Raw genomic sequence first — 70,681 nt, forward strand, 5'->3', positions numbered from 1 at the left:
CTTTGCCGACAGCCAGTAGCTGGACTACTTCGACATTCACCGCCTTCTGGCTATCGACAGGCGGCAAGCTCTTTGCCGGTTGCCGATAGGCTGATTTTGAAAATTTCTGCCTTTTTCTATCCTTTGCCGACTTTAGGCTGTTGTTGGCGGTAAGACTTTGCCGACTGTAAGCAGCCGGATTTGCAGAGTTTTGTGCTTATGGTTTTTTTAATCTTTGTTTCCGCTTCCTTCCCTGAGACCCAAGACGCGGCCTTGGAGGCGGCGGGCGGGCAAGGGGCGCGCGCTGGGCAACCGGCGAGGAGGGTTCTCCCTACTTCAGTATGGAGGATCACCTGGCTTCGATGCAAGCCTGCATCACACACATCACCATATTGGTGAGTTGCAACTTGCCGCTGAAGAGTGATATGTTGCAAACGTATCTATAATTTTTGATGCTCCATGCTTGTTTTACACCAATTGCTATATGTTTTGTTTACACTTTGTGGCACTTTTATGCATTTTCTGGCACTAACTATTAACAAGATGCCACAGTGCCAGTTCCCTATTTTCTGTTGTTTTGTATTTCAGAAAAGTTGTACAGGAAATATTCTCGGAATTGGACGAAACAAAAGCCAAAGTTAATATTTTTCCGTAACGAAGATAGAGTCCAGAGGGGGGGACCATTACTTGGCGCGGCCTGGTATGGGCCCGCGCCAAGGGGTGGTGTGGGCCACACTGGCCTCCACCGACCTCACCCTTCCACCTATTTATTCACGATCTCGGGAAAAACCTAAACACCCGTGCCTCCGCCCATGAAAAGTTCCGTAGCTCCGCCGCCACCGCAGACAAGATCCGGGGAACAGAAGTCTCTGTTTTGGCACACTGTCGGGACGAGGAATTTCCCCCAGAGCCATCTCCATCGACTCCACCGCCATGTTCATCGTCATTGCTGACTCCCATGATGAGGAGTGAGTAGTTCTCCCCCGAGGCTGAGGGCTTTACCGGTAGCTATGTGGTCCATCTATCTCTCCATGTATGATCTTTATGTGGTCATCAGCATTGTAATCTAGTTGAATAATTAGATGTTATTCTTGAACTATTGTGCTACTCAAGTGGTTTTATTATGTGATCTCCGGGGACACCTTGTCCAACAGTGTGAAGGTGATAGTGTGCACACCGTGTTTGTTTGTTAAGCTTAATTTACAGAAATACTTATGAATTGTGGTGTCTACTTAGTACCATCTTTGTATGCTCAAAGTGACTGCATGGGGTGTCCATAGATTGCGAATACGAACTTTAAGGAATGCTTATGCAGCCCTATGCAATGAATTTGTGTTTATTATCAAACCGGAGAGTGGTTCAGAGTAGCGTAGTGAAGTGATAGTATCTATGTATTCAATTATGGTATCATTGTTGAGAGTGTCCACTAGTGAAAGTATGATTCCTAGGCCTTATTTCCAAGTATCAAAACACCGTTTCCAACCAGTTATGCTACATGTTTGCTTGCTTCCATTTTTACTTCAGATTGCAATTGTTACTCATAATCATCCATATTACTTGTATTTCACTATCTATTCGCCGAACTAGTGCACATATACACCTGAAAAATGTATTGGATGTGTTGGGGAGACAATAGACTTCTTGTATCGTAATTGAAGGGTTGCTTGAGAGGGATATCTTTGACCTCTACCTCCCTGAGTTCGATAAACTTTGGGTGATCCACTTAAGGAAACTTGATGTTGTTCTACAAACCTCTGCACTTAGAGGACCAACATTGTGTACAAGAATAGAAGCGTGCGTAGACATCAAGCTCTTTTCTGGTGTTGTTGCCGGGGAGGTAAGTTAAAAGATACTCACATCCTCTAACTACTAAGTTTTCTAGTTACTGGTGAGTGCTCGAAGTTATTTTCTTTAGATTCTGCAATTATAACTTTTTTTTTCTTGTTTTTATTTTCACTATTTAGGCTTAATGGAAAAAAATAGAGAGCTTTATAGTATTTATCTTGAGTTAGGACATGAGGTGTTTGAAGAGAAAATTGAAAAACGTATGGAACTTTACATGCATGCCGGTAGCAATGTTATTAGTATGAATTCTTTGAACACCATTATTGTTAATTGTATGGAAAAGTCTAAGCTTGGGGAAGCTAGTTTTTATGAAAATGATCTTTTTAGTTCTCCAGCTTTAGAGGAGGAAATTTGCTATGATGATACTATGCCTCCAATACATGATGATTACAATAATGATTATGTTATTTTCTGTCCACCTACTATTGAGGATAAAATTAATTATGATTACAGTATGTCTCCTATATTTGATGATTATGGTGATGAGAATAACAATAATATCTATTTTGTTGAATTTTCTCCCACTACAATTAATAAGAATGACTATGCTTATGTGGAGAGTAATAATTATTTTATGCATGTGGCTCATGATAAGAATGTTTTATGTGATAGTTATATTGTTGATTGTATTCATGATGCTACTAAAAGTTATTATGAGAGAGAAAAATATGGCTGTAGAAGTTTTCATGGTACTAAAACACCTCTCTCTATGTTGAAAGTTTTGAAGTTACTCTTGTTTTATCTTCCTATGCTTGTCACTTTCTTCTTTGTGGGTTTATTTGTGTACAATATTACTATGCATAGGAAGTGGGTTATACTTAAATGTGTTTCATATTTGCTCCTTGATGCTCTCTTTTGCTTCAATTCATATTTCTTATGTGAGCATCTTCTCAAATTACTGAGCCTAGCTGAAAGGCGTTAAAGAAAAGCACTCTTGGGAGATAACGCACGTTTATCTGTAATTTTTCTTTTGTTGAGTCTTGGAAGTTATTACCTATGTATTAACCTCTCCTTATCATTTTTATTTCGGTTTTGTGCCAAGAATATCCTCTAATAGGAAGAAAGTAAGATTTGGGAAAGTTGTTGTCCTGAAACAGATTCTGTGCTGTCACAATAAAAATTCGTATTCTCAGACAGAACGTAATTTTGAGATGCCAATTTTTTAGCATATGCCCCAGGTTATTATATAACTTTATTTATTTTAACACTTTTCGATCTGAGCAACAGAAGATTTTCCAAAAAATCAATCTTTATCTGCTGTTCTGTTTTGATAGATTTCTGCCACTATTTGCATTTGCCTCTTAATCTCTTTCTTTTTTAGTTCTTTTGAGAGAAAGAGCTTTTTGAAGAAGTTTCTAAAGTATCTAATATTTTAATGAATTAATGACATATGTTAGAACTGTACCAAGTGGATTTGTTATTTTGATTGCACTAATACTGCAAATGAGAATTGTGTGAAGTTTTGTATGAAGAACTTTTCAAGTGTAGGGAGAGAAGAATGATGTAATGAGATGAAGTATGGAAAAAATCTCAAGCTTGGGGATGCCCATATCACCCCAAGAAATATCCAAGAGGTACAAGCGTCAAAGCTTGGGGATGCCCAAGGCATCCCCTCTTCATCAACAAAGCATCAGATCATCTTTCCATACGCTATATTTTTATTGCTTCATATGCTATGTGTTGTTCTTGGAGCGTCTTTATTTTTGTTTTTACTTTTCTTTTCTTTTGCTTTGTTTGTTGTAGCAGATGGTTGGATACTAGCATTCTTGTGTGGGAGAGAGACACGCTCCATTTTCATTGCATAGAACACTCTATTTTTCGCTCTTATTGTTCTACGAGTGTTCCCTTTTGCTAGTACTATGTTTAGCTCTTGGTTTTCTATTCTTATTTTGTTCAGAGCTTGTTAGTTTTATTTATTAACGTATGATTAGCTCTCTGGTATTTATTAATTATTATCTATGAGAGTTGTTTCAAATAAGTTGATTGGTGTTGGAGACGAGTAAAATGTTTCATGCTTATAGTGATGCAAAAGGAAGCTTGTCAAGATTATGGCATAGACTTTAGCATATCATGTTGGATGTTATTCTTATCATATGCTTAGTAGTTATTGTTGTAGCATGACTTGTTGATACGTTGCAAACGTATCTATAATTTTTGATGCTTCATGCTTGTTTTACACCAATTGATGTATATATGTTTTTTTACACTTTGTTGCACTTTTACATAATTTCCGGCACTAACCTATTAACAAGATGCCACAGTGCCAGTTCCCTGTTTTCTGCTGTTTTTGTATTTTAGAAAAGCTGTACAGGAAATATTCTCAGAATTAGACGAAACAAAAGCCGAGGTCAATATTTTACCAAAACAAGGACGAAGTCCGAAGGGGGGTCGAAGAGGCGCATCAGGGCGCCCAAACCACCCCTAGGCGCGGCCTAGACCTGGCCCACGCCTAGGGTAGGTGTGGGTCCACCAGGCACCCCACCGACCTAAATCCTCCGCCTATTTATACATCTTCTCGGGAAACCCTAGATATACAAGCCTCCGCCCACGAAAAGTTCCATAGCTCCGCCGCCGTCGCAGACAAGATCCGGGGGACATAAGTCTCTGTTCCGGCACCCTGCCGGGACGGGGAATTGCCCCCGGAGCCATCTCCATTGACTCCATCGCCATCTCCATCACCGTTGCTGAGTCCCACGATGAGGAGTGTGTAGTTCTCCCCCGGGGCTGAGGGCTCTACCGGTAGCTATGTGGTTTATCTCTCTCTCCCATGGTGTGATCTTTATGTGACCATGAGCTTTGTAATCTAGATGTCGTTATGCTATTCAAGTGGATTTTACTTATGTGATCTCCGGAGACTCCTTGTCCCACGTGTGTAAATGTGACGGTGTGTGCACCGTGTGGGTCTCTTAGGTTATATTTCACATAATACTTGTTCACCGAATTATGATTCGAGTTGGCTGTCTCTATGAAATTATGGTGTGTTAGTACCTCCTATGAATGCTCAAAGTGACGGAGTGGGGTGTTCATTAGTACTTGGGAATACATCTTTAAGGTTTGCTTTTGCAGCCCTATGCGGTGAATTAGTGTTCGCTATCCAACCGGAGAGTAGTTCAGAGTAGCATAGTGAAGTGCTTATATTTATATTCCTTTATGATATCATTGTTGCGAGTGACCACTAGTGAAATTATGATCCCTAGGCGTTTCCAAACATCGAATCACCATTTATTTACTGTTTTACTGCATGTTTACTTGCTGCCATATTTATTTCAGATTGTTATTACAACTCATATTCATCCATATCACTTGTATTTCACTATCTCTTCGCCGAACTAGTGCACCTATACATCTGACAAGTGTATTGGGTGTGTTGGGACACAAGAGACTTCTTGTATCGTAATTGCAGGATTGCTTGAGAGGGATATTTTTGACCTATACCTCCGTGAGTTCGATAAACCTTGGGTGATCCACTTAAGGGAAACATGCTGTTGTTCTACAAACCTCTGCACTTGGAGTCCCAACACTATCTACAAGAATAGAAGAGTGTGTAGACATCAAAGAGATCTACCAGCTGATGTGGCCGACTGAATCTCTGCCGGCTGAGCTCGGCCGAACGTTGGAGTGGCTCAACATCGCTCTGGACCGGATCCAGGACTAGAATGAGTCCTCAGCTCATGCAGGCGCTGACATGGCTCTCTCCTTCGTGCTTACGTGGTATGAGGAGGTATCTGGACCAGCTGGAGTTTCTCCGGGCCGATGTGGAAGACAAGCTGAGCACGGAGCCTGGAGTTTCGCCTTGCTCTTTCTCTTGGTTGTTTTTCGCGTGCCGGCTCCTTAGGCTTTTGCTCCTGCGAGCTGGACAGCCAGGTTGCGTTTTGTAGCTGGGCGAGGAGTGGGCTTCCGGGTGCAGGGTCACGGTACTAAGCCGGCCGCGTGAGAGTGGTCAGGCCAGTCGTCGAAAAGCGTTAAAGTACCTGTAAAAGCGTTGGTACGGAGCACACTCGAGTGCAAGTTTTTCATTACAGCTGAAGGTACAAAAGGGCTACAGAGGTACATACATTTCTCTTCTCAAGTATAGAATTAGCGGAGTAGGTTAATATTCCAGGGACATTTAGTCTCCTCGTCAGCCATGTCCGGATTGTTTTTTTCTAGCCTCTTGGGCATCTACAAGATAGTAGGAATCATTGCCCAGGGCTTTGCTCACGATGAAGGGACCTTCCCATGGGGAGGATAGCTTGTGTTGTCTGGATGTCCGTTGGATCAGTCGGAGCACTAGGTCACCTTCATGGAATGCCAGGGGCTGAACCTTCCGGGTGTGATAGCGACGGAGGCTTTGCTAGTATATAGCGGATCTGGACATGGCTAGCAGACGGGCCTCTTCGACCAAGTCGACACTGTCTTCGCGGGCTTCCTTGGCCTCCGCCTCAGTATACAGGAGGATCCTGGGCGCGGCGTGCTCGAAATCAGTCGGCATGACAGCTTCGGCCCCATATACGAGGAAGAAAGGTGTGAAGCCGATGGAGCAATTTTGCGTGGTGCGGAGGCTCCAGAGCACAACCGGCAGCTCCTCTATCCAGCAGCCGGCGACGCGCTCCGCCTGCTCGACCAGCCGGGGCCAGATGCCGGCCAGGATCATGTCGTTGGCTTTCCCCACTTGCCCATTGGATTATTGGTGGGCCACGAATGATAGTTCCAGCTGGATCCCCTTTTCCCCGCAGAAGCGAGAGAAGGCTCCCTGGGCAAAGTTGGTGTCGTTGTCGGTGATGATGCTATGGGGATAGCCATATCGCAGGATGATGTCCTCAAGAAAGTTGACGGCTATGGAGCCATCCAGCTTCTTGATGGGCTTGGCCTCGATCCACTTAGTGAAGTTGTCCACCATCACCAGGAGATGGGTTATGCCGCTGCGGGCTGTTTTGAATGGGTCGACCATGTCGAGGCCCCATACAGAAAATGGCTAGGTGATGGGGATAGTCTTCAAGGTGGAAACCGGCGCGTGCTGTTGCTTGTTGAAGCGCTGGCAACCGTTGCATGCACGAACCATCTCCTCAGCATCTTTCAATGTCGTTGGCCAGTAGAAGCCATGGCGGAAGGTTTTGGCCACTATGGCCCTAGAGGATGCGTGATGGCCACACTCTCCTTGGTGGATCTCTCTGAGGAGCTCGATCCCTTCAGCCGGCTCGACGCAGCACTAGAACACGCCACTTACGTTGCGTATGTATAGCTGGTGGTTGATGATGGTGTAGGCCTTGGCCCTTCTCTCGATCTACCTAGCCCGGACTTGGTCCTCGGTCAGAGATCATGTGGTAGCTTTAATCTTGGTGATACATCCTTCTTCCTTGGAAAGTGCTCCATACACTTATTATTTGGGAATTGGAATTTAACATTCCCCTCTTTTGAATCAATAATAGCCCATGTAGTTCTCAAAAAGGGTCTCCCAAGAATTATAGGACTAGAGGTATTGCTACCCATGTCATAACAATAAAATCAACAGGTACATATGTCATATGTAATTCAACCATAACATTATTAACTCTTCCTAATGCCTTTTTATTTGAATCATCAGCAAGTAAAAGATCTATAGAGCATTTTTCCATATTTTTAAGATTAAGCAAATCATATAGCTCTTTAGATATAACTGAGACACTAGATCCTAAATCTAGAATAGCATGGTGTGTCTCTTTGTCTATAGCAACTAATATCTTGGGGATCCAAGCATCCCCAAGTTTAGTTGGTATCATAGCTTCATTGTTATACCTTTCTATCTTTTCTTGTATAACATAATTAGCAATGTAAGAGCTAAAGCCAGTTTGATGAACATTGATAGTAGGATCTTTAGAGATTTTTTCAAGAATAACAAGTAATTCATGCAAGCTACACTTATCAAGGTCTAACAATGGCTATCTTACTTCACTAACAAAATTACTTCATCTATTTGTTTATCATTTGCAAGTGTATTCTCTTCATCTAGAAGTATAGTAGTATTTTCTTTCTCTTCAATAGGTATGATAATGATCTCTCCTTCTTCTCCTTCTTCTCTTTTAGTATAAAAATCAATGATTCTAGCATTCTTTAAACTCTTATAAATATAATCTTCTACTAACATACCATCTATTATTGTAAATGCATCATAAGGCTTGTTTGTTATGAAAGGAATGTCGGGTTCTTTGTCTAAGAGACTCTTAGTGTGTTTGTTTAAGACAAAACAAAAATTATTTAATAGCATCCAATCTCTTAGCCCATGTTTTAAGTTACATGTAACTTTTTAAATCTCTTACAGGCTTGAATAATGGTTTCTCCTTCTAGTTGTGTAAAATCAAGTATGAATTTCTTATGATCGAGAGTGCACTCCCCAAATTTTTCCAAAAATGATGACCTCAAATTAAACCACAACTTCAAATATTTTGTATGTGCACTTTCATACCATACTCTAGCTAATCCAATCAAGGAGTGTGGAAATAATTTAACTCTTAATATCCCAAGATCAATATTAGGAGTTGATATTTTATCACATATTTTTATCAAAGTTTATATATAATATGCCACTCGGCCGCTAGCTGCTGCATTTCCATCGGAAAATCTTATGCTATAAATTGTGGTCATTATTTTGGGATTAATGTGGATTCCAATCCCGTTTGTGTGGTCCACATTGATGAAGTGTTAACTTCGTCAATGCCCATGATGATGAACTTGGATTTCAGAAAGGAGGACACTAAAGAATCAACAAACCGGTCAGCCAAACTAGGCAGCCGACGAGAATTATTATCAAGGGTGAATCGCCGGTATTACAAGATGTGGAATTAGGGTTACGAGGTGTTTCCTCTGATTGAATCCTTGACCTCTCGGTGGCTCCTCCCAGCCCTTAGATAATGGGTTGGGTCTTAGAGTCCACCTCGAGGTCGGGTTACAATATAAGTCGGTTCACCCGATATGGGCTTTATTTTCCTAATCGTGATATCTTCGGATCCTTCTGGATTTCTTCGTGGGCTTTCCTCTATTCCCGTCTAGGCTTTGTACCAGTGATAGCAACACTTAGGACCCGATATGGCATACCCATGTCAGTAGCCCCCGAGACTCCACTCGAGTCGTAGACTCGGGTCAAGTCTCAAAACCTTCGACTGCTTCTTTCTTTGACTTCTTCTTTCCCTTATTTATTTGATTTTTTCTTTGATCACAAAAAATTATTTCATTATTCCCTCTATGAATAATTATTATAATCGTAGGGATATTGGTAAACTAGCCCGATGCATCTGAACAGATCGAGAACCAGTTAATTTCCTGAGCAAATGCCTGGAACCTACTTCAAACTCGCGTCCCCGTGAATTAGGAAACCCGGTGTAACTTAGCTCGGGCCGCGGAGGACTTATCGAGTTCTAAGTTCCAGCATAAGGGTTTTACCTGACGTATCCGTCAGGATTTTTCATCACATTGCTGACAATGCGGATATTTCTAGCAGAGGGTGCTAGGCCTTACATGACATGATCCTGATGATCTTACCTTCATGCTCTAGCATGGCATCCGGAGGCTCACGACGGCGCGAACCAGGTTTTTACATTTATTTATTTATCGGATGCCAAGTTTGGCTATTGAATTACCCAAAATTATCGGGTTGAACTTCCTCTAGATGCATGCACTTCCAATGGAAGTAAATGACGAAGGAATGTTCGTGAAGTGTTTACCACTTGAACATGTATTAGCTTTACCCTTGACTACTGCTTTATGTTGATGTTCGTCTTAACCGTTTACCACCCTTTCCGAGGTAGTAGATGTTGGGTTGACTGACTATATCTTTTATTGTTTCTTTTTTATTTTCTGTTTCTTTTGCGCTTTCGGAAAATTAAACCAAGTAGATATTTATATATATATGAACATTTTCAATCTCAACATTTTGAAAATTGACATTTTTCATAATCTGATAATTTTTTCAAATCTGAACATTTTTTTAAAAAAATCTAAATCTATTTTTAACAATTTTAGAATCTGAACATTTTTAAGTTTGAACAAATTTTGAATTTGAATTTTTTTGAATTTCCACAATTTTTGAATCTAAACATGTTCAAAATTTTAATAATTTTTAATTTCAGCAAAAGAATTGAATCTAGACACTTTTCGAGATGGGAATTTTTTTTAAGAAAAATTGAAACCTGAAAACCTGGTAGAAACCTAACAACCGGAAGAACAAACAAAAAAAAAGCATGATAGAAACCAGAAAACATGGTGAAAAGATGGATCCACGATCTATGGGCCAGGCCTAGCCCATGCACCACACGTGTGCGGTGCATGGTAGCCACCGACCTATGCCTCATATAAGATTTGCGACGAGGAGGTACCAGCTCAGCAAGCAAATGGCTTTCCCTAGTAGGCCAAATGCAGCTAGGTAAACATATCGCTATCAATAAATTGTTTTGTTGGGCTAAGCCGAAGTGGTTAAATTCTTTTGTGAAAGCCTTTAGCTTTTCTCAATTATGTATGTATTGATATGGGCCCAGTTCATAGGGTGGGGCATCCCATGGGCTTTAGTAGCCTATCCTATTTTTAGCATTCTTCATAGTGGAGATGGCTTCGTCTATAATATGTGATCTTTGGTTCTTCATTTGACGACGAGATCTCCTTTCCGATATTAATAGTGGTGTAAAAATATTACAATTTTCGAGATTAGGTCTTCCTACTTTGCTTCGTCGGATAGATTTTGGAGCATTTTTCATGGTTGTCGTGAGAAGGGTTGTCCACTTGTCCTCGCAATATTTTTCCCGGCTGGTATATCCTCTGCAATGGTGATTCGTATTCTCGGCTCTCCAACAATGTTGGCCAGGTTATTTTGTTGCTTTTTCCTACCATGGTAGAGGTGATGCTCTTGCCGATATTAATTGACATATGAGTATAAAAAAAACTCACATAGAAAACAGGTTTGCTTGCGCGACAAGTTCAAGAAACAACGGCCTGTTACTTGGGCGCGCAAGGCACGCGGTGCCAGCCACGCTAGCGGAGCCCATTCCGTTTCCGAGAGCCGGAGTGAGCGAGTCCACGTAATATTGTAAGGAAGGCGAAAGCATCAAGGCCCAAAGTCTCGCCTCCTGGACCTCGTCGTGTCCCCCCGTCTTCTTCTTCATAACGCGCCTCGCCACCCCTGCTCCAGTCGGCGCCGCTGCAACTCTCGTCTTCCCTCCGTCTCCATGTCGTCGATCCAGGGCATGGTCCTCGACCTCAGTGGTGCGCTTCTTGTCTCTCCTCCGAATGCCCCAATTCCCGCCGTACGTGGAGCTTTACTGAAACTACTTGCTCGTGTTTGGCTTGCACAGTGACCGGGTGCAAGAAGCTGCGGGACACGGAGTTCTTCTCACGCCAGGACCCCTACGTGATCGTCGAGTATGCCAGCACGAAGCTCCGCACAAGCACCTGCACAGGTTAGTCCCGTCTTCTCCTCCCCCTCCACCATTTTTGTGCTTCATGACTGAATGTCCATGTCTGTTACTGTTATGCATAAGTACATATACGTACCTCTTCACTCACGTCAATGCACCAACCGCATGTCAAACTGTGTGTCAACAGACTGCTAAATTTCTCGCTCGATCCATGTCCAATGTGACGCCAACCTAGCTAGTCTGTTCAGTGAGCATGTAACTAGGCCATACTCAGCTCAGTTTGTTTCAGAGTAATCGCGCCAACCAATCGCCGTTGTTTACACACACAGTGGGTATGTTAACGATGCATGTTCGTTGTTCTCAAGGAGGGAGCGATGGAGGGAGGAACTAGCTTAATTAGCAGGGAGGGAGTGCTGGTTATGATATTTAGGCACATTTTCGGAACTAGGGCCTCGGGGGACTGTTCGATCGCTAAATGAGCCCTGGATGGTTGATCATTGAGAGTGCACTCCCTATGGATAAATTTGTGCTAGTGCATTTCATAACAGATAATTTGATGCAGAGGGTGGGGCTAAGCTCTCAATTTCTTTGGAAAAAATAGTGTATTTCATAAAAAACAAATAGATTTATGAGATAGTCACCTGGTCGCTTTTTCTAAGTGGAGTTCAAGGAAATTTTCAACATCGACGAAAAAGATTCATATTGCTTATCTTTTACCTCCATAAACTAACCATCCATTTTTATTTAATACAACCAGATGGGGGAAGGAACCCGTCCTTCGACGAGAAGTTCCATATACCACTCATTGATGGGCTCCGCGAACTGAATGTCCTCGTTTGGAACAGCAACACTATAAACAAGGATGTCTTCATTGGCAGCTGCAAGTTTGTGCATCCTAATGCTGCTAATCTATTTATTTTTATTTTTCTTGTTACATAAAGGTGACTGATAGCTGGCCATTCATGTAGGGTGCCGCTGAACAAGGTGCTCGCATGCGGCTATGATGACGCCTCATGGCCCCTCCAGACACGCCGTATGAAGTAAGTATAGTCATGTTTCCTGTATACCATTATACCTTACACTCCGTTGTTACTTGCAAATTTCCTGGTCTTAAAGTCGATCTGCAGGTCTGCCGGGGAAGTGAAACTCATTATGCAATTTGATGTCGCAGCAATGGTGAGACAGAAAGAGACTGATCACTAGTCTTTCTTTCATCGTTTGTGTTGATGTGTCATTGCCTCATCAGTTTTCTTATGTCTACCAGCAGAACAAGATGGGGGCCCATTATGCTCCTTCAGTGCCACCACCGTCGCCATACGCTGCCTCTTCGGCTTATTCACACCCATCACCTTCAGCATATCCGGCAACACCCCCACACACAGCTTATATGACCCCTGGCCATGCGCCATATCCAGCTCCTTATGCATACTCAGCTCCGCCTCCCCAGCAACAGTACCCGCACCATGGATATCCTCCTACCAGTCACCCTCCACAGCCGTACGTGCAACCATGCCCGCCACAACCATATGGGCAACCTAACCTACCCCATCCATATGGGCAACCCTACCCGCCACAGCTATACGGGCAACAATACCCGCCGCCGTCACCAACACAATCACTGTATCCACCTTGTAAGGTCTTGATGTTTTTGAGATATATCCATATGTTCTCATAAATCTTGGCAGATAAACTAATTTGATGATCTCTCTTTACAAACACCATGTAGCGCCTTACCACGGAGCTTATCCACCACCGCCGTATTGATATACCAGCTTCAGTGACCTGACGTGGAGGGCTGGAGGAACCCTAAATTATCTCGTCTAGTGCTATATGATGTGTGGAAAAATCCTACCAACCGGCACGTGAAGTCTACTGAAGGTCTGTTAAGTCCAACGGCTACAAAATAAATAAATAATATCTCCATGAGTGAATTGTGCGAGGATCCTAGCAATCATCAGAAATTTACTCTCCTAGTATGCACTATATACTAATGTCTAGTCAATGTCTTTCTTTGGTTAGGTGCAAGTGCTCTCCTTGTTGCAAGAGTTTTTTTGAGGTGGCGAGGACTGTCTTGGTTGTGTATGTAGTGTTTTCGATGGCCCTTGGCCTTGGGACACTTATATCTGGATCAGACGATGTCCCCTAAACTCTAGTTGAGTGTGGGTGTGGGTGTGGTTTTTCCCGGTTTTTCTAAATTAATCGTGTGTTGTATGGTTTTCAGGTCCGGTTTTCCTTATTAACTGGACCATTTTCCCTCTTCCTATAATGCATTGCGGGAGCTCCCCGCCCTCTTGATGAGGTTCCGTCAAAAAAATGCACTATATAAATATTTCGCCGAGCTTTGTGACAAAGTCAGTTCTATAATGTGGAATTGCCAAAATAGCCGTCCACATTGCTACCATTTTGATGTCATGGTTGATTGTTTTACCTGTAAAGCTATAAATATATGGTGCTACTTGCATGAATGTGAGCATTCAAAATCATATTCAACCAGTTGGAGATGGTGCTTGTGACGTCCCAAAACCGGTACCACAAGGATTTCAGCAATCTCGCAGAGATCCGCATGGTAACAACTTGGAAACGCCCACCGGCACCTCATGCACATCAAAACATACACGCTATGCCAGTGGGATCGGTCAGCAGTAGTTACATTACAATATGTTTACAATAGAGCCCACAAAAAACCTATATTACAACAACGACTCCAACGGGTCAAGAATACCAATTTACAATACAAAGATCTAAATTGTACGGGAAGACAAACACGCCTGAGTACGGACAAGCGTACAAAATGGACTAAGAGTTTTAAAGATAATCAAGGGCGTCAATAATCCCACCAAGCCAAACCGGAAGGGTAACCTTATTAATGTCATCGATCTCATACCTGTCCAAAAGAATTGGGCCAACGGTTGCTGACAAAGGTGGGGAGATGATAAAAGAGGGAGAAAGCAGAGCGTGAGTACCAAGGAACAAACTCCGGCACATACTCAGCGAGATTAGAATTAGGTTGTGCTCGTCGGGATATATGGTGGGCTTAGCGGCAACAAAGCTTGCACCTAAAAACATATAGAGACACGCTACAACTTCCGTTTACTCAAAGAAGGTAAGAGAGCGTATAAAGGAACCAACTAGATACTGCACAAGCATAAAACCTAACCAAATACACATATCCCTTTCACTCATAGCGAAAAAAAATGTATAGGCACTCACATGGTTGACAAGTTATACCATACAATGCATCAGAGATGAAAAAGGAGCCAATACATGGGAATGCCACTAGGCGTTGGGTGGGGGGGGGAGGGGGTGAACCAGGTCCTCTAATGTTGGCAATGCGGGAACTACTGTAAAAATGAAAAAGCAAAGTTAGGATACTGTACAAACATCATATGTCTTGTATTGAAGCAAATTATTATCTTTTTACTATGTACTACAACAAATTATTGTAGATAGTTAATGTTCATATATTTTTCGAGAATACACCATGGGAGGTGTATTGATCACATAGAAGAAAAGGGCCAGAAGGCCCACACCACTTAGTACATGTTGTCAACAAGGGTGATAGCTCCGAGAGCGAAGCCTAATCTCCATCCCTCCACGAAAAAGGAAAAGGATAAGGAAAACCGAAAGTTCGAAAAACGCCTAGCTAGACGCCAACTAAGGAACTCGTCCTTGATCCTACCCCTAATAGCTTGAGCCTCCGGTGCAGCGTCATTGAACACCACATCATTCTGATCCCTCCAGATACACCAGAAGATAAGGATGACTGCCGTCCAAAGGTCGCCCCGGAGGGCAGGTCAAGGAGGACCACCACTGTAAGAGCTCGGTGTCGACAACGGTAGCCACTCCATCTTACCCCACCGCGCTAAGGCCCAAACACAAACCTCACGGGCGACCACGTAGCCTAGCAGGAGATGTTGGATGGACTCAGGCTCATGGTCACACAAGGGGCAGGCCACGGGGTGGGGCAGACCGCAGCGCTGGAGCCTATCCGCCGTCCAGCACCTGTTACAAGAGGCAAGCCAAGCAAAGAACTTGCAGTTATAGGGTGCTCGCGACCGCCATATCTAGGAAGCTACTGGCGCCACGGTGGTTCCGGCGAAGAAGGCTCTGTTGGCTGACTTGGCAGAGTAAATGCCATCAGTCGTCCACCGCCAACGAAAAGAGTCCTCCCGTTCCGGCGAGAGTAGGACATCGGAGATGACGGCCCAAAGAAGAAAGAACTCCGGGACTGCGGCAGCTCCCAGGTTAGGGCCGCAGCCTCGCAACCACTCCCCATCGAGTCCTTCCTTTACGGAGCGAGAATTGGCGTGTCGCTTACTAACCAAGGCCACCAAGTTAGGCGTGAGGTCCATCACCCGAGCACCGTCAAGCCAACGATCCTTCCAAAACAGGTCTCTCTCCCCGTTTCCCAAAGTGACCGCCGTGGCGGAATCAAACAGGGACCGGGCAAGAGGGGGAACCTTCAGATCGAACTCAGCCCACGCCTTTGTCGGGTCCGTCCTTTGGAGCCAAGCCCACCGACACCGCAGAGCCACATTGAGAAGGCGTAGGTTAGGGATGCCCTAAGCCACCACACCTCTTCGGAGGCGTGCTCAGCTCGTGATGTTATTAAAATTCGGTTGGAACCTTGCAACTTATGAATTACAGTAATCCAGCATTTGAAACCAGTTGCAACTCATAACTACCATGACTCACGAGGCCATCTAAAAAAAAAATCTCAATTGTAACTCAATCCAAGCGCAGTAGTTATCGGTGATTCTCGGTGGAGTGAGGAGCATCAAAACCGTAAGAAGAAACCTCAGCTTGGGCCGACAACTTCTCTAAATACATGTGGACGATCTTCTCCTCGGAGAAATCGGTGAAGTAGCCCTCCCCAGCGTCCAAGCCTTGCTCCCTCGCGAGACGCTCGACCATGTCCTGCACCTGCCCGGCGCCGACACTCTGCGGGTCGAGCAGGTTGCACGCGACCTCCGCGCCGCCGTCGCCGTGCGCGAGCCCCATCGCCTGCACGGACCGTAGCCCGCCGCCGCGCTCGCTGACCCGGCGCGCGATCCGCCGGACGGCGTCCACGTCCGCGGTGCGCACTGGGACGTTGTAGTTGTCCACCCACGCCGTCGCGCCGAGGACTAGCACGCCCTTGGACGCCGACGGCGTGTCCGGCCCGGCGTCTGGCGCGACGGGGAGCGGCGTCGTGTCCGTGCCGCCGGCCAGGAGCGGGCCGCGCCACTGTGCGTCGCGCGGGGAGGTGAAGTAGCCCAGCTGCCGCCTGATGGCCGCCAGCGTCCGGCCCTCCCGGTGCGCCGCGCCGTACAGGAACGTCGGCACTGCCACGGACGCCATTGTTGCAAGAATCTGAGTACCGTACGGAATGGCCAGAAAGAAACTGACGGGATCGGCCGGTTACCTTGGAGCTTGTCGCCGATGTCGGCGCCCACGTCCGCGGCGAGCGCGGCGACGTCGCGGAGGGAGGCGCCGGCGAGGGGGTGGAAGCAGACGTGGTCGACGGCGCCGAGCCGCGGGTGCGCCCCAGCGTGGGCGCCGAGGTCGATGGCCTCGAGCGCGGCCCCGACCACGCCGAACACAGCGCGGCGCAGCGGCGACGCCGGCGTCGGCGAGGCGGCGTCCAGGGTGAGGCGGGAGACGAGGGTGTAGCCGACCCGATTGTACGCGTCGTCGACAAAGGTGTTGACGAGGACGACGGCCGGGTGGTGCCGCCGCGCCGCCTGCTCGACGGCGCGCAGGGCCGCCGCGCTCCGGCCCTCCGAGACGTACAGCTTGCAGCACGCCAGCATCGGCCTCAGCATCCTCCTCCGATTCTTCGTCGTGCTTCCCCTGCAACAAGAATCCAGATGCGACCAACAACCGAAAAGAAAACAAAAATTCTAGTACAAGGAACGTAAGATGAGCTTGTGGACAGAATTGGGTAGCGTCGATCATGCGACGAGAGGAGAACAAGCGTCTACTCTCTCAGCCACACGATGGTTTAGCCTTCAGAAAGACGATGAAGCATCATTGGCCCAGCTCAAAATTGCTCAGTTGTTCAAATATGACTTTTTGTGCAAAACGAAAAGCTCGTTTACTGCCATAATTTTGTTGCAAATACCAAAACTTTATGTCACATGAATCTGCATGAGACTGAAGTCGTAGCAAAAACTTTGAGGAAACCAAACAAGTTTACAAGAGGGAATCGAGGATGATCAGACTCACCAGTATCTCTGAGTAACAGCATGTATGCAATTGGATGATCCAGTAGTTATCTAATTTTTGCATACGTGAAGATCCAGCAAAATAAACGTCAAGTAACCAGTCAGAACATATAGTGAACAAATCTATGCAATGCCAAATCTTTCCAATGCGACATGAATTGACAGTTGCAACGTGTGTTCAGTATGTCTGTAACACATAAAGATTATACAATACAAGATGCCCCTGGCAATCTTGCAATAGATTGCCTTCAGGAGAATACACGCCAGGTGGCAGGGTGTAGTAGCATTATTACAGCTACAAAAACTCAGAAACCAAGATCTATGTGTTGTCATGCAAAATCCATGCAACCTAACTATATAACTTTGCACCTGCAAATTCCAGGCTGCATCCTACTCTATCCTGCATCGGTATGTGGTAAATTCAACCGCCCATGAAATGTGGGTGGGTTGGCTCCTCAAACCGGCTACCCCGATGCGCCAGCTGCCTTCTTCGCGTCCTTCTCATCCTCGCCTTGCTCTTCCTTCGCGAATTCCTCTAGAAGTGTTCGCTGTCTCTGTGTCAGATTCCTGCAGGAAATGATGTGTGAGAGAACTGTAACAGCACAGGGCATCGTAGGAAAATGTTTGGAGGGAACTTACGCAGGGATCTTGACACTGAAATGGACGTATTGATCTCCATACGAATATGAGTTTCTTGTCTTGATTCCTGCAGGACATGACAATGTTCAGGATTATTATATGCAAAAGAGAGTGTGTCCAGATTAAGAATCTTAATTTGGAATGGAGGTAGTATGTATGAAATCCCCTTTGCAGATGGTGATCATATAACTGAAGAACTGAGGCAGTATGTATGAAATCCATATCTAGACAAAGCAGCGACTCTTAATTTGGAACATAGGGAATACATCGTTTCTGAGGCTGAAACTCCCGGAAATGCCAGTTACAGAGAAATAGTGCCCTTCTCTTGCACATCTTATTTTTACTAAATGAACTAAAAGAGGAAGGCACGTAGAGAATGTTTTTGCTGGTGCAACCACTTTGTTACTTTGTTCTTTTTCATATTCAGTTGTTTCACTTGAAGACTTAAAGTTACGTATTTCATTTTGCTGATGCCTACTGCAATCCGACTGTGCCAGAACGAAACAGTTGATCTTAGACACTACTAGATACCGAGCAAGTATGACCAAGATGTACTACATACAACATGATACACCAATTATTAAGTATGTCACTCTGTATATGAAGATAAACATGAACCATGAAAAAAAGATACAGTCCGGTGTGCAGTTTACCTTTTCCTCTGAGAACAACCTTTTGACCAGGTTGAGTTCCAGGCTTAACCTACAATAAGAATAATGTGAATGAGACAAATAGAGAATTTGTATCTTAACAAACACAGGTAGAATCTTGCAAAACTATCAAAGGACTTTATTTGGGCATACCTTTAAAACAACATCCCCAGCGAGTGTTGGCACTTGAACAGTACCTCCCAAAATTGCCTATAAAAAGACAGGAAATTAATGCGGATCCAGACAATGCAAACGATTGCGCAGTAGATGCCTACTCAACAACTCATATTTTATGAATCATTGCAGTGTGATTAGAGATATGGCATCGTGAGCTAACTTATCAGTGTGAGAATTGCTATTTGTCAGACTCAATGGTCATACAGTTAGATGGTTAGTGTACCAATATCGAATTCAACCAAATATGATCACGGTTTGTACTCAACTTATCAGAGGCTCGGAACAGAGCTCTCATGTTCGACTTGAGATAGACTTTCAACATGCACAAGGAATGGGGCTCTTGTACTCCTTCCATTTCACGTTGTCAATACACATAAAATGGCGTAGGTCACAGAAAAACGAGATGCTTCAAATTACCTGAGTCACATTCAATACAGCATCGACATGGATATCACCTTTGTCTCTTCGGAATACAGGATCGCCACGTACCTGGAAAGAGTATAACATTATGAAGGACAACAGGGCATCTTCATCCATCAGTGGAACTACTAAATGAGAAGAAGGCTGACCTTAACGGTTACATAAAGGTCACCAGCACGAAGACCATCTGGATCTGCTTGACCAGATCTAAGCACTTTGAAAGTCTCCTCATCATCTGTACCTGCATGGACACAATATGGATATTCAGCGACGCAGAACAGCATGTGGGTACAAGCAATATCAACAACTTAAAACCTACCAGGCACTATATCGAGAGTGACTGTTTTTCTTCCTGGCACAACTTTCTTTCCATTGCACGACTTGCAGAAATCCTAATAATATAAAACATTGTGATCTCAAGTAATCAGAAATAGACACTACATAGGGGGAAAATGTAACCACGAATCTCAACTGTGTGCCCCATGTCCCATAGAAGAGCTCAAAAATTGTATCCTTGGCAGTTTCAGCTATCATTAGACAACTGGCCTTAGGTCCAATCAGTTAATACCCATATCCCAAGTCATAGGACCATTTATGAGTAACAGAAACACAAATAGCATGATTCAGAAGAGTTCGTAAACGTCAACATCCATGTTAAATAGTAATATATGTGATAGGAAATTTCGATGTATGCAGTCCTACACTAATGTGTAGTTACTCACTTACTCTGGTAAACTGGATTGAAGTAATGCAAATATTTGTTCAAAATAATAAGATACTTGTTAAGCTTTGAGTATAGTTTTCTTAAGGCAGGAAATCTTAAATGGTCAACATTCCTCCAGATGATTCTTTGAAATGTTGGTACACTAAATGTGCTACATCAAACAGCTAATTTTAGTTTATTAATTCCAACTGATAGTAGCTATTCTAAAGCGCTAGCCCACCTTTATAGTCTTCCCAGATCCACCACACTGTGTGCATGTTGACTGCATCCGGAACAGACCAGTTTGCATGATAATCTGCCAAGATTAAATGGAAACAGAAAGCAAATAAGAGCAGTAATAATATTTGAACGAAGACATTAAAAATAGGCACAGTGGAGGAAGAACTAACACATCCAGAACCCCTGCAAGCTAGACAAGTTTCTGGTTTGGTTCCAGAAGGTACACCAGCTCCATCTAACAAAAAACATCATCTTATTAGAAGGAAGGAAGTATGACAAGTACGTCATTAGTTACAAACAACTGCAGTTGGTAAATACAAGAGCATATACGTACTGCAGGTTTCACACGTTACGGAAGTGTTAAAGGTGATTGTTTTGGTGCATCCTTCAACTGCTTCCATAAATGATATCTCAAGCTTAACCTGCAAATGGATTGCGGTCAATTTTAATTCAAATAGTAGAACTGTAACTGTCAAAGAATATGAGTGTAGAAACAACCTTAACATCCTGTGCACCAGATTCTCTATCTCTGAATATATTCCTAAAGAACTTCATATCAAACAGAGAAAGAAGAAGTCAGATTATATATGACAATATGTTTGGATTCACAAGGAGATTCGAATATACAAACCAGCAGAACGTTCATCTATTTATGGCCAAAGAAAGCAGAAATTTATAAATAGAAGAACCAAGAAATACTATCTGCTTACCAAGCTAACTTGATGAGAGAAAGAGAGATCATTTCTGAAATAAGAGGGTGTGTGTGGTGCTCTAGAAGAGCATGTAAATAGTGTATGTACTGACTAATCAAAACAAATTGCCAAGAAACTTGCCTAATTGTAATTGATCATCATAAAAGAACCGAGCATTTAAAATAAGGGAACTAAGATTGGGTATCATGCGCCTGATGAATAACACAAACGTTTCTGCTCAGCCAAGAAAACTCCATAAAGTGAAATTTGAAAAGATGAAATGATTTTGCAGGCCATAAAGCTTATTCTATGTAGTCAGCAAATGTAATCTGAGAATGAAGCAAAACCACCAAACTGAGACTTCATAAAAATTGTACGAGACTAATGACTCAAAACAGACGTACATCATTCACTCCGCCGCCACCACCGTTGAAAATATCCTCGAATGGATTTCTAATACTGCCATCATCGAATCCGCCAGGTCCACCTCCTCCAGCAGCAGCTTTCTCATACTGATCAGGGCCAACCTGTCAAAATCAGGCCAACAAGTTATGAGTGCAAATTTCCATCAGCTAAACTACTTCTGATTGACTATCTGAAGTTAACCAATGAACATAAACAACATCAATATCCATTTGACAGTAAAAGCAAGGTAGACACATGGATAATCAGGGAGACTCAATTGCTACCTGATCATAGAGCGTTCTTTTTTGTTCATCCTTCAAAGTCTACAGAAGAGAAGGGAAAAAGTATGTATTAGTACTATCAGAATCTGTATACCCTTAAAGTAAGCACTGCACGCTGAGAGAAAATCAAGCACCTCATAAGCTCGCTGAACCTCTTGAAACTTCTTTTCTGCGTCAGCATCGCCTTTATTTGTATCTGGGTGGAGCTTCTTTGCGAGCTTTTAGGCGAAAGCAAGTGTAGAAATATAAGAGGGTAAGCAACTTGCATGCCAAAATATAAGATGGTAAGTAACTCGCATGCCATTAAGAAATGAACCGTCCTACAGTTCAGTGTATACAGAAAAGGCACTACCTCTGTGCATAAAAGGATATCGCAGGTTTGTGTAAATTTGAACGTATCTAGACACTCTTTGGCGTATGGATACGTCCGAATTTAGACAAATCTCCGACATCCTTTTATGGATGGAGGGGGTACTATTTCTAGGATAAGTTTGCAGTTAAACAAAAGATCTATGAGACTTAGTATATCAAACATCCAAAGGACCTAAACCCTTTACTAACACTAACCTATACATGCCTTTTATAGTCCATACAACAGTTATTTTCAGGGTTTCTTTTTTGGAATCAGTCAGATAGAGGCTTGGACAAATATTGGAATCTCAAAAAACTGTCTGGATTTTCACTAATAAAAGGTGAATGGTGATCTGATTTTTGAGCATAGATACAGGATGAACTTTTTATAATGGGTCAATGGTGATCTGATCTGTGAGTACAGAACTCATGATGCTTATGCCAGACACTTAACACGCAATTCTTGTGTAGCCGGAGCTTGGAACACCAACCAACTAAAACTACTAACCAAAAGCATGCTTCATGTTCAATCCTAAGATGTAGTACAAGATACAGTGTTACATATTACTACAATTTAGATGTATAGCTTTGGCCCGCTGAATTCAGTTTCAGCAAAGACAACAGAAAATTCCCTGAAAAAAAAAGGGGTGAGGCTTAATTGTGCCGGCTACCGAGACATACCCCGTAATAGGCCTTCTTGATCTCGCCCTGGCCGGCGTCCTTGCTCACGCCAAGCACGTCGTAGTAGTCCCTCACGGTCACGGGCTTGGTCCCTGCACAGCCACATACCTCAGGGCAAGCTCGCCAAACCGGAAAGAAACTTAAGCCTCATTCCCCCATATCCTCACCGTGGAAGAACCTGGCGTGGGTGCTACTAGTCGCGGAGAACGGCGGTCTCCAGGAGGGCGTCGCGGTCCATCTCGCTGCACGCAGAAGATCCACCCACAGATCAATCAGTCAGTCAGGGGAAGGCCGAAGCGGGCGGGTAGAGTTCAGGGAATCGGGAGACAAGACTCACCTCTGTGCGCGCGCGAAGCGTAGAGAGAGGGGCGGGCGGAGGAGGAGGATGAGGCGGCGGAGGAGAGGGAGCGGCGGGCGAGGAGGAGCGCGAGGCGTGCGCCGCCGGGGAGCCGCATGGTCGCGGGAGGAGAGGGAGGGGAGGTCGGTCGATGGCCGCCGGCGTCGCCGCCACGGGCTTATGGTGGAGAGAGGAGAGAGGAGAGCAAGGGAACGTTCTGGAATGCGCTGCCTCGCGGGCCCCCATTTTTTTACCCCTCTTCGGCCCAATTTGGCTGTCGTGTTCTGGACGTGCGTGGGCTGGCCCATACGAATGGGCTCGAGCCCAAAATGGTGGGCTCTTCTTCTTGGTGCTTTGCTGCAATCAATATGATGCTCAAAAATCATGGTGAGTGGTTTTTTGCATCTTTTTATGTAAGATTGCATTTCCTTTAGTTTTGTTTCGTTTTGCCAGCTTAGTTTCTTGTTTACAGTGGTGTCTGCTTCTTTAGTATTCACGTCATCTTGACGTCTTCTTCAAATACAAAATGACACACCCTTCGGTTTGTGTCGAGAAATAAAATACTCCTATTGTGACAATGTACCTGTTAAAAAAACATCTCTTGATTTGTACCTACATATATTTCAGTTCTACTTGTACACGCAAAATCTTGATTGAAACAAAATGTAGAAATTATGCAATGAACCAAATTTGAACTGATAACCAATAACAAAATTGCAATAAAAAATATGCAAGAGGAATTTGCAAGGATCGTGTTGGTGCTTTAGGTTAGACACGGCTGGACAATTCTTCATCATCTTAGGATGATAGATCTTTAGCTTCAGTTCATGCAATAATCCAGTATAAAGTAGGGTTTCTTTGTTGAACTGGATCGATTTGCACCTCTCTTCATTAGCTCGAGCTTAAAAAAGCTTGAAAGACGTACTAGCTTCGCTTTGAAATATTTTTTTTGAAAGTTAGAGGTAATAGTACATTACAAGTAAGCATGGCTGAAAAAGTTTGTGGGATTGGTGTGGTTCTCGAATCTCGAGGACCTCTTCAAGCTAGGAAGGTCTTCGGATTGTCACGGATTTTCATCCGCAATTATTCTTTCTTCTTGTCTCTAGGATGGGTGCAATCTTCTTAACCTGTTCGACAACTTTTCTTCGGCATCCAACAACATCAGGCTAGCTTAGGGAGGAGTGGCAGTGGCGACGCGTCGTTAACATGCATGGTCTGGAGGTTGAAGACGAAGGGCATTTCAACGATTTTGTTTTAATTTTTCTTTTTGTTGAGATGGTTTGTATTGTTCGATGTTTCTTTTAATGCAAGAGTTTGTCGCAAAAAAAACACGGCCAAAGACTTTTTTTTTGAACAATAATATATTTCTATAACTGAGTCAGCAGGCCGCCTCGTTAAAAACCTTACAGTCCCCGTAGATACCCTAGAAGGAAAAGAGTGCGTCTGGTACCTGCTGTTCCACAAAAGTGTTTACATCAGAGAATGGTTACATCGTCCACCAGTTGCAGCCTGATGCTATACTCCACGCCGGCGCGGCGGCTCGGGTTGGCGGCGTCGAGGGTGAAGTTGAGGACCAGCGCCGCGCCCTGGACCTTGCTGTTGGAGGTGGCGGTGACGGAGAAGTCGATGCGCGCGGGGCTGAGGACGACGGAGGTCACGATGGCCACGATGCTCACGGTGAGGGTTACGGCGACAGCCGCCAGGATGTACTGCTTCGTGCCCCACACCGGGCATGCATTGGTGGACTGCCCGCCACTGCAGGTCACCATGCTTGAAGCAGTTGTGTCTTTGTGCTGCGTATGTATGTGTGTGACTTTAGCATGGTGCCCAGCACCGCAGAACCACCCCTTTATCCACAACCATACACAGGCAAACTTGGCCAACGGACCGTGCTTCTGGCGTGGCGGCACGAAGCACGCGAGCCCGGCCCATGTTAGGCTCAGCATGACACGTGGCTTAACGGACCGTACCTGGGCTGCTGCCTGGAGCACGAGTGCCAGCCCGGCACATCACATGAAGCCTATCCTGGCATGCGTCGTCGACGAAGGTGAGGAAGAGAACTTATGGTTTAGGGTGGGGTGGGTGCAGGTTCGGGAAGCTTGCCGGCAGCGGAATCTTAGGGTTTCGGGTGGGGGTGCGGGTGCCGGCAGCGAAATCTTAGGGTTTTGGGTGGGGGTGTGGGGTGCCGGCCGGAGATGGGGGGGGGGGGGAGAGGGAGGCCGGGCGGTGGCAAACCGGCGGTGGGCTGTGGTGGAAGAGGGCGGGGCGGGGAGGCTCCACGTGAGCGATGCCGGCCGCGGGTGGCGGCAGCTGGCAGTGTGGCCGGTGGTGGCGGCGGGGAAGTGTGTCTGGTCGAGGAAGATGGTGACCGTGGTGGGCTGCGGCCCACGACGCGTCTCCTGTGTCCATCGACTGGCTCGCGGGCGTAACAAGCGCTGAATAGGAGGACCCATGAAATGTAAGCATGGAGTATACTGTATTTGGTGACCTAATTAATAGTTTGCGAGATAGGTGTTCAATGGACGAGAACTGAAGTTAGACTTGCGCTATCATTGGTGTAGATAGTAAATCAGGAAGTAAGGATAGGCAGTGCTTCTTAGCCGAGCAGAAGACATTCAGACAACACCAACTCTAGGAAAGAACAGCAGACTTGACAACGTAGGTGTGTATGAGTATCCTGTTCATTCAATGCACAAGAACAAAGTTCACAGCGGACGGGTTCATACACAACCACAGCCCAGAATGATTTGCCAATTAAAAGTTCAAACAAAGATATAACACCAATCATTTATACAGCGGCTCATTCTTTCCTCTCCACTCTCTCTCCTGTGAACAGTTCCTGAGCCTCTCCCTTCAGTCTCTCCGCCCGGTGCCCCTCCCCTTCTCCGCCGGCGGCGCTGGCGTGGGGATGGGAGAGGAGGCTTGGGCTGTAGGGTAGATAGTTCTTCTCCTTCCTCTTTCCTCTGTAGGTGTAGGTCTAGATCTAGGCTTTGGGCTTATCCCAGTCTTACCTTTATGGAGTTTGGCTTGATGCCATGGAGGCTCGTCGCTCCGGTGTCCTGGCGCGGCACCGAGTGGTCTCCGGTTATGCTCCCTGTCGAATCTTCAAGGTGGAGGTGCGGCGGTGGTGGCAGATCCGGCGAGGCCTTCTTCAATAAGCGCTGCCTTGGATCTTGCTGCTTGGATCTTGAAGAGCTTCTCTGTTCCTCTTGCTGTCAAGGTGGCAGCAGAGGCAGAGGATCTCCTCTCGGTCGGTGGCGGTGTGATCCTCGCCGCTTCGGAGCTCTTCTTCGCGCGCAACACACGGGGACTGTGCTCGTCTCCATGATCCATGGCCAAGATGGTGGCCCTTCTTCTACCTCCATGACTGCTACTGGAGCTCGACGCTGCTAGATGGTCAAGTGGTTCGTCCCCGACCTTCCAGTGGTAGCCAGGGGCTTGATCTGGTCGCCGGACAAGAGCGTTCGAGCTTTCTGCGCTCGGAGCTCGGCGGTTTCGCCTGGAGTTCGCCGGCGTTGGGTGGCAGAGACAGCTCTAGACTTGATTGCTTTTTCTATTTCTTAGTCAGGGTGTTTTTAGTAAAGTGAAGGACCCCTTCTTCAAATATTAGGTTTCTTAGGGCAAGAGATGTTAAGGGGTCTTTCTGTAATTTGTACCTGCCACATGTTTCTCTATAAAGCTCCACCGGGGTCTTTTGACCCCACTTGTGTTCAAAAAAAAAAAATTATACAGCATTGCAGAACGAAATGAGTTCTCCACAAGCATCAGCGTCAGACATTATTTGCAGAGGCAGTTTGGTCACAGGAAATGGAAAACAAGAAGGCATTACAAGGATCGCTTTGGTCGGAGATAATTTGTTCTAGTGTTGGGAGACAAGTTTTCCATGTCTAATTCACATGTTTGCACGTCGATTCCTGCGAAATTGTGTTTGTGCTTTGCACTAGTTCTTGCCCATCATGGCTCTGTCCTGCTGCCTCAGCCTCTCACCTTCACGGGAAAGATAGCCCTGGAACTTTTCCTGCCAATATGCAAACAAAGATTGTTATGCTGCACCGCAGGTCAACAAAAGGAGTGCAACAACTCACAAGTTCTGGATAACAGTTTGAATGTAAGCTAAACAAATAAAGAGTTGAAAGGAGTCATGTGCAGAGAATAATCAAGCAATAGGAATATAGATAAATTGTGCAAATTGTCTGTAAGATGCTCTTAACACAATAATTACAACAATATATACCAGAAAGAGATTCACTTGAGGCAGTGTCTAACAAAAAGTTTCTTAAGAAGTACCATGCATATCTAAGACTTCACTAGGCTCAGTTCAGTTCTACAAGACATCTGAAAGAAAGGTGACCGCATATGAGCAATTAATTGGTTCCAGGGGAAAATGACTAAGAAACTAACCTTTCAAGGCTTAAGGGGAAATACAATAAGAGGGAGAATGTCATATAGGGCTAGGCCGGAGCTGAGGTGGGTGAGGTGGAGGCGCGCGTCCAGCAGCATCCCGACAGGGGCTTCACGAGCATGGACTAGGTGGGTCTGTGCTCGGCCGGGCCAGGAGGGCCTAGTATGCCCCTTGCCGGCATGTCCGGACAGGTACCGCCATTGGCGGTGGAGGCGGTTCCCTCCCGCGTGGCCACTATTTCATTGCTCCTCGGCTTCGAGATCCTCCTTTGGTTTGCTGGCCTCGATTCGTTGGCCGCGGTAAAGCAGCGATGGTGGTTCTACAGTCGTGGTGGCGCATGTTGGTGGGCGGTGAGTTTGGTGGAGCGCATTGGAGCGTCCGGGGCGAGGGTGCGAGGGTCGGGAGAAATCTCTGTCGGGTTGGCCGACACCGACGCGGTGACGCTCGCGGGTGCCACCTTTCCTTCCTGAAGGGCATTGGGTGAAGCCCTCCTTCCTTGCCCTTGTGCGTACCGGGGGAAACCCTAGGACCAGTCCGGGTAGCAGCGTCGTCGTCGTCGCATGCCTTCTTGAAGGTGCTACTTGGTACGAGGCGTTTCAGAGTGCTAGGATCGTGGTGGGAATTCTCCAGTGGGCGCAACGGCTACGGAACACCTTCGTTTTCGTCGATCCGACCTTTTCAGCTTTCTTTCTTTCATGTTTTCTCTTGGGTGTGATTGTGCTGATGCCCCAGCAGTTGTACCATGTGGTCGCTATATTAATATAGTGGGGCGAAAGCCTATTTCGAGGAGGAGAATGTCATATAGAGCATCAAGGAACAAGCAGATTTAATTTCTGCCTTATGATAAAAAAATGATGATATACCAAATCAATATATCTGCCACCGCATCTTGTCTTGTTGAAAACAGAACTTCAAAACTCACATAGATAACACAAGTTTGTGCCCAGCTACTAACTAGGTCCTTCAAACTACTGAACTAAAAATCCCAAAAACTCTAAGAGCTGGATAATAATATAATCTTCAAAGGTTATAATCATATCATAAGTATGACCTAAAAGCATACTACACAATTAGAAATATCCGAGATATAATGTGCCATCTTAAAAGACAATGTGGAGTAATAAAGTGCCTAGCAACACATGAACAAGCAAGTCCTCAATACTTCAACCAAAGTAGGCCAACACTGAACTTAAAAACATATACTCCCTCCGTTTTCTTTTAGTCTACATTTATACTACAATTTTGTTCCATATTAGTTTAGATTTTAGCTTTGTAATCAACAACACAACAGTCATACTCTATTTATGGGATGCCATTAATTTTAATGTAGCTTGGATTGGTTGTTTACATATCAAAGTAATAGTATTAAATGACTTGCTAATTGGTCTTAAAATTTATAGAATGTAGAATAATAGAGAACAGAGGGAGTATTTGTCGAAGACAGGAACGCTACGATTGAGTAAAACTGAGCCAAAATAGAAACTCAAAACAGTCTAAAAACAGCAGCATAAAGGGAATCTAGTGTGCCAAAAATCCCAAAGCAACCTTTTCATCATAAGGCATGTTTAGACACTTGGTCACTCAATCACTATTCAAACATATAGTCTAGTAGTTTAGTACCTCAACACAACCTGCACATTCCGTGCTAATAGACCTGGCAGCATATCACAACTTGCACATACATGGGGTGCAACTATTGCTTATGTCAGCAAAGAAAGCAACAAGCAGATATGGCTTCCCCACTTTGCTAATCCAGAAATGAAGATTATGTAAGCTAGGATGCATATCATGCTCAACCATTTCAATCCCCCATGTTCTGAGTCTACTAAATTATGTTTGTGGACAACACCAAGAATCAAGGATAAAGACGCCGTGCTTAATGCACAATTTAATGATTATTATTACACCGATGCAAAGAGTTGACAACTCAAACTCAAAAACATTTTCGCAAACTTTGGAGTTACTACAGATAGGCAAACCAAGCCTTTTCATCTGAGAAGACAGACAAAATTAAAACCAAATCTAAATGCTAATAGAGGACCATCTAATCTGACAAACTAATATACACATCATCAGTATTTTTTTAATCAGAAGCTAAGGTGGTCAATACTTGGATTGTGCTCATCAATCTCCCACCATGTCATGAAACAAGTTGAATAACAACGCAGGTAAGTAGGTAACTTCAATGTAAGAGTTAAAACTACTGAGACGTCTGGTTCCGATTCCTGAATTTCATGCACAATGTGCAAATACTCTAGTTTGTAGTGCATTATTTTGATTCAGATCTGGAAAGGATCAAAATTGTAATGAATGCCAATAATATGTAGGAAATGTAGAAGTTGCAGAACATAATATAATCTTGAACCCTACATGACCCAACGAGGCAGTAAACTCTCCTGGTAGCTACACACCCACAAAATTAAACCCCTTGATATCCTTTAAATGAACCGGATAATCAGACCCAATCATCACAGATACCCAAAGAGTCATCAATTGCTCAGTACGCTATGGGCTCCTCAGATAATTAACAACCGGTCTACCGCGTGAAACGAAAAAATCCATCTTGCATAAGACCAGATACTCTAATCACCCAAGTGAAAACATTAATCCAACCACGTCTGCCCTAATCCAGGAACTTTTGGCCTCTATTAACCACTCAAAAAACCAATTCTATTTGTCTCCTCACGTAGGGCAAAGGGCCAACGAGCGAACCATCCAAATCCAACCAAATCCAACGGGCAAAGGCGACAGATCCGGGGAACCGACGGGATGGGGCGATTGCGGATGGGGGATTGGTTACCTTGCCGCCGAAGAGGAAGATCCCGGCGAGGCCGGCGGTGGCGACGCTGCCGCAGATGACCACTGTGGACGAGAGCAGGGACCAGTTGCGGTAGATCATCGTGGCCTCCTCCTTCCTTGGGATTCCTCTCTCTCTCGCTGCTGCGGCGTGCGGACGGCGGACGGCGGACGGCGGGCGGCGGGAGAAGAAACGGCGGAGGCGTTCTCGCCGAAGAGTTTTTTTTTCTCTTGTATATGGGGAAAGATGGGGGATTTCTAGCTCGGATGATGGGCCATTTTTGGATGAGTTTATACGAGGCCCGTTGAAAAGAAGCTCGTCATTTGTATGCTCGATTGTTTGCGATATTTTCCGCTGAAAAAAAAAAGATTGTCTGTTACATTTTGGGCAGCTTGAAAGTTTGAAAAACTTAGTTTAAAATTTATTGGTTAAGTATGTTTGCCACCAAGGGTGTTTTGGGAAAACAAATATCCTAGGCAAGCAGAATGGCTTTGACAAAATACCCACACAAAAATGGATTTGACAAATGTGGCGTCAGTAAGCGTATGAGAATGCACTATAGTAAAGTTGACTTTAATTTCACATAAATAATGCTACTCATACTATACTCGTTTGATCATCTTTTCAATGGATTTGTATCGCCATGCTATTCAAAATTAGAAGTTTAAGTGCATGTTCTCTGAATTTATCCGTTTATGAAATGATTGGTGCTAAATTACATCATATACCTTTTTTCTGGTTCTATCTTATTATGTGTTTCCTATTGTGCAGAAGATGTCTAACGGCTCATTGACAGGTGCGGACCTTCAGCGAAAATGATATGCCAACGCCTACTCGTATATACTCCATGCATTTCACTTCGGATTGGGACATAGGGCGCCATCTATGAAAGCTTTGGGGATTGCTTTAGGAGGTGGTCGTTGTCCCGGCATTTAGGGCACAAACTCATGGCGGCGTCTATTCTACGGTTTAGCCTACCATGCACAATTCTTAGATGCTACTCCATCCTCTTTCCAGAAAATTGTTTGGAAGATTTGGGCACCGCCAAAATGTTGCTACTTCGTGTGGCTTGCTATCCAAAACAGGCTCTAGACCTTCGACCGCTTGGCCAAGAGTGGATTGTCTCACAAGCTGGTCTGCCAGGTGTGCAAATGCAGGCCTGAAACGATAAGGCGCATCCTCTTGCATCATCGCTAGTCTACGAGTATATGGCAGTTTGTGGCGCATGGCTCTCCTGCCCCACTATTGGCACGCAATCGCCAAGACTCCAACCGCAACCCATGTAGGGTTTAGAACCGCCATCATTTTGATCGCCTAGGAAATCTAGAAGGAAAATGTGAGAGTCTTCAAATATAAATTCTCCATGCCTTCAATGCTAATGCAGAAAATCAAAGACATGAGCAAGAATTGGACCCTGCGGGAGCAGAACACCAAGCAGATATTAGTAGCTGAGATCTTTCTCTTTCCTTTTTTGTCTTTTGGTTGGCCTAGGCCTCTCTACGTTTGCTACTCCTATATCAATATAAAAGGACAACATTTTTTCCTCGTTTCAAAGAAAAAAGTGGACTCGTTTTTATATGCAACGTCCTAGCCAGTGGTGGATCCACCGTCCCTCTTGCTCGGGCAGCTTTCCAGGCTTGTCGGCGGCATGCCATTCTTGCTAGATGATTTTCCACTGTAATTCATTTTGAGAAAAGATTCATGTGTACCGCCGTATTAGAGGGCTAAGCGTTGCAACCAAGGTGGATTACGAGTGGGTGAGAAAATCTTCGGAGCGAGAGCATGAATTGGTCAGAATCCTTTCAATTTTCACGCAACACAATGAAACACAACATGCATTGGTCAAAACAGCATGCACGAGAGTTAATTTGGGTAACTAATACACAACATATCCCAATTTTTGGCATACCTCCAAAAATTCTATTACCCCTATCATCCGATCAGGAGTGAGTAGAGCATTGTAGACACTTCGACTGTGGTTTGTCGGGGCTTCGAGGTTTCGGGATCCATCAATTATCCTAGATCTACATTCTATGGTAAGCCTTTGCTGACTACTATCTACTAAATTTAATATGTTTCTACTAATTATATCGCAGCCTGGAAATGCCTAGCCGGTTGATGCAAAGTGCCACCCGATCCGCCTGCCTCGTAGTCAAAATTAGTTAGGTTAGTTGTAATTTATTTGGCAAGTCTACAATACCTAAATAGAAGATTCTCTACCTAATTTTCCTTGCCTGTCGTGAGGCCGTGCCATCGTTGTTCCCACACCTTTCTTGCTCATTCATTCGCGGGCTTATGCGGGGCATCTATCTGCTTTGCAACCCTAGCCGGTCACTCTCTAGTTATCATCCTAGAGATTCAGGAGAAGTGAGTCAAATTAAGATTTAAAACTACTCCCCACAAAAAACAAGATTGAAAACTACTCACCAATATAAGTTGATCGTTGACGTTTGGGGTTAAAATATGTTCATATAGAGAGATGCACACATGCACTTAGCTAGCGATATCGTCGTACCGACCATTACGTACGAGTCTACTAGACAAACGCTTTAAATTTGTAAGTAGATGATGAACAAGCCCATGAATTATATTCCATAATAATAAAGACCCCGTGGAGGAAAAACGGGAGGCGTCAAATGATTATATTACAGGGTTCACCGATCATCGTTTTGATCCCACGGAATTACACGCAGGCCCTGATTACACGTACGTAGGTACGTGCCAACCTCTAGGCATGCATATGCAGGTTATGCAAGCCGTGTTGATTCGATCACGTGGATGGAAGGATTGACGATCAGCTCTGCTGCGTTGTCGTCTTCTCCTCGTTGCCGTTCTCCTCCGCGACGTTCTTGACGATCACCTCCGTTGTGTTCTCCTCGATGATGACGGCGGCCGCCGAAGGCTTTTCCTCAGCCGCCTCGGCTAATGCGGGGGCGGCGCTCTCCTCCTCGACCACGGGGCTAGCTGTGGGCTTCTCCTCCTCGACGACGATCTTCTCTTGGACGACTTCCTCCTCCTTGGTCTCAATCGCCGGCTCGGGAGTCGTCGCCTCAGCCTTCTCCTCGACGAGGACGGCGTCGGCAGTGGGCACCTCCTCCGGCGCCGCCGCCACCGCTGGCTCCTCCTCCACTACCACCGCTGGCTCCTCCTCCACCACCACCTTCTCCGGTGTCTGGTCAGCCGCAACCTACACATGTATCGGCCACCACACATTAATTTCATCCGGATCAAGTAAACGAAGATCATACGCATACGCAGCTGTATGCATGTTTGGTCTCACCTGATCAGTGGATTCGACGGTGGTGGTGTCGGGTGCAACCTTGGGTGTCTGCTGGGCGGGGGCCTCCTCCTGGGGGGCCTTGCCCTGGACGGTCTTGGGCTTGCTGGCGCAGGCACCCATGGCTGCTGATATATGTTATCCCGGCTGCTGTCTACGACGGTTGCGGCCGGCGACTAGACGGCAGCCGGTTTATTGGGTGGAAGCGGTGGCCTGAAGAGGAGAATGAGGGTTTGAATGTGGAGGTGGTTTGGCAATGGAGGGAACGCTGGCCTTTATAGGGATGTTTCATGGTTTTGCGTGATTGTAGTTGGGTAAATTTAGAGATGCACGCTCTGTGGTGTCATATGCATGGATGGTAGGGAGCGGGTGTAGGGTGTGCGGTTGAATTAAGGAACATATAAACTAAGGACGCGTCTAGCCAGCAAACGCTGGCTCGTTAGTCGCTTCCAGCCCTCGGTCCAAAAACAGAAAGTACTCAAACCCACCGATCTGAAAAAGGAACCACTCGGGTGCTAGTTTGGCAGATAGAGAGAACGTGCATTGAATGTCAAGGAATTTTTTTTAAAAAAAAGTCATAACTTTCAAACCATTTGTCGAAATTGCGATCCGTTTTTATCATTGGATCTCTGGCGACAAGATCTTCGAAACTAGATCTCATTTGTATATATTTCGACAAACTTTTTTTCAAAAACCAATTCAATTGTTCCGGAAAAGCAACTCTAGTATTATGGCAAAGCAATTTCATACAAAGAGTTAGTTACACTATTTTTTTTGTATATTTTGTACCAACTTAATTTTTAAGATACTCAGTTAGCAACAACCCTCATCAACACTTGTATTGAGACATCAACTTTGCTCTACTAGCCGCTAGTCATACTGCGGCATATTCTAAGGGATGCAACTTATTGTATAAGATCAGCTCAGCTTGATAGCATTAAGGAAGTGGGATAATGACAAAACGGCTTATTTAAGACAGATAATGGCTAACTCAAGGCATGGTTCATGGCATGGATAAATCAAAAAGGAATTTAAATAAGAACCACCAGCCAAACTTAATTACTTCTAGTGGACAACTTAATCATAATAACAGAGCAACTTGTTTAAGACAAATAATGGGCAACTCAAGGCATGGTTCATGGCATGGAAAAAACAGAAATCAACTTAAATAAGAACCACCAGCCAACTTAATTACTCTTAGTGGACAACTTCATCATAATGAAAGAACAACTTATTTAAAACATAGATAATGGTAACTTGTGGCATCGTTCATGGCATGGAAAAATCAGAAAGCAACTTAAGTAACAACCACGAGCCAACTTAATTACTTCTAGTTGACAACTTAATTATAATGACATAACAACTTATTTAAAACATGAATAATCGCCAACTCGTGGCATCTCATGGCATGGCAAAATCATAAAGCAACTTCAATAAGAATCACCAGCCAACTTAATTACTTCTAGTAGACACTTAATCATAATGAGATAGCAGATTATTTAAAAAATGAATAATGGCCAACTCATGGCATGATTCATGGGATGGAAAAAATCAAAAAGCAACTTAAATAAGAAACACCAGCCAACTTATTTACTCTCAGTAGTCAACATAATCATATTGATAAAACAACTATTTTAAAAGATGAATAATGGACAAGTTATGCATAATTCATGGCATGGAAAATCAAAAGGCAACTTAAACAAAACCACCTGCAGCCAACTTAACTAGTCCTAGTAATTAACTTAATCATAATGATAAAACAACTTAGTTGGAACATGAATAATATGCAACTTATGCATAATTCATGGACAAAGAAACTTAGTTAAATCCAGTAGCCAACTTAACCATGTTGACAAAGCAACCTAATTAAATCAGTAATCAATTTAAGTATGTTGCTCAAAAAGCTATTGCAATTCTGAGTTTACATCTATCTAGTTTACATCATATTGAACACGTATATAAACGCATCATGTATGACTGGTACAATGACGCAATGCCAGTCTAGATCTTAACAGCAAAAGATCAATGTTATTGAGATATAAAGTGGTTTTACACCCCAGCTGGCTGGAAAATGAGAATAAAATGACTACCTTGTCTATCTTGAGACCACACCGATGGGCTCATGTGTGTCGCCTAAACGTGGTCGACGAATAAAACTCCATCAGGCACCTGGTACACTTGCTGATCGAGCTACATCCTTAGGTGCGAGAACAACGGCATCCTCGGAAATCTGCGAGACAGGAGGAGAACAAACAGGAATGAAAATCTACCCGGCACATCCAGCAGCAAATATCTATCACTATAGCATAACATGCACAATCGAAGCTACCTACTTCAACGTATCCCACGCTATCCCACTCATGCACGCGCCCACAAAAGCGAATGATCACACACCAAGTTAACTTCAGCGTTGCTTCGGAGAAATGCAGAAATAGACCGATTTTCACATCTGAACAATCCCACTAATGAAAATTCGCACTAATTACAAGAAACTGCCTTTTGGCTTTAGCAAACCACAACAACCTAAACCACATTCCCTTTGACGTACATACAAAAGCCATTGATATTGCTTCATTCAATTACCGTGGTACTAGTGATTAAGCAAGGGACATAATGTGATACAATCTTAACAAAAGAACTGTGATACCTCACTAGATCAGCAACTTAACAATCTTCAGCGGACAACTTAGCAACAACCTATACACAACTTTACATTAAATTTCAGGTATTTTCACGGCACGCCCTGCACCAACTCAATGATATGGGACATGTTAAAACCAACTTAATTCATTTTGCTAGCTAGCTTAGGAATGTCACAATAAAACACGTTAGTGGAACCAAACTTAATTCATTTAAGTACACAACTTAGGCATATTGACAATACAACTTAATTAACCCAAATCTGGTGGTTAACACATCAGATGAGATAATTTTGGATCATATGGAACACAATGAAAATCCCCTATCTACATTCACCACATATATATAAAAAGCGAACATCAGGGAAAATAAGAATAAGTGAAGTCCATTTAGTTATGAAAACCCCTAAAAACACAGAGATGTGCAAGCACCAACTAGTATGTCCAATGTTCTACTCCATCACCAACTTCCGAACGAGTTTGCCCCAGTCATATCAAACGAGATCTGTGCACAAAAAGGGAGGAAGGAGCATGAACACCCAAAGGTATGGGCATCAGTCGACCAATTCCACTGCAAAGAAAAATGGAACAGAGATCCAACGAACAGCATGCTGATTTACAAGACACCTACCTCCTATAGTTTTGAATCAGCATGAGCGGGGCCGAGCACACACACAGCCAAAAATTTGGAGCGCGAGCTAAAATCCCTACATGCCTAAGCCTAAGTATGATTTGCCTTTTTTAACGGAACAAAATCGTCCTTGAGAGGTTTGAGAATAGGGGATTCCTAGGGGATTACCTCCGTAGATGATGTAGTCCAATCCCGTTGCAGATCCTCGTCGCTGAGCAACCCACCGTCGCCCGAGGGTAGATCTTAGCCGCAAAATCTCCGCCGTCGACGCGCGTATCTCGGTCTTCGCCGCAGAGCTCGCCGCGCTTCCGCCGGTCTCCGCCGCAGAGCTCTCCGCGCTTCCGCGCGTCTAGCTCCCCACCGTAGACCACGCTGCACTTCCGCACGGCCCACCCTCCACCGACGAGCTCGCCACCCGCTCACCCATCCAGTCCGGCGGAAGGTGGAGCTCGCGTCGAGAATGGGGAACACATCGGGGAGAGGGGAACGACACCGCGAGAGGAGGAGCACCACGTGCGCAGGTGATTTTCTGTCGGAGAGCAAGTTAGCCCCGCCAGTAATCGCTCGCGTCTGAGGAAGATCGGACGGCCAGAAATTGGAGGCTGGAACGTGTCATCTGGCCTCCGTGCACTTTTTAGCGTTTGGGTAAACTAAAGGATAACAGGAATCTTTTAACAAGCTCTCTCGTGGGCAGAGCTTTTTTTTTTTTCCTCCGCTGAGATTTTCGAAATATCGCCGAAAACCCATTATTCCGGTCACCACCGAGAATACTTTACACCCGACGAAATATAGCGGTATTTATATAATTTGCTGAAATTTAAAGATTTTTGATAAATTTTGGTTAAATTTCTCAATTTGTTTGACAAATCTCATCCAGATCGATCATTACCGGCATTTACCAAAACAGGTAATACTGGTGCCCACCTGCATTTTTTTTGCAGCCAAAAGAAAACTTTCTCGTGGGTCAATTGTTAAGTTGTGTTCAATCAACGATTTGCCCAAATTATAGTAGAGTGAGTAAATTGTGTTGCAATTGTGGTAGTTTTATACTATTATTAACTCAACAATGTTGTATCAGCTCGCCCAGCCTCAAGGAAAACAAAATGATCAATCGATCAGTACATGTACGTACGTACGGCCCGTCTTATCCCAGTGCCGCACCCGCGAACTGAACCTACTTACGTACGTCGCCGTCGCGGCCGCCGGCCGGTGCGTACACCTTGTCTTGTCCGGCGTAACAACCCGTCGGCTTCCACGCCAGCCTAGCTGTAGGTGCACATACAGCCAAGTGCTAGATGTACATGAGCGGCAATCCGGCACGCTACATGTACGTGTACGCGGACACAAGGGTGAACCGATGAGGCACTGGATTTCGGTCTATCGGCCAGCTATGTAGGCTCCTTGCTATAAGAAACTCGGATCCTCCAAAATACGGATCATCGATTTGCTGTATATATATATTTCTAGGCGGGGCTAGCCGATCGGGGGCGATGGAGTCGGGACATGTCATGGCGGGCTCGTCCCGGTTGTTCTTCATCGACGCGGAGAACACTGGCGTCGACGACGACGCCGCACGCCGCCGCCACCATCACTTGCTGTTCCTGGACGCCTGCTACCTGTGCAAGCGGTACATCGGCTCCGACCGCCATCTCTTCATGTACAAGTACGGCGTACAGAATATCACTGGGTAGTAGTAGTCGATCTGTATTCTGTAGTAGTTCTGTACATCTGTGAACGGGCCTACGTGCGTGCAGGGGGGACACAGCGTTCTGCAGCGACGGCTGCAGGCAGGAGCAGGTGGACATGGACGCCGCGCTGGCGCGCTCTTCGGCCCGTCGTCTTCGCCGGCACCGGGGATCGCCGCCGCAGACCTCGCCGCCCGCGCCACCGTCGTGTCCGGCTAACTAGCTTTGCGCGCCACGCATGTAGCGGACTGTGAATATTTCACCTGTGTCCTGGTGATCTTAGTGCGGTTGCGCATGGTCTCCGGCCGTGTGATCGATGAGGATGAAGAGGCAGCAACAGGAGTAGTTTCGTCGAAAGGTCAGACTAACATCTGTTCGCGATACATCCTCTTGGAGAGTTCTGTATACTTGTTATATACATTGTACAAATTTTTTGCAAAAAGTACATACGTATATATGATCATGTGTATTGGAAAACCTGAAAATAAAAAAAACAAATACTCCGCCGATAATAATTATGTACAATACAATTAATATATTGTTGCTCAATTCTTCCCGTCAAAATTCATCTTAAAATAACGTGTGCACCTTGTTCATAGCAGGAACGGAGTCCATACCTATCGTAACGGTTCATTCTCGTGAAGTCATTCAAAAAACTCCACAGCCTTTGTAGCTGCTTCGTCAAACACTAGTCATTTCAAATATGTTACAAAATGCATAAAAAGCTTTTGTTTTGTTTTGTATGAAGCATGAAAAGTGTATATATGATAGCGAGTGACTTTGGGATACCCTCCAAACTTATGTTATGCCATTATTCAACTTATTATGAGAAGTCTTTGGTATACCTTCCAAAATAAGATGAAGCGGCCTTTTACCATTTTATTTATGGAGCGTGATTTAGAAAAAGATCTCAGTATGAAGCCCATTTCATGCTGAAGATGAATTTTCACGAGAGTGGAAGTTAAGAAATGACGAGTGGAAACAAGTAAAAAATCATTTCGAAAGTTAAGTAGTTGGATAGGAAAGTTATAACCGCGAACCTGTATTTATTGATGCCGGAAAAGCCCGGTGGTTTCTGCGTTTCCTCTGTTTGCTTTCCTGTACGGCCCAAACCCCCGCCACCATGCCGGTGCGACGCTGGACGGCGCCGCCGCATCTCGCCCGCGCCTTCTCCGCCGCGGTGCCGGCGGCCAGGACCACCGTGCCGCTCGCCCACCTCGCGCACCTCCCTTCCTCCCTCCCACCGCCGTCCCACTGCACCGTCACCCCTCCCGTCCAGCCCTGGCCGCGCCGCCTCACGCCGCGGAGCTTCTCCCGCCTCATCGTCCGCCTGCCCACGCCGGAGCTCGCCGTGCTCGCCTTCCGCCACGCGCTCTTCCACGCCAGCCCTCCCCTCCCTCCCTCCATCCCCGTCTTCGCGGCCGTCCTCTCCCGCCTCCCCGGCGCGTCGCCGGGCCTCCTGCCGCCCGTCCTCTCCGCCCTCCGCGCCGCCCGCCTCCCGCCCTTCTCCGACCGCGCCTTCCTGCCCCTCCTCCGCGCGCTCCCGCCGCTCCCCTCCCTCCGCCTCTTCCTCTCCCTCCCGTCCTTCAACTCCCACCCCTCCGTCCGCTCCTTCAACGCGCTCCTCCACTCCCTCGTCGCCGCGCGCCGCCTCCGCCTCGCCGCCGCCCTCTTCCGCGCCGCGCCCACCAAGCTCTTCATCACGCCCGACCTCGTCTCCTGCAACATCCTGCTCAAGGGCCTCGTCCGTGTCGGCGACCTCGACGCCGCCCTCAAGGTCCTCGACGAAATGCCCGGGTGGGGGATCGTCCCCGACGTCGTCACCTACACAACCGTCCTCTCTGCCTACTGCGCCAAGGGGGATCTCAAGGGTGCGCAGAAGCTATTCGATGATATAATCGCCAGTGGGCGTAGGCCAGATGTTACGATGTACACCGTGCTCGTCGATGGGTACTGCCGGACCGGGAAGATACAGGATGCAGCTAGGATCATGGATGAGATGGAGGCATCTGGGATGCAGCCGAATGAGGTTACATATTCAGTTGTGATCGAGGCATGCTGCAAGGAGGGGAAATCTGCCGAGGCGTGCAATTTAACGCGCGAGATGCTTGGGGCAGGATACACGCCAGGCACACCACTAGCTGCTAAGGTGGTCGATGTGCTCTGCCAGGACGGAAAGGCAGGGGAGGCGTACCAGATGTGGAGATGGATGGTGAAGAAGAACGTGCCGCCTGATAACACGATCACGAGCACATTGATCTACTGGTTATGCAAGAGTGGAATGGCTCAGGAGGCAAGGAAGCTGTTTGACGAGCTCGAGAAGGGGTTCAAGCCAAGCTTACTGACTTATAACTCACTTATTTCCGGTTTATGTGAAAATGGGGAGTTGCAGGAGGCTGGTCAGGTTTGGGATGACATGGTTGAACGGAGATATGAACCAAATGCCTTGACCTATGAGGCTTTGATCAAGGGGTTTTGCAAAATTGGGAAGCCAAATGAAGGGGTGGCAGTATTTACAGAGATGGTGACAAAAGGGTGCACCCCAAGTAAATTTATTTATCAAGTTTTAGTCGATAGCCTATCTGAGCCAATACATGATGATATTGTTGGCAAAATTCTTGAGACTGCGGCTTTAAGTGGTCGGGATTTCTTGGATGGTGATTCTTGGGAAATCTTTATCAGGAAAGTGTTGAATGCAAGTGATACTTGGAACAAGCATCTAAATTTAGTGCTAGATACATAACCATGTGGTGTGCAGACCATGGCTAAAAGCCTTAAACTTCTTATTTTACCCAGAGTAAACCTCAAGCTGTTTGATGAGCTCATGAAGGAGGTTCATACCAAGCTTGCTGAGTTGTGTGAAAACAAAGAATTGCAAGGCTAGTCAGGCGTGGGGTTACATGGTTGAACGTACAAGGATCTGTACTAAATACCATGACCTATGAAGTGAAGCTTTGATCAAGAGATTTTGCAAGATGAGGAAGTCAAATGAAGGGTTCATCCTAAGCAATTCTTGCCAAGTTTTGGTTGATTCTTGATAGCCTTTCTGAACCAGTAAGTGGTGTGGCAGAATTCTTGAAACTGCAGCCTTGCTTCTGGGATATCTTGGATTGCTGTTGTTGGGAAATATTTACCTGGAAAGTGTTGAGTATTATACTGTCATACTTCGGACAAGCATCTCAGTTAATTGAATATATAACCACAAAGTCTGTACACTGGCTGCAACCTTTTATTTCATTCCTAGTATTTGGTCAGAGAGCCCATTGACATTCATCTCCCACTTGGAAATAAACATGTTATCATGTTTTCTCTTGTTGACTGGGACAATCGATAGACTTGTTGACTAGTCGCTGATATCTATTAGGTTTGATGATCTGTATATATCAGCTTACATCCCCTAGAATTAATAACGCAGAAGAGGCACGCATGATATTTGTTCATTTTTGTTTTTACTGGAGTATGTGTTTAGCCTGGAACCAGATAGCTGCCATAAGAGCATGTATCTTAGGAAATTTGATAGCTATGAGCTTTCCATTTACTGTTTTCATGATATATATTTTTCTAAAAGGGAGGAGATCAGAAATATGGCTTTGATACAGGCAATCTTGTTCTGCACATCACGAACCAATGAAATGGGGACGTGGATCAGACTTTTATATTATTCTGCTCACGATCATCCTGTGGTGCTCAGTGCAAGGCTGTGTTGTTTTTTTCTTTCCTGCTCTGGTCCTCCCCCATCTCTGTCTGGACCTAGCTTCTTGGAACCATATCAAGATAATGAAAAGTTGTTGCTTGAAATTGTTGCCACTCCAACAGACCATGGAAACCAACCACATTTTAGCATGCATCATACATCACACTTCAGTTGTGCATACTGTGTCTCCATGATTTCACTATTTCTCTTGACATAAAAATACAAATTATTATACTGTTGCACAGATACATTCAGAAATTTATTCCAAAACTCATCATGTATAAAGAAGTTTAGATAATTTGCCTTCAGAGGTAGACTCGTGGCTGGACCAAAGAACTCAAGTAAATGACAGTTGTCTCAAGGGCACATATGATTCAGCATCAGTACATAAGAATACTTCTACTTTGACCTTTTTCGGCTTTAACCTTTTTCTGGTTCCAGCAGTTGAGTATTCAAGGAAAAAGATTGAGATGTCAACAGAGAGAATACAGTTGCTTAAGGTGAAAGAGGAAGAGACAATGCAGTTATGTACTGGGAGCCTGGGAGGTATACAGATTGAACATTGTGGATTCTTTTTTAATATAGAGTTACAACTTGCAAGAGAGTAAAATTATGTGTATCCTTCATGATTCATGTAATACAGCAATGTTACATTAAAAAAATTAAGGGACCAGATCTTAGTTTTTCTCCATCATGTAGTACAGACTAGTCTCTATGTCACTTCTGTCTGGATAGTAAGAAATCGTAGTACTACCTAGCAAGCAAGACAGTGCAGTCATACAGTTACTTGTAAGAAACTGGAGTTATATGAAATTGCAACTCGCAAGTCATATACTACGGAGTACCTGCTATCACTAGATTTTATAGATTCGAGGATGACTTCCTTACAATCTAGAATTGTACTTGATTTGACAACAAAAGGCTGTTACCACTAGAATTCTTTCTAGGAAATTACTAAAATTGCTGCTATGAATCTTTCTAAAACTTTGAACAGTGATAAAAAAATGTTTTCATCTTTGTAATGAACTCCTGCAGGGTTTTCCAGAAAAGAGCATTGAAATAACACCAATTTCATCTCTGAAATGGTATGAAAATAAACATTTATCAATTACAATGATCCCAGCACGCTCTTTGACTCTTTCCAGTTTTCCACATAGGGACTGCCAGACATGAGGAGATGATCAATTGTACACTGGGCACCCCTCGACAACTATACCCTTAGCAGTGGGGCAAGAGGCAAGGGGGCATCCATCCAATTCATTGCCCCACCAATTCAAATTGATGTTCTCCAAGCCCAGGCATAAGTAAATTAGGACGGCCATGAAAGCCAAACCAGCATCCAGTGCACCTGAAAGCAAATAATTGTGTCGCTCCCACCAGTCTCGTCGATATCTATAGACCACATAACCTGACAGAAATCCAACTAATATCCATGTGATGTAGTTGACTGCGGTAGCTGGTGGCATCTGGCCGGTGCTACCTATCAAGATGGGCATGTTGATAAGTAAGATCCAACTCTGGCGTGGGAATGCCTTGTGCGCAAACCAGACCAGGAGTGGGGCAATGGCTCCCCCCAAGAAGAACCAGTTCACAGCCGAGTAAGATCCCAAGTCCCCAAATATTCGGCGTGGGCTAATAAGACCCCAAATGACTGATGCATCATAGAACACATGATCACCAGGGCAGGTCCAAGGGCTGCCTGCTGGGAGGAGCTCAGTGTCGCAAATGTTGGGGATTGTGTCCATCAACCACCATGCTGTTCCAAGGTACACAAATGCTGCAATCAGAGTTCCGACCACCTGCCATGTTTGAAGAAGTTCGTTAGTGAGACAATATGACAATACCACGTGTGTATGTTTGTGGTAGAAATGGCAGATCAATTATTTGATTAATAAGCTTACCTGAGCCATGAACATGGTCCTTGGTGGAATCTTCATGTAGTGGCCCAACTTAAAATCTTGCAAAAATGTCAGAGCTTGGCTCATGCTGATGTAGCCATATACCTTGAAGCACATATTTGCGACAGGCCGTCCAGGATACAAGTACCCCATTATATATTCTGTGATGATGTTCAACCCCGGAGTCTGGATGCAATGAAACAATGAACTGCATGAAAGTGGTGCTCCGGAGTTGTATGGCATGATATGCAAGCTATTTGGAACTCATACCTGGTTTGTAGTTGCTGTGATAATTCCAATTGGGAGGGTAAAGAAAAAGGCAATGGCACATGCAAGTAATACACCCCACCAGGGCAACTGGAGTTGCTCGATGTAGTATTCACAAGCAAATACGGTGATGGCAATGTTAGCAATAAGGATGCAGATGAACCACCACTCAGGGACCTGCTTATATCTCCTCATAAGTTTTGTGTGTACATCCACCCTCTTCTCTTTGAAAGCTGACCTACTTAACTGCCAAATTTCACTGCACGAAAGCACCATGATTTTTAGTAGCTGCTGCCATCGTATCATTGTGCAAAACTTCAACTTTGGCAGAATTTACCTTCCGTGGAAGAGGAGGACATGAACGATTGTCGCGGTAAGGGATGCGAAGCCGACACCATATGTAATAGCGAAGAAAGTGCTGAGGTACAGTGGACCATTCTTCTCGTACGCCATTGTGTCAAAATGGAACTGGGAGTCTATGATGCTTGTGATATTGTACTTTTGCCCAGCCTCAGTGAAGAGCCCATCGGAGAAGATGGGGAAGTTCTGCGCCTTGTAGAAATTAAACCAGTATGCAATGGGTGTGATCACATACATGATGATGAAGAAGCCTGCAGCAAGGTTTGCTGTGGCGAACCAGGGGCTGGCAAGAGGGCTCCCGAGGTACGAGGAAACAGATGCCCAGTCGAGACCGATCGAACCGATGCCGAGGCCGTATAGACCTGAGCCGAGCTGCTGGGCGAGCACGGAGTTGGGGAACACCCAGCAAATCCAGGAGAGGGAAGTGAGCATCTGGAACAGGTAGCCTGGGAAGATGTAGTACACGAAGCTGCAGATGAACGCCACCAGGAAGAACTGGCTGCGTGTGAAGCCGCCTTTGCTTCGACTTTCCTTCTCGTGAAGTGCCCTGCTCAGAATTTCCAAGCCTGTTAGAGAATTCAGATTCAAATGTGCAGGTGCGTTGTATTTAAGACCTTTCAAAGGCTATTTTACCGCCGCGCCCATGAAGATGTTACATGATCATTATTGTTCCATCAGCCAAAATGTCCTTTCAGGGTTCAATTGTTCAAGTTGGTGCCTCTTTAAAGAAACCGAGCTTACTCTACTGCCGTCTTCAGCGACTAGATATAACTCGTAGAAGCAAAAAATTGCCTAGTTTTGTTATGCTTTGTTTGAATCTTTTTTTTCTTGTACTGAATTTACTGAAACAAAGCTCGCTATCTAAACTTGAGACCGAGAAAGGATATGGAACGTGTTTCCTGTTTCTGTTTATTTTACATCTTGATGAAAGAAATACAGAAGTGCATGGCCATTTGTCATTGTTCCAACCAGCAAATGACCAGCGACATTGTGCTACACAGGAATAATGCAAAAAAAAAAAGTGAAGATGGTCTGCAACAACTTGGAAATTAAGTCTAGTTGTTGGAAGGCTTCAGATCGGCTTGGTGAAAGTCAAACAAACTCGATCTCATTTCTCAGTGAGCACATCACGTGGATCACGTTCCGGCATGAAACCTGAGCTGCTGCTGTGTGGTCATGTCATTGTCAGTGCTCCTAATTCATTTTCATCAACTTTATATTCTAGACAAAAATATCAGTTTCATTTTCTTAATTAGAGGCCCCAGACTGAGATTCTAACCAACCAACCAATTTTGTGGCCCCTTGCATGATATGGTTTGATGTAAGCCAAGGACACAGGTGACGTTTCATGATCCATGACAGCTAACTACTGGTAAAAATCAAAAATATCAGAGCTGCTATACTTGCTACTAAGCATGCATAATTTACACGCATCGCTCACGAGCACGTCATGAAATGTACGATTTTGTTAGATATTTGAAAGAAAGAGCCAATGCTAAATTTGCCATCCACGGTACACTAAAATCCGACGGCTCGGGGTTGCGCTTTCTCAAAGAGACTAAAATTCCTGATGTTAGCTCCTTACAATTTCCCTTAATCTTAAGCATCAATTAGGCAATCATCTACTCCTAGTAGCCAGCATGAGTACAAGATGACATAGTTAAATAACAATGTTAAGAAAATGTGTAATGTGATTAACTGATTATTATTACTACAAGTTACAGGTTCAAACTAGTAAGTCGCTTGCCGGAGAGGACAAGTAACCAGGAAGCGTGCGTACCTGAAGAGGGAGACCTGCACGAGGTTGGACGGCCACCACATGGCCGCCGGCTCCACGAGGTACCGCCGGAATATGCCCGCCCACCCGAAGCCGAGCACCTGCGTGGTGAGGACGACGAGGAGGGAGACGAAGAACGTGAGCTGCTTGCCGTAGAAGACGCGGACGGCGGTGACGACGTGGATGGCGTAGACGGTTCCCGCGCCCGCGTTGGCGAAGATGGTGATGAGCACGTGCTCCTTCACGTTGAAGGGCCCCGGGTTGAGGGTGAACTCCCACCGCCGGCCGCGGAAGAAGGCGCGCTCGGGGAGCGTGGCCGCCATGAGCCTGCCGAGCGGGACGACGGCGATCTGGGCGGAGATGGCGGTGATGGTGAGCGGCTCCTTGCGGTACCAGAAGAACTGGTTGAGGAAGGAGAGCACGAAGCAGGACGCCGTGCCGAGCACCCACATCCGGAAGGTGAGCACGGGCGTGTCCGGGTCGTCGCCGACGGGCACCGTCAGCGCCACCTGCTCGATCGGCGAGTTCTCCTCGTCGGGCTCCGGCGGCGAAGACGACGACGACGCCTCGTGCGCGCCCACGAGGAGCGGGGCAGTGATATGGTGCTCCTCGAGCTCCTCCTCTTCTTCGTTTCCTTCCTCCCGGCCTTGCCGCTCGTGGCGGGAGGAGGCGGACGCCATGGCTAGCTCACGCCGGCTGGGGGACGGTCGTAGGTCTGCGGCCCGCCTGCCTACCTGGCTGGCCTTCTTGGGTCCTCTCCTTCCTCCTCTTCAGCTGTAATGTCGCTGCATCGTTTTGGTAGTATTATTAATTGCTCTGATCTCTTTCTATTTTGTCTGAGATATGGATGTTTCTCTAAATATCAGTAGTGTCAGTTTGGACTTTGGAACTCCGACGACGAGATCTCATCAGCTGACACGCGATGTACACTTGATATAGTAGTTAAATATACATACACGCAGATTCACGATCCATGCATGGTCAGCGGCTGAACGATGATTGGTTGTTAGTGTGCAAGTCGATCGTAGTAGTACGTGAAGTAAATTAACCCCATGGGAAGGATGAGCATGTATTTGCGAATATTCGATCGAGCGGACCTTAGGGCGCCATGACCCTATCCACACCGACCGAGCAGCTGGAGATTCGCGCATCTGGGCCCACACGCGCGGGGCGGTTGACCCCTACATCCAGCGGATACGCCTACCTATTCTAGCGATACGCTCGGGGAGAGAGGACGGGGAGTCGGCGGATACATAGCGTACCTGCCGTCCTTGGTGGCTGCGGCGCAAGTACGGCGAGGCCATCCACTGCCCCCGCACTCCCGGTTCAAATTTGAATCTCCAGCGCTACCTTTCCCCTTCCTCCTTCCCTAGCCTCCGAATCAGAGGCGCCCTCGCCATGTCCGTCGCCTTGGGTTCGGATCCGGCTACTGCAGCTCGCCGGTGACACCGTGAACTTCTGGTTGCTGCTCAACTACAAGGTACGAGTCTCCGCCGTCTCCTGTGCGTCTGCCTGCCTCACCCTCGCTCGATTCCCTTAAGAAGCTGCCTAGGGTCTCACTGATTATTCTATAAATTGGATTGCCTTAGTTCGATCTTCTAAACAGATTTATCAAAGTACCTTCCCCGGTGCTGCTGTTTTATATTGTGTATCTTCAATCTGGTCAAAAGTCTTTCCGCCCACCAAAAAATTGGATGCAGAGATTCCCAAGGATAAAGCCAAAGGATCGCTGAATTTATAATTTTTAACCCCTGCTGAAGCACATAGATCTGTAGCTCAAAAATTTATGCATGAAAATTATGTTAGCATTTTTGGAGAATTAGCCTGGGGCTTGAGTAGATGCAAATAGAATGAAGCAGCCAATTACAATCACGTTTCTCGTGAGGACCTAAAGAGGTATAGCTTGCTTCGAAGCTTTTGATGTGTGAACGTGTATCCAGTGCAGCTAACATGGTAGGTTATTTCCATGGAGTGATTCTTACAAGTAGTTGCATATACGAAATGATTCATACAGAGCCGCGTCAACCCCAAACCTTTGATATCTTTAATTTTTGAAAACTACCATAAGCCTTCCGCATCATTGCCGAATACTGGGTACTGCCCCAAAATGTTAGTACAATCATCCATATTGAACTTTGTAAAGATGTGGTTCATGAACTGTTCATACAATCATCCATATGTTGGGCGTCCTACATATTAATTTTAAGAGGGTGTCATGTTTAACCAACTGCTTGACTAACATCAACTGCATAGTTTCCTATACTAAATTGTGCTTATTTTCAGCAGTCAACTCAACACTTTGATATCTTTTAATTTGGAAACAATCGTAGGCCTTCCATGTTGGTAGTACAGACCTGATACTGCCTTAAAATATTTTTTGCATGTGAAACATGAAGGTGAGTTTTCTCGTTCACAAGTGAGTCATTCCGTTGTTTTTGTTTATATAAGAAGGTCATTAACCCAAGCGCATTATGTTAAAATGAAGCCACTAATATCACCAATTATGCTTCAGGTTTAACATATACCCAAGACAACCATAAGTCTCTCATCTGTTATTAATTATGCATTTATATGTTGAGCTCTTTTTTTGATATTGAAATGTGGCAGCTTTACCACTCCATATAATTTGGTTGCCGTAAAAAATGATTCTTGAGATATGTGTGCATCATATTAGATTTGTGGCCTGCAATGGTATCTCCAATGTAGTGCTGGTGGGCTAGGTTCCATGTGAAATCAGCAAGAGGAAGACTGATTATGGAATGCATTATGCTGGTCACGAGTTAGAATTAAACCAAGCTGCTCACACATGTATTTTTTTTATATATGCTTGCAGCGATCCTTTCATGTATCTTCTGAACATTTATTTATTTTCCTTGTAGGCACTCCATCAGGTCTGAGCAAAGTTTTGTGATGGCGACGCGAACGTTTCTCTCACCGAGGCACGGAGGATGGCTGGTGGTGGTGCTTGCCATTCCCTCAAGCGCCAGCCTCCCAAGCTGTTGCTGGTGCTTGACTCCCTGCCGGAGCTGCTGCTCCTAATGCCATCCACCACTATGTCCCGCTGCTGCCGATTAACTTCCAACCTGCTCTTGACAGTGAGATCCATCTCCTCCTATTTGATATCCTTCTAAAAAGTTGTTTCTTATTTTATCATGCTGAATGTGTTAGCAGTCGAAATCATGCATAAAACTGATGTTCGATGCGTGCCATGGTGTTAAGGTTTGGTCTTGATGCTAGTATGTCCAGACAATTACTTGTATTAGGCCATGAATCTGCTCGAAAAACTCTAGTTTTTGTGTCATGCATTTTGGTTGCTGCCTTTTTTCGTGTTCGGATTTTTACTAGTAGATAGCTTCAAGTATGATGCGAAGGCGTTTGATTCCTGAGGGTTGAAGTGTGTCCTGGTTCCACACATACTTGTGTGTAGTTAGTAGATGTATATGACTCATTCTTTTGATTGTTTTATGTTTATCATGCATAGGCTGTTATGAAACTTCTATTTTCTTTGAAGCTACTACTTACTAGTAATTTCAGTTTTCAATTTTCACCAAGGTTGCAAAGCTAAAAACTGATTGTGCTTGAAATGAATTTCCACACATGTTTTGTGTTGATAATGACATTTCTGGTACCACAGTGCATCCTTGTGGATACAATCATGCTTGCTCTTTCGAAACTAATGATCCTCTCATTGTTAATTGTCCAGGCATTCTCTAGTTTTTGTTACAAAATTAATTCCAGCCATGATTGTGTTTTCCAGGTCAATTACACAACATGGAGATGCAGCCGGCGTTTTCCCTGAGCCGATGTTGCCAGCAAGTGCTCCGGTGGTGGTGTGGTTGTAGAGCCCTGAAGCCGTGGTGATGGCCAGCGGCGTTTCAGGAGGGCGACTTCCTTCCATCCACTTGGACGGCTCATGGTAAGGGGCCTCTCTCTGCCTTCTCTTCTCCATTTTTTTTTACTTTGTATCTTGGCTGCTAGCTTGATGATTGGTAGTCATTTTGTAGGTTGCAGACATCTAGTGGTTTGTATCGTGTCCATGACCTCTGAAAAAAATCTTGGTCTTGTGTTTGGCTCTTTATTACAGCCTACTACTCTTACCTCTATGGACTTTATTCCTCCTCGAATTATTTTGATCATCAATACAGTTGTTTGCTCGTGATATCCTCATGTAAAAGCTTCATATATTTTTGTGTTTCTTTCAGCATGGACCATATGGAAGGAAGCATAGAAGATATGAGACATTTTTGGTGATTCGAGTGAGGAGGATATGGCAGGGTACTTAGTCTGAATTTTGAAAATGGTGAACAATAGGATATGACATGTGATAAGTTGTGGTTTCTCAAATACTTAGCAGTTATGACATGATTTTGGTGACCCCTATTCAGAACAGGGCGTCTACAACGCTCTCTTTTTATGTGTAATATGGATGTTGGCGTTGAATTTGAGACTTCATTTGATATTTGCTGATTCGATAAGTGTCCGTTTGGATGTTTGCATTCAGAGGTTTGGCATTATATTGGCTTGACTGTCAATATCCTAGTGTACTGATATTGAGATTGAATGCCAATATTTATGTTTGGACGTTTGGACATATGGATGGTGAGGCTGCCACCGCCGATGCCAGGAGATCCCGGTGTTTAGGTTTTTTTTTTTTTTGAAACAAAGAACTACTCAATTACCTTGGTGGACAGTTGAATGATAGTATGAGAGAAATATAGGTTAAGGAAACTACGGGAAAATATAGGATACCTTGTTTGGTGGCTAAAGGACCTTATGGGGCAAATATAGGATACCCACGGCTCCGACGTGACCGCCGAAGGATTAAATGGAACATATATATATTAACGATACCTTATCCGGCGGTGGAACATATATATGTCAACGATACCTTATTTGGTGGCTAAAGGACTTTATGGGCTAAAAATATAGGATACCTACAGCCGTAATTACTAGATCAAGCATTCGATGGATATTCATTTTGACTAGATGAAGCATTGCGGATCACATCATTTGGGGTGGGTACTCACACCGAAACGCACGGATCTTTTTGGCTGGCTTCTAGAGGATCTTTATGGATGAAATCTACCATAACTATGACCGGGATTGTTTATCAACTATGTATCCAAGGGTCGGTTTAAAAATAAACACACTCCTGGGATTGGTTCCTAATGAGAATGCGCATGGATAGCTTAGCATGCGACTACAGAACTTTACTAGTCAAATGTGGGATACACACTCTTGCGAGTTACATCACGCGGGACACGACAACGGTGGATACTCACACCAAAGCGCACAGATCCTTTAATTAGATTCTAGATGACCTCATGGAGGAAATCAACTATAACTATGACCTGGGATTGTTTATAAACTATGTATTGAAGGGTCGGTTCAATAATAAACACACTCCTGGGATTGGTTCCTAAGGAGCATGGGTATCGATAGCTTGTCCTGCGACTACAGAACTTTACTAGTCAAATGCGGGATACACACTCTTGCGGATCACATCACGTGAGACACGACAACGATGTATACTCACACCAATGCGCACAGATCCTTTAGTTGGATTCTAGAGGACCTCATGGAGGAAATATACTATAACTATGACCGAGAATGGTTATCAACTATGTATCCAAGGATCGATTCAAACAAAAACCTACGCCTGGGACTGGTTCCCAACGATAACGGGTACGGATACCTTGTCCTGCGACAACATAACCATACTAGTCAAATGTGGGATATACACTTTTGCGGATCACATTATGCGGGACACGCCAACTGTGGATACTCACATCAAAGCGAATGGATATATTATTAGCTTGAAAAGGAACTTCTCGGGCCCAAGATTAGGATAACTATGTGTTCCACGTCGAGGTGGATACCTATATTACAAATTTAGGATAACTTTGACTAATATATTAGCTCGATATCAATGCATTGAGTTCGTCTATCACGTGGTTAGTTATGAGTCGATGCACACACTCCTAGGATTGATTCGTAACGAGAACGGGTACGGATAGCTTGTCATGCGACTACATAACTTTACTAGTCAAATGTGGGATACACAGTCTTGCGGATCACATCACGCGGTACACGACAACGGTGGATACTCACACCAAAGCGCACGGATCCTTTAGTTGTCTTCTAGAGGACCTTATGGATGAAATCTACTATAACTATGACCGGGATTGTTTATCAACTATGTATCCAAGGGACGATTCAATACTAACCCCACTCCTGGGATAGGTTCCTAACGAGAATGTGTATGGATAGCTTGTCCTGCGACTATAGAACTTTATTATTTAAATGTGGGGTACACACCCTTGCGGATCACACCATGCGGGACACGACAACTGTGGATACTCACACCAAAGCGCATGGATCTTTTAGTTAGCTTCTAGAGGACCATATGGATGAAATCTACTATAACTATGACCAGGATTGTTTGTCAACTATGTGTCCAAGAGTCGGTTCAAAAATAAACCGACTCCTAGGATTGATTCCTAACGAGAACGGGTACGGATAGCTTGTCATGCGACTACAGAACCTTACTAGTCAAAGGTGGGATACACACTCTTGTGGATCACACCATGCATGACACGACAGCGGTGGATATTCACACCAAAGCGCACGGATCTTTTAGTTGGCTTCTAGAGGACATTATGGATGAAATCTACTATAACTATGACCGAGATTGTTTATCAACTATGTATCCATGGGTCGGTTCAATAATAAACCCACTCCTGGGATTGGTTCCTAACGAGAATGGGTATCGATAGCTTGTCCTGCGACTATAGAAGTTTACTAGTCAAATGTAGGATACACACTATTGCGGATCACATCACGAGATACACAACAAACGGTGGATACTCACACCAAAGCGCACAGATCCTTTAGTTGGATTCTAGAGGACCTCATGGAGGAAATATACTATAACTATGACTCGAATTGTTTATAAACTATGTATTCAAGTGTCAGTTCAACAAAAAACCTACGCCTGGGATTGGTTCCCAACGATAACGGGTACGGATACCTTGTCCTGCGACTACAGAACTTTACTAGTCAAATGTGGGATACATAGTCTTGTGGATCACATCACGCGGTACACGACAACGGTGGATACTCACACCAAAGCGCACGTGATCCTTTAGTTGTCTTCCGGGGGACCTTATGGATGAAATCTACTATAACTATGACCGGGATTGTTTATCAACTATGTATACAAGGGTCGGTTCAATACTAAACCCACTTCTGGGATAGGTTCCTAACGAGAATGTGTACGGATACGTTGTCCTCTGACTACAGAACGTTATTAGTCAAATGTGGGATACACACTCTTGCGGATCACATCAGGCGGGACACGTCAATGGTGGATACTCACACCAGAGCGCAGGGAACCTTTACTTGGCTTCTAGAGGACCTCATGGAGGCAATCTACTATAACTCTGACCGGGATTGTTTATCAACTATGTATCCAAGCGTCGATTAAAAAAAACTACACCTAGGATTGGTTCCCAACAATAACGGGTACGGATACCTTGTATTGCGAGTACAAAACTATACTAGTAAAATGTGGGAAATACACTCTTGTGGGTCACATCATGCGGGACACGACAACTATGGATACTCATAACAAAGCGCATGGATCCTATGAGATGCATGCATGGATATCTTATTAACTTAAAAAGGAACTTCTCGGGCCCAAGATTAGGATACCTATGTGTTCCACGTCGAGGTGGATACCTATATTACAAATTTAGGATAACTTTGACTAAGATATTAGCTTGATATGCATTGGGTTCGTCTATCACGTGGTTAGTTATGAGTCAATGCACACACTCCTAGGATTGATTCCTAATGAGAACGGGTACGGATAGCTTGTCATACGACTACAGAACTTTACTAGCCAAATGTGAGATACACAGTCTTGTGGATCACATCACGCGGTACACGACAACGGTGGATACTCACACCAAAACGCACGGATCCTTTAGTTGTCTTCTAGAGGACCTTATGGAGGAAATCTAGTATAACTAAGACCGAGATTGTTTATCAACTATGTATCCAAGGGTCGGTTCAATACTAAACCCACTCCTGGGATAGGTTCCTAACGAGAATGTATATGGATAGCTTGTCCTGCGACTACAGAACTTTATTATTTAAATGCAGGGTACACACCCTTGCGAATCACAACATGCGAGACACGACAACTGTGGATACTCACACCAAAGCGCACAGATCTTTTAGTTAGCTTCTAGAGGACCTTATGGATGAAATCTACTATAACTATAACCGGGATTGTTTATCAACTATGTATCCAAGGGTCTGTTCAATACTAAACCCACTCCTGGGATAGGTTCCTAACGAGAATGTGTATGGATAGCTTGTCCTGCGACTACAAAACTTTATTATTTAAATGTGGGGTACACACCCTTACGAATCACACCATGCGGGACACGACAACTGTGGATACTCACACCAAAGCGCAAGGATCTTTTAGTTAGCTTCTAGAGGACCATATGGATGAAATCTACTATAACTATGACCGGGATTGTTTGTCAACTATGTATCCAAGGGTCGGTTCAAAAATAAACCGACTCCTAGGATTGGTTCCTAACGAGAACGGGTACGAATAGCTTGTCATGCGACTACAGAACCTTACTAGTCAAATGTGGGATACACATTCTTGCGGATCACATCACGAGATACACAACAAACGGTGGATACTCACACCAAAGCGCACGGATCCTTTAGTTGGATTCTAGAGGACCTCATGGAGAAAATATACTATAACTTTGACTGGAATTGTTTATAAACTATGTATTCAAGGGTCAATTCAACAAAAAACATACGCCTGGGATTGGTTCCCAATGATAACGGGTACAGATACCTTGTCCTACGACTACATAACTTTACTAGTCAAATGTGGGATACACAGTCTTGTGGATCATATCACGCGGTACACGACAACAGTGGATACTCACACCAAAGCGCACGAATCCTTTAGTTGTCTTGTGGGGGACCTTATGGATGAAATCTACTATAACTATGATCGGGATTGTTTATCAACTATGTATCCAAGGATTGGTTCAATACTAAACCCACTCCTGGGATAGGTTCCTAACGAGAATGTGTACGGATACCTTGTCCTGCGACTACAAAACTTTATTAGTCAAATGCGGGATACACACTCTTGCGGATCACATCACGGGACACGTCAACGGTGGATACTCACATCAAAACGCAGGGAAACTTTAGTTGGCTTCTAGAGGACGTCATGGAGGCAATCTACTATAACTATGACCGGGATTGTTTATCAACTATGTATCCAAGGGTCGGTTAAAAAAACGCCTTGGATTGGTTCCCAACGATAACGGGTACGGATACCTTGTACTGCAACTACAGAACTATACTAGTAGAATGTGGGATATACACTCCTATGGGTCACATCATGCGGGACACGACAACTGTGGATACTCACAGCAAAGCGCATGGATCCTATGAGATGCATGCATGGATATGTTATTAGCTTGAAAAGGAACTTCTCGGGCCCAAGATTAGGATACCTATGTGTTCCATGTCGAGGTGGATACCTATATTACAAATTTAGGATAACTTTGACTAAGATATTAGCTCGATATCAATGCATTGGGTTCGTCTATCACGTGGTTAGTTATGAGTCGATGCACACACTTCTAGGATTGATTCCTAACGAGAACGGGTACGGATAGCTTGTCATGCGACTACAGAAATTTACTAGTCAAATGTGCGATACACAGTCTTGCGGATCACATCACGCGGTACACGACAACGGTGGATACTCACACCAAAGCGCACGGATCCTTTAGTTGTCTTCTAGAGGACCTTATGGATGAAATCTACTATAACTATGATCGGAATTGTTTATCAACTATGTATCCAAGGGTCGGTTCAATACTAAACCCACTCCTGGGATAGGTTCCTAACGAGAATGTGTATGGATAGCTTGTCCTGCGACTACAAAACTTTACTAGTCAAATGTGGGGTACACACCCTTGCGGATCACACCATGCGGGACACGACAACGGTGGATACTCACACCAAAGTGCACAGATCTTTTAGGTAGCTTATGGAGGACCTTATGGATGAAATCTATAGCTATGACCGGGGTTGTTTATCAACTATATATCCAAGGGTTGGTTCAAAAATAAACTGACTCCTAGGATTGGTTCCTAACGAGAACCGGTACGAATAGCTTGTCATGCGACTACAGAACCTTACTAGTCAAACGTGGGATACACACTCTTGCGGATCACACCATGCGGGACACGACATCGGTGGATACTCACACCAAAGCGCACGGATCTTTTAGTTGGCTTCTAGAGGACCTTATGTTTGAAATCTACAATAACGATGACTGAGATTGTTTATCAACTATGTATCCTTAGGTCGGTTGAATAATAAACCCACTCCTGGGGTTGGTTCCTAACGAGAATTCCAAGTAGTGTAGTCTAGTTTTTAATAAATATGGTTGTAGCAAATATGGGTTGAACTTTGCTATATATTTATATTTCTAGTTTATTTTTAATTTTTGTTTGATCTATTTACGTATGCAATTGTGTGAAAATGTTGTTTTTTGCTGCGGCATTTTACCGCATCTGCAAAAACACGAATTGATGCGGCAGTTTAGCGCATCTACAAAAGTTGTCGCCGCTTGCTGCATCCGCATAGCGCGCGGTGTAAGGGCATCTCCAACGGGGCGACGCATTTCTGACACCCAAAAGTGGTCGCGAGCGTCCGTTTGCGTCGCCCGCGATCATATTTTGTCCGCGCGTCCGTTTGCGTCTAGGTGTGCTCCCACCGGGGCGACCCATTTTTAGATTTGCAACATATTTGAAAGCAAAATAAAGTTGAGGAGGGCCTCGGCTTCAGCCAGGGCCTCGGCGTCCCTGACCGGGTCGAGGAGGTCGGTGTTGTCATCGGAGTCGAACTCCTCGTCGGAGCTCGAGGCCGGGGGATGTGGAGTAGGAGGTGGAGTGGAGGCGCGGCAGCCTGGCCGCGGCCGTCGCTGCTCATGGTGGCTCCGGTGGAGTCTGAGCGGCAGAGGCGCTACGGTGGAGGTTGTGCGGCGGCTAGGGTTTTGTGGGGAGGAGATGAGATGCTCGCGCCCCTGTTTATATAGATCGGAGGCAGGGCGACGACCGCGGCACGCGTGACATCGCCATTACTTCGCGCGCAGAAGTAGGCGACGGTCGCGCGCCACGCGAGGCATCACCATTTACGCGGCCGGAGACTGCCGAAAGCGACGCCTCGACGCCCGATGCGGCGGAGAAGACGCATCGGCTGTCTGGGTCACGCGCCGGGCGGGCCAGACGAAACGTCCTCCAGATGCGAGCGGACACTTTGCGCTTCCGTTCAGCGTCCGCAGAGACGCATCCGAGGCGCATATTTGGGTCAGGTTTGCGTCGCCGCGGACGGCCCGATCACTTTGCGTCGCCCCGCTGGAGGTGGTACCAGACGCATTTTTCGGCCCGGCGGACGCAAACGATCGCTTAGCGTCTGGTTGCGTCGCGCCGTTGGAGATGTCCTAAATCCAAATATACATCGCCTGATATAGCGCGCCTGTGGAAGATGCTCTAACACGTAGTGAACTCTATCAATTATCTAATGGATACTCTTTATGTGTTTTCAAAGAACTTTATAGGTGGCCGGCTATTTTTATACACATTATGTTCAGAAAAAGGTGAGGAACATTTTTCGTTCAGACAATTTTTTCGAAATCAAGATGCATCAAATTGAAAATTCAAAACCAGTTACCAACCTAACTGCATTAATCAGGTACAGACGAGGTCCTGCTGTGTGTACTACATGACAGGGCCTGTGTACTTTTGTCAGGGACTGAAGTACACCCGGTACCATCTTTGCATGCTGTTGTACAAACTGTGGGGCTCAAAAGGTACACCAAATAGTGTGAATACCTGACAAGATAGTATCACCCGGTACAAATACACTGCCACTAGCGTACAGCGGTCAACGAATGTGAGCATCTCCAGCGATATTGGACGGCAGCCGATTGGGTCCTGGCGCCATAAGGTCCCGTAGGAATCCGCGTTCATGTATTTGTGTGTCAACACCGAGAACTGAACTTGGATGATTTTATTATCAGGGGTGCAGATAGTACTACTACTATGCATTGCTTGGCGGGAACCAGACAATGCACCCACAAGCATTTAACAGAGTTAGTAAGTAGCTCCATCACCAGGCATGTTCCCGGCCAGATTCAGTGTACCGATCCTGTGGCGCAGCTTGAATCGACGTGTGTACCATCCCAGGCGAAGTACAACTGCAAAAATGTATGCTTCAAATCTTTCAATAAACCAGGATAACCTTTTTTTCACATCTTTCCTGAATGGCTACCATTACTCGGTTCGGTAATAAATGTGTCAACTCTACGAGGAAATTACTAACTAGTATATTATGAAAGTACAATTTAAGATTGATCTGGTGATATTAATTGGGTCTTGGAAAGTTTGGCTAAATTTTAAAAATAGGATAAAAACTAAACGTACACTTATTTCCGTACGGAGTGATTTGTAAAAACAGAGCCCCGGAATCTAACTTGCAACACACGTCGTAAGATTCTTCTGTTTTCTGTTTTGGTTTCTTGTTTCTAGTTGCTTTTCATTTTTCGGAGCCTACTTTCGTGTTGCTTGTTTTGTTTTTGTCGGGGTTGTAAGGCTTGTGTTATCTTGATGCTTCCTTTTACAAGACGGCACACGTCTGGTACATATCCGTGTAAGAGGAAAAGGAGACGTCACATACAAAATTGTTGCACTTTTTTAGGATAGCATGTTGAAACCCTGATAATTTCACATGTATAACTGTTTTTTTGTGTGTCCATTAAAGTACCTCAACAAAAATTTCAGCACAAAATAAGTTTAGCGAAAGACAGTTCACTCATCTGATGAAACATGATATTCACCGGAAAAGTCCGGTTTGAACCTGGGTGCATGTGAACCCTAGTTGGAAATGCATTTTCCAAATGTTAAAAAATTCTGAAATAAAAATATTCGGGTACGTACGCATGTTCCATGTGTGCGTAGAAAGTTTTCGCGGAGAAACCACTTTTTTATTTCAGAATCTAAAAAAGACAAAATACCAATGGTAAGGAAATCGGTAATCATTAACTGCTCGGTCGGTTTGGGAGTAGCGATTAATCGGAATTCGGACGATTAACTGATTTAATCGGTTGGCTATTAATCGGTGTAACATACACAAATTAGCACGTAAAAAAATTATATAAGAAAAATAATAGTATATGAGCCTCTATATGTCTGGCTCTACTTTTCTAGAGCCTAAAATCTCAGAAAAACATGTATGCTTCTCCTCTGTACCTAATCTTCAAGGTCACGAGCGAATCAGGATCCACTAGTCGAAGTCGCGTTTCTTCCTTCCACTTCTTGTCCTCTCACCTCTGAAGTTTATCTTCTCCCACCACCTACCTAGCTAGGATCGACCCCTCTTACACCTCAACCACCTAACCTATCGAAGGCGCCCTTGAGCTCCTGCACGAGCTACTCAAGGTGGTCGAGCTCCTGTATATAGAAAACTGAGAGTAACTGGTCTGGAGGGCACGGAACTAGTTGGCGACAGCGGAATTCGAGTTGTTGGAGGCTGCAATCAAGCGGGAGCTTTGCAAAACCTACTTTATTGGGGAGGGGTAGCGCCTGTACTAGCTATATGCATTGAAAAGTTTATAACTTTTTTGACCAAGTGCAGTAGTTAATCGGGAACATACCTAGTAATCGGACTTTCGGTACGGTTAATCGGACTAAAGGATTAACACAAGAGATTAATGGTAATCGACACGGTCAGGCCCCTAGTAGCGATTAATCGGCATAGTAATCGCTGAATCGGCCTAGTTTTTGAACAGTGCAAAATACGTCACATATATACTGCTATATAGCCCTGCAAAATTTCACTTTTTTGCCGAGACAAAATAAAAGTTTTTTTCGTCACGAAACTCATGTCCAGGGCACATATTTGAGATCATCTGAGAAATCATTTTGTGTTTCGATTTTTAAAACATGTTTTGACATCACAAACAGAACTTTTCAAAAAGTGGGTTCACATGCCCCCATGTTCCATATATGCAGTCTCGATGTTCACCTCTCTTTTCATTTCTTCTAGTTAATGTCTGAAGGCGTCATGTACTCTTCTACTTCTCCACGAGTTCTTTACTTCCACGAAATGCTAATCTGAAAAGCCAGAAACTGCAATCCATGGCTGGCTTGGAAAGTTACTTTGCTAGCTATATACTCCAAACAAGCATACAAGACAATGACACATAATATTCATGTGAATATTAGGTGGAGTGTTTCCTTTCTTCGATAGATTAAGCATTTTTATCGATTTTTATTCACACGAGAAGTTGATAAAAAAATCACACAAAGAGACCAAAACCATCTACTAGCATCTACGTACATAGAGGATGCACACAACCCCAAAGGCCAAAGCATAAGTTCCTCGCCAAAGACGGGGCCAAAATAGATTAAAACCAAACTATTTGGTAGAGAAGCACCTGTCGGAAACTATATATACCATCAGCATCCATGTTTAGCGAGCGGCTTCCTAGCGACTTGCTTCAACTGCTGCCTCTGTGGTCTTCCCTTGAATCACAGAAAGATACTGAGCCGAGCAAGTGTGTACATAAGCATAGACCAAGTAGAGTCTATGTAGATTCCATTCAGCCTAGCAGAGCCACACATTTTACACCAGAAAAAAAAATCCTGGTTATCCAGGATGAGCAAACAAGGATCAAAATGAATATGCGATTTTGGCCGGTTCCACGTGGACCACGCTGCCAGCGAGGCGAGAAGGAATCTCGGATAGGCAGCCAATCACGAAAGAGCAACTCTGCAACGTCAGTGGTGTACCAATCAACATCTCCAAAAATGGTCCTTGTCGAGCTAGGAGAAGCGGTTGCATCTTCTGCTCCCAGAATTGACAGGGTTGCTAGATCCAAATTAATAAGAGCCACCAGCAGCGGCATGGCCTCGTGCATGGCGCGACACACTATGAGTTAGTTGGATCGTAAGGCATCTCCAACCGGTGTGACCCAAATGGAGGCCGTTGAGCCCTTCGTTTTGGGTCGTTGGCCGCGCAAACACACGGACACGCGGACGGAGCCCGTGTCCGCGTGTTCGTTTGGGTCACGCGCTGCGTCCAACGTGGCTAGATTTGGGTCACGGCCATAGAAGTTGCTATTTGCTTCTAAATTCACTATAAAAGCATAAAAAATATCATAAAAAATATAAATAAGTTTAAATGCTCAAGATTTATTACATAAGTTTATTGTCCACGTATTCAATGACAAAGTATTATTCAAATAAAATGTAAAATGATACAAATGCCCAGGCATTGTTTTTCTCGGAATTTCCTTCATTGTTGTTTGCAGCATTGTTGCCAACATGCGCCCACATGTGTGAAACGACACGGATGTCGCCTAGAGGGGGGGGGGGGGGGAATAGGCGGTTTAAAACTTTTACGAGATGGGCTTAACAAATGCGGAATAAAACTAGCGTTTACTTTGTCAAGCCCAAAGTCTATATACTATGGTTCACCTATGTGCACCAACAACTTATTCTAAGCAATGATTCACCTATGTGCACCAACAACTTATGCTAAGCAATACAAGCAACTTATGTGATAGCAAGATATATATAACTTCAAGCACGATGGCTATCAGAAGGGAAAGTGCATAAGTAAAGAGCTCGGGTATAGAGATAACTGAGGCACGTGGGAGACGATGATTTATCCCGAAGTTCACACTCTTGCGAGTGCTAATCTCCGGTGGAGATGTGCGGTGGCTTAGTGCTCCCGAACGCCACAAGAGGCTCACCTTGAGGTGTGGTTGCTCGATGCACACCAACGCCACAAAGGCCTCACCCCAAGATGCGGTACTCACACCACACACCGAGCGCCACGAAGGCGCCTCACCTAAATCTCCGGTGACCCTCGCCACAAAGGCTTAGGTCACGGTTCCACTAAGGGATTTCCTTCGAGGCGGAAACCGGGCCTTACACAAAGATTGGGGCACACATCCACAACTTGATTGGAGGCTCCCAACAAATCGCCACAAAGGCCTAGAATCCGTCTAGGGTTCCAAGAATCCAAGAGTAACAACCTTCTTGCTTTCACCACCACGAATCACCGTGGAGAACTCAAATCGATGCACCAAATGCAATGGCAAGAACACCACAAAGATGCTCAAGTCCTTCTCTCTCAAATTCCAACAAAGCTACAAAAGCTATTGGGGGAATAAGAGAGGAAGAACAAAGAGGAGAACACAAAATCCTCCAGATCAAGATCTAGTGGGTTCCCCTCACAAAGAGAGGGATTTGATTGGTGAAGATGTAGATCTAGATCTCCTCTCTCTTTTCCCTCAAGAATATGCAAGAATCATGGGAGGAATCAAGAACTAGGGCAAGCTTTGAAGGACAACAATAGAGGGGGGGAGAGAGAGAGAGAGTGAACCAACCAGCCCAAGGAGGAAGAAGGGGTGCTTAAATACCCCTCCCATCGAAATATGACCGTTTGGGTATGCTCAGGCCGGATTATCCGGGGCCGGATATTTGGAAAAATCCGGGCCCCGAAAAACGGCTAAGGACCAGAAAAAACATGCCCCTGGATGGGGGTCGGATTTTTGGCCGGATTTTCCCAGAGGCCGGATTTTTCGGGGGGGGGGGGGGGATTATCTGCCCCAAACTTGGGCCGGAATATCCGCCCCCCTGAAAACTGGCAGAAACATCAAACTGAAACGGGCATAGTTTTAGCATCCGGACTCCAATTTCGATGATCTTGGGCTTGTTTTAAAGCTAGGAAAGCTCTACAAGATCATGCAGGGAACCATCATAATCCAACAATGTAGGATAGAAACAAATGATGAAAGGTTTGACCTATCTAAAAAAGACATACCGGTAAAAACCTCCAACCTTGAAAATGCAATAAGTTGCCCGTGCAAAAACCATTCTTGATGAACTAGAGCTTGTCATGAGAATAAGCACAAGCTCTAAAACATCACATGGATAAGATCCAAATAACAACCAAGAAAGATGATGCAAGGATGTAAAGGTTTGAGCTCTCCGAAGGATATGATCGAGTTACTCACTCGAGAGCCCCCGTGAGAAAGTCGTCGTCGGACTCCTCGTCTGACGATGTGTCGATGAAGTTCTTGAAGAAGTACTCGTCGTCGCTGTCCATGATCTACAGATGAAATGAGACAAATTTTAGATCGCCCATTTCATCGAACACCTCGCAGGCGGAGGCCATCCAATGCGTCCGTAGGGACCTGCAGGCAATGGCCGTCCCGGCCGACTTGCGGCCTGGAAACACGGTGCACGAGAGCTCACCTCTAGCGGCAATGGCGAAGCTGCTGACAGCGGGAGGTCTCGCGACGGCGAGAGGATAACAGCGTCGGCGATGGCGTCCTCCGACTCTGCTACGAGGCCGCGTCCTATGCTTCCGCACCGCTTGCCGGCGTTGACAGCGCTCCCAAATCGCCGGTCCTGGGGTGGCGGCGGAGCGGTGGGAGATGTGTGCGAGGGGGCTGTGTTTTGAGAGGCAGACATGCCGGCCAGGGAAGGACAAGGGGAGGACGCGAGCGCAAGCGATAGGACTCCGCGGCCACGCAAACGTGGCCCAGATTTGGGTCGGCTTTGGATCGTCCCGGAAGCCGCTGCCATCCGTTTTGGGGATGGATCCACACGTTGGGCCGGGTTTTTTTCCGATTCGATCTATCCGGACGCGCGGGCGCGGGATGGGTCACCGCGTTGGAGATGCCCTAAGGCACACCGGTGTCAAGATAATTAAGACCCATCAGTAAGATCATTATGTCACTGGTTTCCATAAAATATCATGGACGTCTCGATCGACCTATAACTAAGTTAATTCTTGGTCAGATTATAGGCTCAACCAAATTATGCATTATTTGAAAATTTTGGCTGCAATTGCAACCCCATGTGCAATTCTGAAGTGCACGAATCACGATGTAAATTTAAAAAGTCGATCTAGCTCTAACTTAATTCATCAGTGGACCTAGAACAATCAAATCCTAATTATCATTAAAAAAAGAGAATTAGCTTGTCCCCTAGCTAGAGAAGACCACAGTCGCCCGATTCTTACTTTTTTAAAGAGGGAATTAGCTTTTCCCCTAGCTAGAGAAGACCACACTCGAGCTAATTAAGCCCACGTATTGGCATTGACGCCATCCTAGAGGCAAGATCCAGAAAACATAACTGGCAGGGGCATGTACGGTGATGTTAAGCTAAATGAAAGGGGACACTAATGGTGAAAATATGGCAGATAAGAGCATCGCCTGTCGCGTCTCCTAAACCGTCCCCAAACGTCACCGAGCGTCTAGGGGCGTGTTTCGTTCGTGCTGCCTTTGGGAACGTCGCTTCCCAGCCGCGTCCCCCGAACGCGCCCCCAAAACTTAAAAATTAATTTTAATAGATAGAAGAAAACTCTTTACTAATATTCAAATCGGTGCAACATAAATAAATTACATATAAAAGCTTCAAAAAAACATAATCAAATTACATATAATTTTTTTTAAACTACTTCTTCTTCTTTGATGGCCCCGCCTCGTCGTCCTCATCACGGTGGCGCTTCCTGCTCGTCACCTCTTCCGAAGAGGCGGCGTCGGTCGACGCGTCAGAGGAACATGTTTCCTCCTCCTCGTCGCCGGTGCTTGCCGGCTGCGCCTTGGCCTTGGCCTTCGCTTCGTCCGCTGATGTCTACGGGTGCTTCTATTCTTGTAGACAGTGTTGGGCCTCCAAGAGCAGAGGTTTGTAGAACAGCAGCAAGTTTCCCTTAAGTGGATCACCCAAGGTTTATCGAACTCAGGGAGGAAGAGGTCAAAGATATCCATCTCAAGCAACCCTGCAATCACGATACAAGAAGTCTCTTGTGTCCCCAACACACCTAATACACTTGTCAGATGTATAGGTGCACTAGTTCGGCGAAGAGATAGTGAATACAAGTAGTATGAATGAATATGAGCAGTAGTAACGGCGCCAGAAAAGTGCTTTTTGGCGTGCAGTTGATGGTAGTAATATTGCAGGAAGTAAAGATGCAGTAAAATAGTAAACAAGCGATGATTGCAGTATTTGGAAACAAGGCCTAGGGATCATACTTTCACTAGTGGACACTCTCAACATAAATAAGTTCTCTTCCTTTGTGCTACATATACTCTTGTTTGATAATGAACACCATTCGTTATGTAGGGCTACAAGAGCTCCCTCAAGCGGAGTTAACAAGCGCCACAACATTCATCATTCATATTTAAGTAACCTTTAGAGCATAATAGATCTTTGCAATTTAAACCGAGTACTAACATAGCATACACACTGTCACCTTTACACTATGAAGGGGGAATAGATCACATCAATACTATCATAGTAATAATTAACTCCATAACCTACAAGAGATTATGATCATAACCTACGCCAAGAACTACACGATGCACACACCTGTCACCATTACACCGTGAAGGAGGAATAGACTACTTTAATAACATCACAAGAGTAGCACATAGACTAATAGTGATACAAGCTCATATGAATCTCAATCATGTAAGGCAGCTCATGAGATCATTGTATTGAAGTACATAGGAGAGAGATTAACCACATAGCTACCGAGTACAGCCCTTAGCCTCGAGGGAGAACTACTCCCTCCTCATGGGAGACAGCAGCGTTGATGACGATGGCGGTGGTGTCGATGGAGAAGCCTTCCGGGGGCACTTCCCCGTCCCGGCGGCGTGCCAGAACAGAGACTCCTGTCCCCCAGATCTTGGCTTCGCGATGGCGGCGGCTCTGGAAGGTTTCTCGTACCGTGGCTTTTTCGTATCGAAGATATAGGTCAGGGACCTTTAAATAGGCGAAGAGGCGGAGTCGGAAGGCTGACGGGGCCACCACACAATAGGGCGGCGCGGCCAGGGCCTGGGCCGCACCGGCCACATGTGTGGGCCCCCCAGGGCTCCCCTCTGGCGGCTCTCGGGTGTTCTGGAAGCTTCGTGGAATTCTAAGATGATGGGCGTTGATTTCGTCCAATTCCGAGAATATTTCCTTACTAGGATTTCTGAAACCAAAAACAGCAGAAAACAGGAACTTGCACTTCGGCATCTCGTTAATAGGTTAGTTCCGGAAAACGCATCAAAACGATATAAAGTGTGAACAAAACATGTAGGTATTGTCATAAAACAAGCATGGAACTTAAGAAATTATAGATACGTTTGAGACGTATCAAGCATCCCCAAGCTTAGTTCCTGCTCGCCCTCGAGTAGGTAAACGATAACAACGATAATTTCTTAAGTGACATGCTACCAACATAATCTTGATCAATACTATTATAAAGCATATGAGATGAAGTGATTCAAAGCAATGATGAAGACAATGAGTAAACAAATGAATCATATAGCAAAGACTTTTCATGAATAATACTTTCAAGACAAGCATCAATAAGACTTGCATAAGAGTTAACTCGTAAGCAATAAATTCTTAGTAGAAAGTATTGAAGCAACACAAAGGATGATTAAGTTTCACCAATTGCTTTCAACTTGTAACATGTATATCTCATGGATAGTTGTCAACATAAAGCAATATAACAAGTGCAATAGGTAAACATGTAAGAATCAATGCACACAGTTGACACAAGTGTTTGCTTCTAAGATAGAAAGAAGTGGGTAAACCGACTCAACATAAAGTAAAAGAAAGGCCCTTCGCAGAGGGAAGCAGGGATTAAATCATGTGCTAGAGTTTTTTAAGTTTTGAAATCATATAGAGAGCATAAAAGTAAAGTTTTGAGAGGTGTTTGTTGTTGTCAACGAATGGTAATGGGTACTCTAACTACCTTATCAACCAGACTTTCAAGAGCGGCTCCCATGAAGGACGTTATCTCTACCGGCAAGGTAGATCATCCCTCTTCTCTTTTGTTTACACATGTACTTTAGTTTCATTATTTATGGATGACACTCCTCCCAACCTTTTGCTTACACAAGCCATGGCTAACCGAATCCTTGGGTGCCTTCCAACATTCACATACCATGGAGGAGTGTCTATTTGCAAAATTAAGTTGCTTACTGATAGATCAGGGCAAAGCATGTGAAGAGAATTTATTAATGCAAGTTAATTAATTGGGGCTGGGAACCCCATTGCCAGCTCTTTTTGCAAAATTATTGGATAAGCGGATATGCCACTAGTCCATTGGTGAAAGTCTGTCAGAAGTAAATGACAAGATCGAAAGATAAATCACCACATACTTCCTCATGAGCTATAAAACATTGACACAAATAAGAGATAATAGCTTTTGAATTGTTTAAAGGTAGCACATGAAGTATTTGCTTGGAATGGCAGAGAAATACCATGTAGTAGGTAGGTATGGTGGACACAAATGGCATAGTTTTGGCTCAAGGATTTGGATGCACGAGAAGAATTCCTCTCAATACAAGGCTAGGCTAGCAAGGTTGTTTGAAGCAAACTCAAGTATAAAATGGTGCAGCAAGACTCACATATGAACATATTGTAAGCATTATAAGACTTTACATCGTCTCCTTGTTGTTCAAACACCTCAACCGAGAAAATATCTAGACTCTAGAGACCAATCATGCAAACCAAATTTTAACAAGCTCTATGTAGTTCTTCATTAATGGGTGCAAAGTACATGATGCAAGAGCTTAAACATGATCTATATGAGCACAACAATTGCCAAGTATCAAATTATTCAAGACATTATACCAATTACCACATGCAGCATTTTCTGTTTCCAACCAAATAGCAATTAACGAAGCGGTTTCAACCTTCGCCATGAACATTAAAAGCTAAGAACACATGTGTTCATACGCAACAGCGGAGCATGTCTCTCTCCCACACAAGCATGAATTTATTCAAACAAAACAAAAACAAACAGACGCTCCAAGTAAAGTACATAAGATGTGACCGAATAAAAATATAGTTTCAAGAGAAGAAACCTGATAAGTTGTCGATGAAGAAGGGGATGCCTTGGGCATCCCCAAGCTTAGATGCTTGGGTCTTCTTGAAATATGCAGGGATGAACCACGGGGGCATCCCCAAGCTTAGACTTTTCACTCTTCTTGATCATAGTATATCATCCTCCTCTCTTGACCCTTGAAAACTTCCTCCACACCAAACTCGAAACAAACTCATTAGAGGGTTAGTGCATAATCAAAAATTCACATGTTCAGAGATAACACAATCATTCTTAACACTTCTGGACATTGCCCAAAGCTACTGCAAGTTAATGGAACAAAGAAATCCATCCAACATAGCAAAAGAGGCAATGCGAAATAAAAGGCAGAATCTGTCAAAACAGAACAGTCCGTAAAGACGAATTTTCCAGAGGCACTTAACTTGCTCATATGAAAAAGCTCAAATTGAATGAAAGTTGCGTACATATCTGAGGATCACGCACGTAAATTGGCAGATTTTTCTGAGTTACCTACAGAGAACCCTGCCTAAATTCGTGATAGACAGAACTGCATTTCACGCGAGTAATCCAAATCTAGTATCAACCTTGCTATCAAAGACTTTACTTGGCACAACAATGCAATAAAATAAGATAAGGAGGGGTTGCTACAGTAGTAACAACTTCCAAGACACAATAAAACAGTAGCAAAATAAAGACATGGGTTATCTCCCAAGAAGTTCTTTCTTTATAGCCATTAAGATGGGCTCAGCAATTTTAATGATGCACTCGCAAGAAATAAGAGTTGAAGCAAAAGAGAGCATCAAGAAGCAAATTCAAAACACATTTAAGTCTAACATGCTTCCTACGCATAGGAATCTTGTAAATAAACAAGTTCATGAAGAGCAAAGTAACAAGCATAGGAAGATAAAACCAGTGTAACTTCAAAAATTTCAGCATATAGAGAGGTGTTTTAGTAACATGAAAATTTCTACAACCATATTTTCCTCTCTCATAATAACTTTCAGAGGCATCATGAACAAACTCAACAATATAAGTATCGCATAAAGCATTCTTATTCACATGCATAAAAGTATCATTACTCTCCACATAAGCATAATCAATTTTATTAGTTGTAGTGGGAGCAAATTCAACAAAGTAGCTATCATTATTATTCTCATCATCAAATATAGGAGGCATATTGTAATCATAATTAAACTTATCCTCCATAGTAGGTGGCACCAAAAGACCACTATCATTATAATCATCATATATGGGAGGCATATCATAATCAACATAAACTTTCTCCTCAATACCCGGAGGGCTAAAGAGATCATTTTCATCAAAACCGACCTCCCCAAGCTTAAATTCTTCCATAGCATTAGCAACAATGGTGTTCAAAGCATTCATACTAATAACATTCCCATTAGCATGCATAAGTTCCATGGGTTTTTTAATTTTCTCTTCAAACACATCATGTCCTAATTCAAGATAAAGTTCATAAAGATCTCTCATTTTGTTGTTGTCTTCCATTAAGCCTTACTAGTGTAAAACAAGAGACAAAAAGATGCAATTGCAGGATCTAAAGGAAATAGCTTCGAGCACTCACAATGGCAACAGAAAATAACTTAGTTACCTGGGACCGGAGTATGAATGCCTTTTACCTTTCCTCCCCGGCAACGGCGCCAGAAAAGTGCTTGATGTCTACGGGTGCTTCTATTCTTGTAGACAGTGTTGGGCCTCCAAGAGCAGAGGTTTGTAGAACAGCAAGTTTCCCTTAAGTGGATCACCCAAGGTTTATCGAACTCAGGGAGGAAGAGGTCAAAGATATCCCTCTCAAGCAACCCTGCAATCACGATACAAGAAGTCTCTTGTGTCCCCAACACACCTAATACACTTGTCAGATATATAGGTGCACTAGTTCGGCGAAGAGATAGTGAAATACAAGTAGTATGAATGAATATGAGCAGTAGTAACGGCGCTAGAAAAGTGCTTGCTGGCGTGCAGTTGATGGTAGTAATATTGCAGGAAGTAAAGATGCAGTAAAACAGTAATCAAGCGATGATTGCAGTATTTGGAAACAAGGCCTAGGGATCATACTTTCACTAGTGGACACTCTCAACATAAATAAGTTCTCTTCCTTTGTGCTACATATACTCTTTTTTGATAATGAACACCATTCGTTGTGTAGGGCTACAAGAGCTCCCTCAAGCCAGAGTTAACAAGCGCCACAACATTCAGCATTCATATTTAAGTAACCTTTAGAGCATAATAGATCTTTGCAATTTAAACCGAGTACTAACATAGCATACACACTGTCACCTTTACACTA

The 70,681-nt window shown here is 44.7% G+C and overlaps 6 protein-coding genes and 1 long non-coding RNA gene across 7 annotated transcripts; 3 read left to right on the forward strand and 4 right to left on the reverse strand.

Annotated features, from left to right (window-relative positions):
• Positions 1-10,118: 10,118 nt before the first annotated feature.
• On the forward strand, positions 10,119-12,574 carry LOC124704899 (elicitor-responsive protein 1-like). Its single transcript, XM_047237024.1, has 8 exons — positions 10,119-10,198; positions 10,958-11,031; positions 11,121-11,225; positions 11,941-12,067; positions 12,152-12,223; positions 12,311-12,359; positions 12,448-12,480; positions 12,566-12,574. The coding sequence occupies exons 1-8, from the start codon at positions 10,119-10,121 to the stop codon at positions 12,572-12,574; spliced, it is 549 nt and encodes a 182-aa protein (XP_047092980.1).
• A 3,158-nt stretch (positions 12,575-15,732) lies between these two features.
• LOC124668461 (glutamate formimidoyltransferase-like) lies at positions 15,733-17,181 on the reverse strand. Its single transcript, XM_047205596.1, has 2 exons — positions 16,588-17,181; positions 15,733-16,507 (listed from the first exon to the last, which is right to left on the reverse strand). The coding sequence occupies exons 1-2, from the start codon at positions 16,985-16,987 to the stop codon at positions 15,930-15,932; spliced, it is 978 nt and encodes a 325-aa protein (XP_047061552.1). The 5' UTR covers positions 16,988-17,181; the 3' UTR covers positions 15,733-15,929.
• Positions 17,182-17,547: 366 nt separating this feature from the next.
• On the reverse strand, positions 17,548-23,083 carry LOC124704915 (chaperone protein dnaJ GFA2, mitochondrial-like). Its single transcript, XM_047237025.1, has 17 exons — positions 22,966-23,083; positions 22,796-22,870; positions 22,629-22,720; positions 21,731-21,814; positions 21,600-21,638; positions 21,315-21,437; positions 20,717-20,767; positions 20,553-20,640; positions 20,389-20,453; positions 20,220-20,294; positions 19,595-19,667; positions 19,425-19,516; positions 19,273-19,344; positions 18,832-18,888; positions 18,682-18,730; positions 18,029-18,095; positions 17,548-17,956 (listed from the first exon to the last, which is right to left on the reverse strand). The coding sequence occupies exons 1-17, from the start codon at positions 23,081-23,083 to the stop codon at positions 17,854-17,856; spliced, it is 1,323 nt and encodes a 440-aa protein (XP_047092981.1). The 3' UTR covers positions 17,548-17,853.
• A 3,606-nt stretch (positions 23,084-26,689) lies between these two features.
• On the reverse strand, positions 26,690-30,328 carry LOC124668471 (succinate dehydrogenase subunit 8A, mitochondrial-like). The gene is made up of 2 exons (XM_047205605.1): positions 30,168-30,328; positions 26,690-26,983 (listed from the first exon to the last, which is right to left on the reverse strand). Exons 1-2 carry the CDS (start codon positions 30,264-30,266, stop codon positions 26,906-26,908), a joined length of 177 nt encoding a protein of 58 aa, XP_047061561.1. The 5' UTR covers positions 30,267-30,328; the 3' UTR covers positions 26,690-26,905.
• A 9,191-nt stretch (positions 30,329-39,519) lies between these two features.
• Positions 39,520-41,813, forward strand: LOC124704931 (pentatricopeptide repeat-containing protein At5g16420, mitochondrial-like). Its single transcript, XM_047237027.1, has one exon. It carries the CDS (start codon positions 39,520-39,522, stop codon positions 41,137-41,139), a length of 1,620 nt encoding a protein of 539 aa, XP_047092983.1. The 3' UTR covers positions 41,140-41,813.
• A 1,138-nt stretch (positions 41,814-42,951) lies between these two features.
• Positions 42,952-47,352, reverse strand: LOC124685013 (oligopeptide transporter 7-like). The gene is made up of 5 exons (XM_047219286.1): positions 46,396-47,352; positions 44,593-45,162; positions 44,259-44,514; positions 43,992-44,174; positions 42,952-43,889 (listed from the first exon to the last, which is right to left on the reverse strand). The coding sequence occupies exons 1-5, from the start codon at positions 47,070-47,072 to the stop codon at positions 43,272-43,274; spliced, it is 2,304 nt and encodes a 767-aa protein (XP_047075242.1). The 5' UTR covers positions 47,073-47,352; the 3' UTR covers positions 42,952-43,271.
• Positions 47,353-50,181: 2,829 nt separating this feature from the next.
• Positions 50,182-50,851, forward strand: LOC124668482. Its single transcript, XR_006991712.1, has 2 exons — positions 50,182-50,308; positions 50,595-50,851. It is a non-coding gene; the product is annotated as an uncharacterized LOC124668482 (long non-coding RNA).
• The last annotated feature ends 19,830 nt before the right edge of the window (positions 50,852-70,681 follow it).

This window comes from Lolium rigidum, chromosome 1, assembly GCF_022539505.1.
Source record: "Lolium rigidum isolate FL_2022 chromosome 1, APGP_CSIRO_Lrig_0.1, whole genome shotgun sequence".
NCBI lineage: Eukaryota > Viridiplantae > Streptophyta > Magnoliopsida > Poales > Poaceae > Lolium > Lolium rigidum.

Bases quoted from the DNA above. Each gene is read 5' to 3' on its own strand.
- LOC124704931 (XM_047237027.1), top strand. From the start codon at position 39,520: ATGCCGGTGCGACGCTGGACGGCGCCGCCGCATCTCGCCCGCGCCTTC.
- LOC124704899 (XM_047237024.1), top strand. From the start codon at position 10,119: ATGCCTCATATAAGATTTGCGACGAGGAGGTACCAGCTCAGCAAGCAA. The intron at 12,068-12,151 runs GTTTGTGCATCC...CCATTCATGTAG, and splicing joins GTCTTCATTGGCAGCTGCAA to GGTGCCGCTGAACAAGGTGC. The intron at 12,360-12,447 runs GTGAGACAGAAA...TATGTCTACCAG, and splicing joins AATTTGATGTCGCAGCAATG to CAGAACAAGATGGGGGCCCA.
- LOC124685013 (XM_047219286.1), bottom strand. From the start codon at position 47,072: ATGGCGTCCGCCTCCTCCCGCCACGAGCGGCAAGGCCGGGAGGAAGGA. The intron at 44,515-44,592 runs GTAAATTCTGCC...GCTTTCGTGCAG, and splicing joins GTCCTCCTCTTCCACGGAAG to TGAAATTTGGCAGTTAAGTA. The intron at 44,175-44,258 runs GTATGAGTTCCA...CATTGCATCCAG, and splicing joins TCACAGCAACTACAAACCAG to ACTCCGGGGTTGAACATCAT.
- LOC124704915 (XM_047237025.1), bottom strand. From the start codon at position 23,083: ATGCGGCTCCCCGGCGGCGCACGCCTCGCGCTCCTCCTCGCCCGCCGC. The intron at 18,731-18,831 runs GTATGCCCAAAT...TTCTTATTGTAG, and splicing joins CTGGGGATGTTGTTTTAAAG to GTTAAGCCTGGAACTCAACC. The intron at 18,096-18,681 runs GTAAACTGCACA...CATGTCCTGCAG, and splicing joins GGTTGTTCTCAGAGGAAAAG to GAATCAAGACAAGAAACTCA.
- LOC124668471 (XM_047205605.1), bottom strand. From the start codon at position 30,266: ATGATCTACCGCAACTGGTCCCTGCTCTCGTCCACAGTGGTCATCTGC. The intron at 26,984-30,167 runs GTAACCAATCCC...GCATATTGGCAG, and splicing joins TCTTCCTCTTCGGCGGCAAG to GAAAAGTTCCAGGGCTATCT.
- LOC124668461 (XM_047205596.1), bottom strand. From the start codon at position 16,987: ATGCTGAGGCCGATGCTGGCGTGCTGCAAGCTGTACGTCTCGGAGGGC. The intron at 16,508-16,587 runs GTAACCGGCCGA...CGTCCGTGGCAG, and splicing joins CATCGGCGACAAGCTCCAAG to TGCCGACGTTCCTGTACGGC.